This window comes from Arachis hypogaea, chromosome 1 (genome assembly GCF_003086295.3).
Source record: "Arachis hypogaea cultivar Tifrunner chromosome 1, arahy.Tifrunner.gnm2.J5K5, whole genome shotgun sequence".
NCBI lineage: Eukaryota > Viridiplantae > Streptophyta > Magnoliopsida > Fabales > Fabaceae > Arachis > Arachis hypogaea.
Genome location: NC_092036.1, coordinates 24029108 through 24101196, shown reverse-complemented (window position 1 = coordinate 24101196; position 72089 = coordinate 24029108). Strand labels below are relative to the sequence as shown.

The 72089-nt window shown below is 32.9% G+C and overlaps 1 protein-coding gene and 2 long non-coding RNA genes across 3 annotated transcripts; 1 reads left to right on the top strand and 2 right to left on the bottom strand.

Moving 5' to 3' along the window:
- The first annotated feature begins 33305 nt into the window (after positions 1–33305).
- LOC112800837 (lysine-specific demethylase JMJ26) lies at positions 33306–39338 on the top strand. The gene is made up of 13 exons (XM_025843247.3): positions 33306–33787; positions 34587–35137; positions 35254–35366; positions 35460–35559; positions 35703–35835; positions 35913–35967; positions 36050–36746; positions 37213–37542; positions 37865–38281; positions 38375–38447; positions 38521–38606; positions 38700–38819; positions 38937–39338. The coding sequence occupies exons 2-13, from the start codon at positions 34592–34594 to the stop codon at positions 39006–39008; spliced, it is 2742 nt and encodes a 913-aa protein (XP_025699032.1). The 5' UTR covers positions 33306–33787; positions 34587–34591; the 3' UTR covers positions 39009–39338.
- A 1422-nt stretch (positions 39339–40760) lies between these two features.
- On the bottom strand, positions 40761–41756 carry LOC112753634 (uncharacterized). Its single transcript, XR_003178395.2, has 3 exons — positions 41383–41756; positions 41241–41290; positions 40761–41103 (listed from the first exon to the last, which is right to left on the bottom strand). It is a non-coding gene; the product is annotated as an uncharacterized lncRNA (long non-coding RNA).
- A 21280-nt stretch (positions 41757–63036) lies between these two features.
- On the bottom strand, positions 63037–66912 carry LOC112800832 (uncharacterized). Its single transcript, XR_003201532.3, has 4 exons — positions 66068–66912; positions 65850–65994; positions 65628–65739; positions 63037–63245 (listed from the first exon to the last, which is right to left on the bottom strand). It is a non-coding gene; the product is annotated as an uncharacterized lncRNA (long non-coding RNA).
- Positions 66913–72089: the final 5177 nt, after the last annotated feature.

Sequence of the window (72089 nt, the reverse complement as noted above, 5' to 3'; positions counted from 1 at the left end):
ACCCATATTGAATCTTAACATCAATCTCATCCATATTTTGTTATAATAGACCTATTCGTCTCATTTATCATCATAATGTACCTTGGGTCTCATCATAACAGCTCCAACATTATTCGTACTTATGCATTATACTTACCACTTCGTGCTCCATAACCATTTATCGAGATTCAACTTTGGTCGATATATACGGCTTGTGGATCTAAGGTGAAGGTGGCAAAGACCTGGCATGAATTAAAAGGAGGGATGAATAAATCAAGGCCAAGTTTTCTAAAATAAGTGAATTATGAGTGTTTATCATGTCTTTGGATTTGTATGCAATAGAAAATATTTACATAAACTTCTAAAGATCCTTTAATATATTGATTTAAAATAATTTTTATAGGTTAAAAAACAAACAAGATTATTTGAACAACATCTATTTTAAATAATATATGTTAGCATAAATTTTAAAAACTCTATTTTAGATATTTCAGATTGTAAAATAGTTTTTAAGATTCCTGGAGAACTTCAAATCTACTTAGTAAAGAATTTGAGATATTAGAAAATCGTGATATAAACATAGTTAAGAACCACTTAACAATAATTGTAAATATAGAATATATGGAGTTATGGGTTCAAAAAAATGTACACAATAATATATACTGATTTGGCTAAAATGGCTACATTTTAACTTGAGAGTTTACTATTAAAATAAGTGTAAAAGGAGATATTATATGTATTGAGCCTTCTCAAGTTACTACTTTGACATAGATTCCATTACAATTCAACCTATGAATTTTAAATATTATTTTTTCAAATCTTCTCAAGATTACGAAATAATACAGATGGAATCACAGTCCAATATAAAATCCTTAGATATCCTACTAACCTTCTCTAGCAAGATTCAGATTGAATACCCCATCAATTTAAGAAATTTAGATATTATTGCCTCAAATATTTTTAGACTAAAAATTAATATGATTAGATACCCCACCAACCAAGAACCTTAGATATTCCCTTATCTTCTCAAGTAAGATTCAAATTAGACTAGTCCAATCTAAAAGCTTTTGGATACCCTACCAACATAAGAACTTTAGATATTTTTTAACCTTCTCAGACAAGAATCATACCATATCTTGACCTAAAAACCTTACATAATTTTTTCTTAAACTTTCTCGAGACTAAGTCACTAAATGATCAAATAAATATTAAGTCTAAAGATTTATATTCTAAATAAGCTAGAAGAAGTTTCCAACTTTTATAACATAGTTAATGAATTCTTTCCTAATTTTTTGATATAGTCATAAAATGTTATCTAAGAAACCAAAACATATTTTAGATGTACAAGAGAATTGATTGGTACTAGACCCCATAGAGTGTGTAGAAGGATTAAAGAGTTTTTTGAACTCAGTTTAGATCAGAGTCATATCCTACATTTGAGATATTCCCACAAATAATAAGGCATTCTCAGAATCTATATATGTATCCTACAACTAGTTTGTAGTGAAATCCTAGCTTCCCTATTCAATTGATCGATTCAAACTAGTTTTCATAATCATACAGGAGGTTAACCAAATTTTTATTTTGAAGCTAGGTTGGAATTTAATTAACAATAGAAGGGATCTCTGTGGTATAGGTAATGTATATAAAATATGAATGTGGCAACTGTACAATTTCTAAAGTTTATTTGAAGGCCAACAAATACTAATACTTGAAAAGAGATCATAAAGGTCTGAAAAAAGTTTTAGACTAATTTGTTTTGGAGAATTGGTAATTAAGAGATTATCTCGTTTTGAAAAGGTCATTGGTTACTAAGAATTACCAATCTTAGAGAGCTAGCTTTTATTGATTTAAGTAAGGATAAATTGCAAGAAAAGGTGGCAAACTACACTAATAATGTATAGAAAAATTGGAATTGGGAGGCAATCTGTCAAGTTCTTCTAGAGGATATTATCGATTAGTTTCAAATTCTTAAGGCTCCTAATGTCAATATAGGGGTTGATTCCATTTGTTGGATGCTTGAGGCTAATGAAAATTTTTCAATTAAAGGTCCTTATAACATTTATAATGGGAATCGGGAGAATGAAAAAAAATATTTTAAACATGTTAAAAGTCTCAAAGTACCACAAAGGATTGAGAATTTTGCCTGATTATTAATGCATAATGCTTTGTTGACCAATTCAAAGAGGCATAGAAAAGAGGTTACTAAGGATGCTAGCTGTCTAAGATACCCAAATAAAGAAGTAACATTGATTAATGTTCTGCATGATTGTCCCTATATTTGGAACGGAAATATTTGGTAACCAAAGAAACTTAGCCAAAAACAGTCATAACTTGCCTTATTTAGTATTCATTAATTGTTGCGACAATTAATAAATGCTAAATAAGGCAAGTTCTGGCTGTTTTTTTTTGTTTACCTAGCATTACCCTGTTTGGAATACATTGTTAAGTAGTGTAAATAGTAGCTTTAAAAGAGATTTTTCAACCAAAATTTGAAAAATTAGTTAAAGAAACTCTTATTAGCTGCTAATATACCAAATGGGACTTCATGGTCCATCACCTATATAACCACCTGTAATGCTATTTGGAAGAACATGAATGAATTTATTTTTAATCAAGATGGAATTCCAAGTTCACACATTCTTCAAATAATTAGGAACTTTGCAAGAAATTATGAAGAAATCATTACTTTAAATGAGCATAGTAAAAAATTACTTATCCGCACTAAAGTGGAGGTTAATGGTTGGAAGTCCTTAGAAGAAGGATGCATTAAGCTGAATATTCATGGGTTAATGTACTCTTTTTTAGTAGAATTAAATTTTCTTATGGTCTTTTGTGAGACTCAACCAGGAGAAAAGTGACTGCAATAATGATGAACATAGATGAAATTACAATCAGATGACAAAGTTCAGAAAAAATTTTGTGGGGTTTAAACTTTTAATTAAGCTTGGAGTTACTAACATGAGAATAGAGATAGATTCTATTTATGCTGTTTAACTAGTTCAAAGATGGAACATAGAGTTCCATACGAGAAAATTGGTTATGCATGCAATTAGGGAACTTCTTGCTAGACCTGGTGATGTTTGTGTTGCACACATATTTAAGGAAGTTAATACAGTGCATTAATGCTCCTCCACCTTTTTTTTCATGTATTAGATGCTAATAAGAGAGAGATTAAATTTCCTAGAACCTTCGCTTCTCAATTTTTTTCTGTTTGGACCTGATCCCATATTAGCTTAAGTGACTGATGGGCACAATTCTATTACTCTTTATATAATTGAATAACTATTGACAAATAAAAGATTAGAATGCTCACAAATCTACCTATGAAAAATGAAACTAACATGGTACTAAAAATTATATTACAATCACTTTCAAATTAGCTATATTTCATTTAACTCATCACAACAAGAAACATCGTTAAAATTGATGGCAAAATGGACGGCGGAGGTGGTCGTTATTAAGGTTGTCGATTTTTTAAAATTCTAATAAAATCGACGGCTAGTCGTCGATAATAATTTAATAAAATCGACAATATTTCCGTCTATAATATGAGTTTGAAAATTTTACATTCTTACTAAAATCGACAATATTTCTGTCTAAAATATGAGTTTGTGAATTTTTACCTGCTTAATAAAATCAACAACATTGTCATCGATATTATTATATAAAATCGACACAATGGCTGTCGATTTAATTATTTAGATACCGACAAATTCTTTGTCTATATTTTATTTTATTTGTCTATTTTAAATTTAAAAAGCGACAATGCTACCGTCGATTTTAATAGCTATATTTTTTAATTTTTTATTTGAAAAATAGTAAACAATTAATGCAAATAAACTTTTAAATATAGAAATAAAATTTATACAGAATATTAGATAACAAGACAAATAAACTTTTAAATATAAAAATAAAATTTATACTAAATATTAGATAATGAGTTTACAAACTTATCAAAATAATAAATAATCCTCTAGCATAAAGACTCAAGACAAGATAAATAACTAAACCTAGACTTATATTAGTTTAAATTGCAGTCCACTAATAATACAAAATATTCAATGCTATTCAATCCACTAAACTTGACAAGTGAAGATTACAACTCCCTTTCTATTTAAATTATAATCCATTAATAATACAAAATATTCAATATTTAGTTATCCCTAGTATGAACTTTTTCCCCACAATGGTGCTGATTGGTGAAGTAATAGTTGAAATTTACTCACAGATCCAACATCCAATAGCTTCGCCTTTTGAAAGTAGGGTTCTGCTCTCCATTTGCATAGTAACAATATAAGGCTTCGACAGTTCCAACCTAATGATGCAAATCATTATAATTGAAGATTGTGGAAATCAATATAGGGATTAGAAGGCAAAGAAGTATTCCATAAATGAAAAGTTGCAAAGTACCCTTATTATCTAATATTATACTAAATATTAGATAATAAGTTTACAAACTTATCAAAATAATAATAAATAATCCTCTAACTTAAAGATTCAAGATAAGATAAATAATTAAACTCAAGCTTATATTCGTCTAAATATGAGATACACATAGACATAGGAATATGCACATTACTTTATACAAAGGTTAGTAGCATCACTACCACAGATGAACAAATTGAGAAAATAAAATGTATATACAAGCAATAGCTAATACCAATGGATTGAATTGTTGCAGATCAATATCCACAAGTGCCTTATTCCTCAAGACTCTCAATTCTTTAAACTGAAGTTCAAAATTAACAAAAAGCCGGCGATGAGAACAAATGGGTGAGTCATTGACACAAATATTTAGAAATGCAATATCATTGCGCTCCCAAAAATGCTGCACCATCTGCAAATGCACATTATAACCACTAATTCGTCAGTAACATTTATTACAAAGTTTCTAGTTTTTCTCATGTTTCTTTCTTTAATGCTGGGATTAAATCCAATTTTTTAATAAATATCATATACGAGGATAAAAATGATTTGGTGGAACTACACCTAACCAAAATTTTGTAAGAGTGAGGGCTTCATGACTAAGTTTGAACTTTCACATGCTTTTTTGACATATGCTTTCTCAAAAATAAAACAAGGAACACTAACTTTTTGTTGCATCATATATGAGGATAATAGGGATAATGCAGCAAATCCTGTAAGGTATATTCAGAAGCTTAGAGAGATTTAAAATTATCCTACTTTTAAGAATAGGAGAGTAGTTATTGGACTTGGCCTTGAAGTACATTTTTCCTAATTTTTCTCCTAATTTGCCATACATGAAAGCTTCCATTGATACACTTGTTGCCACTCGTTCACCAGTTCGAATAACAGAAATTGATGTTGCACCCTAAAATAATCAGGTAAAGTTTACTACTCTAAACATCAAAGCCCAAGTTATCAAGATTTCTATTTTGGTTTTTTTTATTATTGTTTCATATCTTGCTCAAGTTACTTAGCTAATAAAATATGATAGCTTATTTGATTTAATACTATTATAGAATTTACCATTATTCTTATCTTTTAAAATAATAAAAAATAAAAACTGAGAGATACATTGTTCTATTTAGAAATGCAACATATAAGGTGATTTATTTTTAGAACAAATATATTACTTGAAATAATACAAAATCAATCTCATTCTTATGGTTTGATTATTTAAAAGAGAATACCCAAAATTATCAGAGGCTATTCTTCAAGTTGCTTTAAAATTCAATTTTATTTATATGAGAGGACACCGAGGAGATCATGCTTCTCAGCTCCTCTTACAGGTGACTGAAGAAGACCTGTCAATCCTTATAAACAATGAAGTTAAGGACAACTTGCATTTACACAAGAAAAATTATGCTAACACAAACAAATCAAGAAGAACCAATAGTGGCACAAAAGAAAAATCCAAGTAAACTGCATAAGTGAATTTCAATGTAGATGCTAATCATGTTAATTGCCATGCTAATCATGTTAATGGCACCCATCAAGTCAAGTGGGAGCAGAAGTAATCAAGCAGGGCTCGTTAGAAGTAGAAAGACGAGTTGCAAAAAATTTAGTGTCCTGTTCCCTGGAAGAAAAACTATAGCTTTTGTTAACATATCCATCCGCTGAAGGTTTCTCTTTGGACAACATGCAACATAATATTCTTATTGGATGCTATAACATGAAATGTAAATCGAATTATCATTGAGATAAAACAAGAAATACCTTGCGTGCAACTTTATTAAATTAGGAAGCCGCATCATTGATGGCATACACTATATTGCTTAAAAGACTAGAGGTGCCTTGGGCCATGCCCATAACAAGTCCGGTGGGACTTTGAAGGTTATACCAATAATGCTAAATCCATTAGTTAACTAAGTATCTAAGATAATTGAAAACACGTAAGGAAGCAGAATTTAAACTTTTACTTGCATAATGCTCTTTGCAGGCACTGATAAGAAATCTCTGATGCCAAGACCAAAGCAAAAGTGTGCCACCAGATGCCCCATCAATAATCCTACATAATTCTACATTGTTACACAAAATGCATGGAATGAAAAAATCCAATGAAAGATTCTACACAAGGTTATTGAAAACGGATGAAATTTTTTATAAGGAAATCAGAAAACAAAAATTCACAAATCCACTCCAGAATTTCCCATACCAAGCTAGATTCCACATTAACAAAAGCAAAATAAACAACAAATTAATAAATCCAGAGCATAAATTTACCAAAACAAATGTCAAATCAAATAGGAATCCTACCAAACTATAGTGACTATCAGAAAAGATGAAATTTCAATAAGTAAATTAAAATAAACAGAACAATTAATATTATTAGCAATATTCATGAAAATTAATTAAATAATACATAGTACTTTCTTTACTTACTTGAAATCTGTAACTGAATCTGAAGTTAGAACTCTACCTTTTCCTAATACTAAGCAAGCAAATGATTTTTCTTTCTTTCTTTTAAATTTTGTTTTATTTAATCTCATTGTAAATCTAATGTGTCAAACTAGTTGAGTTGAAGTAATGTGATGAATTGATTATGCTAATTAGGTTTAACAAAGACAAATTCAGAATTTTATCATGAAAATAGTAGATACAAAAATTACAAAAATAAATATAATAATCAGAGAGAGATAGAGAGGAACTTACAACAAGCTGCGACGACGACATGCTCTAATGACAGACTCACAACAACGGCGACCGGAAAAGACGTTGCAACGAGTCTGTAGAAGAAGAACTTACATGTAGATTCACAAATCACAATGAGAGAGAGAGAGAGAGAGAGAGAGAGAGAGAGAGAGAGAGAGAGAGAGAGAGAGAGAGAGAGAGAGAGAGAGAGAGAGAGGAACTTACATGAAGAGGATGGCGTGGCGTCGGGCTCGGCACAGGAGAAGAAGAAGAAGCTCTATTATCAGGCGGAGGACGACGGGTTTACTCAAGCGTCGGAGAAGAAGAAGCTCTGCTCTCTGCCTCTCTCCGTGACCATGACTCTGTCTATGGTCTCTACTCTCAGGCATTTGAGTTGGAGGAGAAGAAGAAGCCTCTGAACTTTAATTTTCTAAAAGGTTGGGGTTAAATTTTGGGGAAATAAGTGAAACGAGGGACGCGGGAAGCAAACGCGGGAGTGGTTTTTTTTGTTGATAAATTTCGACGGCTATTTCGTCGATTTTAGTTAAAATAAAAATCAACATCCTATCCGTCTATTTTATATAATAAATCTATATCGTCCATTTAATTTAGAAAAGAGATCTCCATCGTCTAAATTTATCGACAATAAATGCTGTCGATATTTTAATTATTAAAATAGACAACCAGTCAGTTGATTTTAAAGAAAAAAATTTTCATCCTCTATTTTTTTTGGTAATGTGACGATAGTATCAAAATGTTAGAAAGTTGCCAAAATAATAGACGACATTGTCATCGATTTTAATATTTAATTTTTAATCATCTCTTTTTTATTTTATCGACGACAAGCCGTCGAAAAATATCGACGAAAAACTTAGCCGTCAATTTTTTGCGTCAATAATTACACTATTTCTTGTATGCACATTTTGTCATGCTTAAATAATTTAAATATTTAAAATTCATATTCTATAAATGATTCTTAATTAGTATTTTTATTTTTTATTGAATATAAATTAGGTATTTCTACTTCAACATTCATTACTAGGATTTATATCAATTTGGACAGTAAAATATTTGCTGAATTACTACTTGAGTATGTTAAATTAAACTATTTTCATGCATCTTTAATTCATTAAGTTTTTATTTAGATAGATATTCAAGAGGACATTTTTGTCATTCTAGAACCGAGAGAGAAGAATGGTAATCTTATAATGTTCAAAAATTTGATTAATAGAAGAATTACAATATGTTGGCTTTGGAGATCAAAGGGACCAAGAATTTGTCTCGGGAGCATGGTGTTGACCTGATGACGCTCATACATAAAGAAATGCATCAATTATTAGCTAAGGAAGAGAAGATAATGCCCATTTGGCTAAGTAATGACAATAAAAATGCAAGAGTTCTTTTCAATTTCATTGGTAGATATTAACCTAATGTCAAATTTGAATTATTTTTTTTTATTTACAACTAAATCTGATTTGTTGTTAGAGTTTGTCAAAAGATTTAATTTAGTTTTGATTTGTTTAGTAATATCTTTAGATGTTTAAAATATAAATAAAATAAAATCTAATCTAATAAGATTAAATTTGATTTAAATTGGTTATCATATCTTCAAGTGTTTGTAGTTTAAAATGTAAATCAAATTTGATCTAATTTATGAAGACCAAATCTAATTTAAATTAATTAGCAAATCTTAGGAGTTCAATATTTAAATCAAATCTGATTTAAATTAGTTATGGTTAATTTTAGAGTCATATATTTAGTTTAATTTCATATTTTATTATTTTATTCTAGAAAAACCTGACCCATTTTTAGATAATTAATTAAGGAGTCTATTTAAACAAATTTGTAAAGAGTTTTCTAGGATTTTATGGGTGTTTTTATGCATATTTTTTTATGCATATTCAAGTGAGGTGAGTGATTTGCTTTTTTGTTGTATGAAAAAATTGAAATAATTAGTCTAAGGTAACTCTTAGTGTTAGTTCTTTCAATTTCATCTCTTTGATATAGGTTCTTTGAAAATCTAGTAGAAAAAATCTTTTCAGTGACCTAAGTTGCATAAAACAAGTTTTTTAGAGATCTAGTAGAAAAACCATTATCCTTTATTAGGGGTGGCAATGTGGGCTGGCCCGCCCCAACCCGCCCCGCCCCGCCTAGGCCCGCATCATAAATGGGGCGGATTGGCCCGCCCCACCAACTAAAATGGGTTCAACATGCTAGCTCGTCCCGCTTTATAGCGGATTGGCCGGTTGGCGGGCTAGCCTGCTTGACTCTTTTTTTTTTTTGAAAAATAAAATTCATTAAAGTTAACCAAAAATAATAATTAAAAAATCAAATACAAATAAAAAATAGTCAAATTATAATATAATTTTTTTACTTTTTTTAATTTTTAACTTCAATAAAATTGTTCAAAATAATATTTGTCAATAGAATCATCTTTATTTTAAAAAATAAGTGACATAATTTGAGCATATATACGAAATTGTAAAATAAAATAAATAAAGATAATAACTAAAAGAAGAATAAAAATAAAAAATGAAAAAAAGTGTTTAAAAATTCTATAATTATTAATTTTATAATAGTAATCACTCTTTTATTTAATAAAAAAAAGAAAAATAAAAATTTTCAATCCGGCGGAGCGGTCCGGCCCACCCCGCCAAAACCCGCCAATTTGGCGATGCGAGTTTGGCGGGTTTTTTAACTTGGTGGGCTCCAAATCCTAGCCCGACCCGTCTTTTTAGCGAATTTAGCGGATCGGCCCGATGGGCTCGATGACGATCGGATTTTTGACGGTTTAGAATTTCACAAACGAAATCTCGTCGAAGTATAGTCTCTAAACCAATAATAATCCTCTCATACAAAAATTTGTTTGTCACAAGTACAAACCCCTAAAATCTATAAACCGAAGTATTTAAACCTCGGGTTGTTCTCCCTAGGATTTACAATAAAGTGTCTTGTTATTGGTTGTGAGTTATTTTGGGGTTTTTGAGATTATAGACAAGAATTATAAATGGCAAGGAAAATAACCTAACAACTAATAAAGCTCTTGGCAAGATATGAGAACTAGAAGTCCTATCCTAGTTATCCTCCTCAATTGTGATAACAAATTATCCATTACTCCCACTTAGTTAACCTCTAACCATGGAGGAAAGTCAAGTGGATGAATCAATTTGATTCCTCAAGTCCTAATCAACTCCTAAAGGAAATACTAGCTTTAGAGGTATTCAAATCAATTAGCAACTTCTAATTATCAATCAACAAAAGGATTAGATAACTCAAGAGTCACTAATTACTCAACCAAAGTCAAGAGGAACAAAAGCTACACTAAAATCCTACCAAGCATTTCATCAAACACTTGGAAGGCACAAAAGAAAAGCAAAGCAAATTGACAACAAGAAGAGAATCTAACAACAATTATTGAAAGAAATTAACAACAACAATCAAAAGAAACACAATTATTATGAATTACCTTGAATTGAATTGAAAGAAAGTAGAAGGAACAATACTAGATCTACAACAAAATATAAGAACAACATAAAAGAGATTACACCAAAAGAATAGGAGAAGGATGAATGTAACTACAAGGAATTGAGAAGATAGAAGTAGAAGAAGATGAATCTAAATCTAGATCTAAGAACTAAACCTAATCCTAATCCTAATTCTAGAGAGAAGTGAGAGCTTCTCTCTCTAGAAACTAGTTCTAACTACTAAACTAAACTAATGGTAACTAACATATGTTTCCCTCTTCACTCCTTGGGTTAAATAGCATCAGAAATGAGTTGGATTGGGCCCACAAGGCTTTAGAATTCACTGGCCACGTTTTGCTTTAAGTGAACTAGGAGGCAGCAACGGTGCGTGCGCGTACTTTGCACGTACGCGCCACCATACGTGTAGCAACTATAGCAAATCTTATATCGTTTCAAAGCCCCGGATGTTAGCTTTCTAACCCAACTGGAACCGCATCATTTGGACCTCTGTAGCTCAAGTTATGGTCGTTTAAGTGCAAAGAGGTCGGCTTGACAGCTTTCCGGTTCTTTCATTTCTTCATGAGTTCTCCAACTTTTCATGCTTCTTTCTTCATTCCCTTGATCCAATCTTTGCCTCCTAAACCTTAAATCACTTAACAAACATATCAAGGCATCTAATGGAATCAAGGTGAATTAAATTTATTCATTTTAAGACCTAAAAAGCATGTTTTCACTCTTAAGCACAATTAAAGGAGAAGTTATAAAACCATGCTATTTCATTGAATAAATATGGGTAAAAGGTTATAAAATCCCCAAAAATCAATACAAGATAAACCGTCAAAATGGGGTTTGTCAACCTCCCCACACTTAAACCAAGCATGTCCTCATGCTAAACCAAGAATGAAATGAGGGATATGACACTTATTCAAAGCAAAGAAACTATGTGCATGCAACTAAATGCAAAATGATTCTACCTACTTGGTTAAGAATAAATCATTCTCCAAGACATACATGCACAAGTAGGGCTTAAGATCATATAACGATTCATGAATCCTACCAATTGAAGTATAAATATGAAGTTCACATAGACTTGCAAGAAGAACGCTCATGAAAGCCGGGAATCAAGGAATTGAGCATCGAACCCTCACCGGGAGTGTTTGCACTCTAGCCGCTCGGTGTTTGGGGTTGATTCTCTCAATTCTCCCCTAATCATGCTTTCCAAAATTTGTTTTTCATCTAACAATCAACAATTATTTCATGCATGCATACAATTATCATGAGGTCTTTTCTTTAGGTTGTAATGGGGCTAGGGTTAAGGTAGGATGCATATTTGGTCAAGTGAGCTTGAAATTTGAATCTTTGATAAGCTTAAACTTCCCACTTAACCTATGACATCCTATACAATTTCAAAGCTAACCTAACTACCCATTTCTCACTTTTTCACATACTCATGCAATTTCTTTTCATTTCACAACACTTATGCATTGATCTTTATTGAGCTTCACTTTGTTTTGGGGCATTTTGTCCCCTTTTTATTTCTTTCTTTTTCTATATTTTTTTCTTTTCCTTTTCCATATTATTTTTCTTTTCTTTTTCTTTTGTTTTTCTCATTTTTTCCTTTCTATATACAAAAACCTCAATGCATAAGGTTTTACATTTGATCAATACATGAGTATGTACCCAATTCCCAATAATTTCAATAAAAATACAAAACTACCCTTTTATTCACCCAATGTCCCAAGATTCCCACACTTGAATGATACTCACACACACTAGCCTAAGCTAATCAAAGATCCAAATAAGTACATTTATTGTTTTTCACTTTAAGGCTTGTAATGTGCTAAAATTAAGAACAAGTGAGTTAATCGTAGGCTCAAATTGGCTAACAAAGGAATATAAAAGGTTGGTTATTTGGATAAGTGAGCTAAATGAAATGATGGCCTCAATCATATAAATGCATGAATACACAAAATAATGGACATAAAGAATCAAACAAATCAAAGATTACAATCATAGAAAGAGAACAATTACACACAAGAAGGAAAATAAGTGGTTATAAGATGTAACCACACAATTAGGCTCAAAACTCACATGCTTGTGTTCTTAGCTCAAAAACCATGTTCCAAAATAAATTCTTTCAAGCAAGTTCCACAAATTTTCTTTTTCAAATTGGTAGGTTGCCCTAAAATAGTTTCTTGGAAAGGAAATTATCATCCTAACCAAGTAGTCTTAATAGGAAAGAAGTGGTAAAAATATGTACAAATTCTAACTAACATGCAACCTATCATGCAAATGCAACAACTAACTAACATTGGTGTTGAAAAAGAAAATTGTTACCCATGGAGATCGGTCGACGACCTCCCCACACTTGAAGATTGCACCGTCCTCGGCGCATGCAAAGAAGAGCAATGTGGACGGGTTACTACAATTGATGAGCTCCTTCAAAAGGTTGTGCGGATGACTCGTTTGTTGCCCCATTTAGAAATTTCTCCTTCCTCCCTTCTTGGTGGCCAACCTGGAAGGAAAGAAAAGGAAAGAAAATTAAGCCTATAATAAAGATATCAAGGCAAATAGAACATGGGCGGGGGCTAATGCCAAATAAGAGTATGATTCTCTACTACATGGTAGCTACAACATGTAGAGGAGGAAACTGTAAGAGAAAATGGCATATCAATGAAGCTTGATGCAAGAGTAAAGTTAAAGCATGAAGAGTATATTGAGCATCGAGTTCAAATGAGAAGAAGTGGGTCATGAAAGACAATATGAGGTCATATCAATGCACAAGGACACAAGAGTCATACAAGGTAAAGCATTGATTTAAAAGTTTCATCACCAAACAATATCAAACAAGTCAAGAGGCACCAAAATAATGCAAGAATTTCTCAACAATTGAGTGTAAGAATCCAACACCATTATTGAAATGACACTTAGAAAAAAAACGAAAAACATGCTATAGAAACAAAATGAAGATGGAAAGAGTAGGAGTATGCGAATGCAGTGAACAAAAGAAAATGGAAGATGAGAAAAAAATTCTTTTTTTTTTTACCGACGCGTGCGCGTCATGCGTGCTTACGCGTCGATGGGTATATTGGTCGAAGGACGCGTACGCGCCAGGTGCGCGCACGCGTGCGTCGAGTTAGGCCGGAGGCATAGTGTCGGCCCAAGTCTGGCACAACTCTCGGGTAAAAGTACCGGGGGTGCAGATTGTGCAATCGACGCGCGCGCGCACAGTGTGCGTGCGCGTGCATTGCGAATTTAAGATCATGTGCGCGTACGCGCCAGGTGCGCCCACGCGTGCATAGACTTGTGCCTCAGGCCCAATGTTTGCACAGTGCAGGCCTAACTCTCGGGTTTTTGGCTGGGGTCGAATTTTTGCATCCACGCGTACGCGTACAGTGCGCGTGCGCGTGGGTGGTCGAAAAATGCTCAGGTGCGCGTACGCGTCATGTGCACGCACGCGTGGATGGTGTTCTGTTTTTCAATTTTTTTTAAGTTCTTGCACCAATCCAAGCCTTTCAGTCCTCCAAGCAGCTACCAAAACACCCTAAAACCTTATTTATCATATTATACTTCTAACTGAACTCAATAAAACAATAAAAAATAAGAAATTAAACTAATTTTACCAATAGTTACAAAAGATAAAAATGAAAATGAGAATCTACCTACAATGGCAACTCAATTCACTTATTAACAAAACTAAAAGAGTATGGAAAGAGTTTACCATGGTGGGGTGTCTCCCACCTAGCACTTTTAGTTTAAGTCCTTAAGTTGGACTTATGGGGAGCTCTTCTCAAGGTGGCTTGTGCTTGTACTCATCTTGGAACTTCCACCAATGCTTGAATCTTCAATAAGCTCCATTCTTCAATTTCAATATCTTCAAGCTTTGATGGAGTTCTCCACAAACCATGAGCTCCCAAATTTGATTTTCATTGTGCGATCCGGGATCCCACACTTTGTTTTGACACCCGTCCTTAGATTGATCGTCATTATTCCATCCGGGTGGTATGGCCTTGGAATTCTCAAAGAAACCTCCAAACAACTTCCTAGACCCATGCCATTTGGTTCCACACCAACCATTGCTCTTGAATTTTGAGCTTACAACCGTCATGAGCTTAGAATGATGTTTCCAACCACTACACAACTCTCTTATACTTTTGACTCCACAAAGAGCTCTAAGTTGACCATCATTTTCAATTAAACCATATTCAAGTGAGAAAGTAAAGCTTAGGGATAAGAATTTTACCCACTTGAGTGTTGTTTTGGATGGTGACTTGGGAAGGGAGACCTCCCCACACTTAGACAATGCAAGATCTACTTCTTTAGGCTCTTCTTTAGTTATTTCCACCTCTTCACAAGCTTCTTCAATTTCAACCTCATCCCCTTTGTTACGTGGCTTGGTGTTGTCTTCAAGAGCTTCATCTTGTTTAATGGGAGGTGATTCAACTTTGGATAGGAATTCATTGATGAATGAGTTCATCTCTTGATCAACCTCTTCATATTCTTCAATTTCAATATATACCATGCCATTTTCGTTATCCTTGGGAGGTTGTGCACACTCTTTTATAGTTTCAACTTCATGTCCAATGGGAGAGGATTCCATTGTAGAGAGGAATTCATCCATGATTGAATCCATCTCTTGATAAGCTTCTCCCAAGTTTTCAACTATGACATGCCTTGGAGGTTGCGCACCCTCCTCAACATCAATATCAAGCTTCTTGGAAGAGTTCTCCATGATGCTACATTCCCATGGACTTTCAACATCCCCTAGATCTTCAACCACTTCTTCCTTTTCTTCAATGATCATAGGCTCCTCCAATTGTTCCAACACAAAATAGCATCCCTCATCCCCCACCGGAGTTTTCAATCTCTCCTTCATGCTTTGCTCTTTAATTGATTCTCCATATGTGGCTATGGAAGCACCTTGAGTGTTCAAACATTTGTAGGCTAAAGTATGCACTACCTTGGTCAAGTTAGTCACAAACTCTAAGGTGTTCCTTTGCATATCCGCTTGCCCTTGAAGTAGCAAGGTAAGGGGATCATCTATTGGGGCTTGGGGTGAGTAGGAAGGTTCATTATTTTGGAGAGAAGATTCATGGTAGGAAGGTGGTTCCTCTTGATAAAATTGTGGAGATGGTGTGTATTGAGGTGGTTCTTGGGAGTAATCTTGATAGGGTTGTGGTGGTTCTAAGGGTTCTCGCTCATAATGGTCATAAGAATATGGCATGAATGATTGGTCATATGGTGGATATGGACCATAGGAAGGTGCTTGGTATGGAGAGGCTTGTGAGAGTGGTTGAGAGTTATGTTGTAGGTGTGGTTCATAAGCATATGGTGGTGGTTCTTGAAAGTCACAAGGTGATTCACCATAGCCATTGGGTTGATATGCATCATAGAATGGCTCTTCTTCATAGTGCATTGGTGGAGGTTGTTGCCATGAAGATTGATCATATGCATATGGCTCCTCCCACCTTTGGTTGTTCCATCCTTGATACACATCCTCATTGAAGCTCTCATCACCTATAACATAATTAGAACCAAACTCATAGCCAAAGTGAGAATTCATGGTGGAAAGAGAAAATAAAATTCTACACTAGCAAATGAAGCAAAAAGCAAAATATTCACACTATTCACATATGTACAATAACCAATAACATAACACCATTGCAAATCCCCGGCAACGGCGCCATTTTGACGATCGGATTTTTGACGGTTTAGAATTTCACAAACGAAATCTCGTCGAAGTATAGTCTCTAAACCAACAATAATCCTCTCATACAAAAATTTGTTTGTCACAAGTACAAACCCCTAAAATCTATAAACCGAAGTATTTAAACCTCGGGTCGTTCTCCCTAGGATTTACAATAAAGTGTCTTGTTATTGGTTGTGAGTTATTTTGGGGTTTTTGAGATTATAGACAAGAATTATAAATGGCAAGGGAAATAACCTAACAACTAATAAAGCTCTTGGCAAGATATGAGAACTAGAAGTCCTATCCTAGTTATCCTCCTCAATTGTGATAACAAATTATCCATTACTCCCACTTAGTTAACCTCTAACCATGGAGGAAAGTCAAGTGGATGAATCAATTTGATTCCTCAAGTCCTAATCAACTCCTAAAGGAAAGACTAGCTTTAGAGGTATTCAAATCAATTAGCAACTTCTAATTATCAATCAACAAAAGGATTAGATAACTCAAGAGTCACTAATTACTCAACCAAAGTCAAGAGGAACAAAAGCTACACTAAAATCCTACCAAGCATTTCATCAAACACTTGGAAGGCACAAAAGAAAAGCAAAGCAAATTGACAACAAGAAGAGAATCTAACAACAATTATTAAAAGAAATTAACAACAACAATCAAAAGAAACACAATTATTATGAATTACCTTGAATTGAATTGAAAGAAAGTAGAAGGAACAATACTAGATCTACAACAAAATATAAGAACAACATAAAAGAGATTACACCAGAAGAATAGGAGAAGGATGAATGTAACTACAAGGAATTGAGAAGATAGAAGTAGAAGAATATGAATCTAAATCTAGATCTAAGAACTAAACCTAATCCTAATCCTAATTCTAGAGAGAAGTGAGAGCTTCTCTCTCTAGAAACTAGTTCTAACTACTAAACTAAACTAATGGTAACTAACATATGTTTCCCTCTTCACTCCTTGGGTTAAATAGCATCAAAAATGAGTTGGATTGGGCCCACAAGGCTTTAGAATTCACTGGCCACGTTTTGCTTTAAGTGAACTAGGAGGCAGCAACGGCGCGTGCGCGTACTTTGCGCGTACGCGCCACCATACGTGTAGCAACTATGGCAAATCTTATATCGTTTCGAAGCCCCGGATGTTAGCTTTCTAACCCAACTAGAACCGCATCATTTGGACCTCTGTAGCTCAAGTTATGGTCGTTTAAGTGCAAAGAGGTCGGCTTGACAGCTTTCCGGTTCTTTCATTTCTTCATGAGTTCTCCAACTTTTCATGCTTCTTTCTTCATTCCCTTGATCCAATCTTTGCCTCCTAAACCTTAAATCACTTAACAAACATATCAAGGCATCTAATGGAATCAAGGTGAATTAAATTTATTCATTTTAAGACCTAAAAAGCATGTTTTCACTCTTAAGCACAATTAAAGGAGAAGTTATAAAACCATGCTATTTCATTGAATAAATATGGGTAAAAGGTTATAAAATCCCCAAAAATCAATACAAGATAAACCGTCAAAATGGGGTTTGTCACTCGACCCGTTTTGCCACCCCTATCCTTTATCCTTTATCTCTGAATCGTTTTGGTTTCATGTATTTTATTTTTCGTTCTTTCTTTTTCTTATATTTTTTTCGTTTGGTATTAGTTATAGGTCGTAGGTAAATTTTTATTTATCTATAAAGTCTAGGCTTCTGGTCTGATTTATTTGTTTTATCTTTTATTTCTACAATTTTTTAGAGCCATATTAAGTAAAATAAAATAAAAAATAAAAAAACCATGAAAAAGAAAATTTTCGAAAAAAAAAAAGAAAACAAAAAATAAAGAGGTTGTGTTCTTGAAAAATGCAGTAAAAAAAAGAAGAGGAGCATGTCATACAATTAACAAGGTTGTTGATTTTAATTTTTAAGTATTTAAATATTTTAGATTTGTTACATATTACCTTATGGTATCAATTAGGATTGAGATTATTCTAGTGTCTTAGTGCAGAATTTCTAATCCACAACTTACCAGCAAGTGCACTGGATCATACCAAGTAATAACTCTCAGTAAGTGAGTGATGATCCCACGAGGATTAACGGACTACGAAAGTAATGATTGATTAGCTATTCTAGTTAGACAAATTGAAATGAGAGTTTTGATTTTCAATAGGCATAAACGAAAATAAAACAAGAAAGCAAGTAATGAACGGTTGAGAAAATGGTATGAGAATAGAATTAAGACTTTGGAGGTGTTTAAATGTTCGGATTAATATTCCAAGTTAAATACTTTGATCACGCAATGATTATGTTTATAGCAAATCCTAAGTGATTAAATTTCTATTCCTAGGTAATCCAATCTCCTCTAATCCAATTGACCATTAAATTCTTGATCACTTAATTGTATTAGAGGGTTAAGTTCAATTTATTATTTATGAGCCACACAATCCTAAGAATACCAAAGTAGAATGCAATTATATGTCACGTACCACATTAAGTCCAGATAATTAGACATTATGAGGAGTTGGTTTCAAGATGTAATTATAATGATATAACTTTTTCAAGACTCAAATAGAATTTAAGTAGAATGAGAGTTATTTCCTAATAATCACTAATTCCTAGGATGAAGAACAAATCAATCCTTAAATAATAATCAAAGAATTAATCAACAGTAGAAAGACATGTAATTATTAATCCATTCAAGTAAATATAACTCCTAACTTTAACAATGGAGGTCATTAAGTGAGTGTCGATCTAACGATGATTAACAGACTAAGCAAGTAATGGTTGATTAGCTATTCTAGTTAGACAAATTAAAATGAGAGTTTTGACTTTCAATACGCATAAACGAAAATAAAACAAGAAAGCAAGCAATGAACAGTTGAAAAAATGGTATGAGAATGGAGTTAAGGCTTTGGAGATGTTTAAATGTTCGGATTAATATTCCAAGTTAAGTACTTTGATCTTGCAATGATTATGTTTATAGCAAACCCTAGGTGATTAAATTCCTATTCTTAGGTAATCCAATCTCCTCTAATCCAATTGACCGTCAGTTTCTTGATCACTCAATTGTATTAGAGGGTTAAGTTTAATTTCCTATTTATGAGCCACACAATTCTAAGAATCCCAAAGCAGAATGCAATTATATGTCACGTACCACATTAAGTCCAGATAATTAGAAATCATGAGGAGTTAGTTTCCAAATGTAATTACAATGATATAACTTTTCCAAGAATCAAATAGAATTCAAGTAGAATTAGAGTTATTTTCTAATAATCACTAATACCTAGGATGAAGAACAAACCAATCCTTAAACAATAATCAAAGCATTAATCAAGAGTAGAAAGACATGTAATTATTAATCCATTTAAGTAAACAAAACTTCTAACCTTAATAATGGAGGTTTAGTTGCTCATGGCGTGGAAAAATCCTAGCAGAGAAAAATATGAAAAGTGCGGAATGAAAATTAAGAAAAGAGAAGTCTCTGCATAGGCTGTTCTCAATCTTATTTATAGTCCTAATTAAAATAGATTGAAAACTTAAATAAAACCCTAAGAGATCTTTTCTAATGGTCTTGTGATTTAAAAAATCAAATCTCCAAAAGCCTTGTTGATTCGCTATAATATGGTCCCCATCCTTTTAAGTACGCACTCAACGCCAAACGCCATGTTCTGGGCATTTGGCGCCACCCAGGCACTAGAGCTTATACACAAAAAATAGGCTTGAATGTTAAACGTCGGAGGCTGGGCGTTTAGCGCCAGGTCTCCTAAAATGAGGCACGTGGTACAAAGCTTTGGGCGTTAAACGCCGGGTCGTGGCGTTTAGCACCAGGCACCCAGAGAAGAATTGATCCAATTAAGCTCTTGTGGTCATGCGTACGTGCAACGCATGCGTATGCGTGATCTCCAATTTTGCTTTAGTGATGTGTACACATGGATGATGCGTACGCACGGTTTTCTTTTACTTCTTAATGCTGTTTTCATCAATTTTTCACCAGAATATTGTTTGAAATCAATCAAAAGCCACAAAATTCAAAATAATATCCAATGGGAGCTAATCCACTAAAATCCTCTAACAAATCAACAGAAAAACTATATAAATTACATATAAAAGATACACATGATGCTCACGCATCATGTCTTTAAACCTTTAGAAAATTGTCTCTCTTTATTTTGTGTCCTTTATCACATAATCTGATTTTTTTTTGTCAAATTGAAAGTTTCTATCATATAGATTATCTTAGTTAGGTCTCTCCTATTTCTTAATTTCTAAATTGCAACTTATTTAATGTAATTCTAGAGCAGAAAAAGGTAAGAGTGGTAAGTTTAAAAAAAGAAAAATACTACAAGAAAAATGATGAATACCGTCGAATTTATTATCGGAGGTTAGTAACGGGTATACTAGCAGATTTGGTTTTCTAAAATTGACCCTAAATTCAAATTTATGAACCCTTCCCCTCTATTTATGCAACATCATCAACCTCACTTCTCTCCCCTTTCTCTTTTTCTCTCACTTTTAGCCCCTCCATCTCCATCATTTGCTGTCGTTTTGTCAGTAACCGCCACCCTCACTAACTCTCATTATTGGTCACTATCACTCAGTCACTATCGTTAACACCACAAGCAGTGTCGTCACCGCCTCCAGTAGCATCTTCGTTGTAACAACCCGAATTTTAGTATGGCATACTCATACCAAAACATCGAGTGTTACCAACTTGAAACTACACCGACACTATTATTACTAATATCAAGCCTGTAATTGGGTTAATGAAAATTGATTTTTATGAAAAACTTTCCTTAAAGAAAATAAAATCGCAACTAAAACGAAAAATAGACACACACACACACACAACACCCAAAAGATGAAAAGTTAGTTATTCCCTCACAGTCATGAACATATATACAACTCAAAACATCTTTGGGATCTGGCCCATATAGGAGGCCCCTAATCTTCTAACTTGATCCCTCAAAAAACAAAAGTGAGAGTCTAAGACAAAATAAATACTAAATTGGAGAGCAGCCAAAAGAAGATGTTGATATCGCTACCTAATCGCTGTCAAAAGTCAAGTCCACAATCTCTATATCCATCTCAGGATCCTCATCGTCCTTAGAAGTCAGATCCACAATCTCTATCTGCCAAATAAATTAATTTGCTTTTTATGTAACGACGATATGTCCCAGATCAATCAAACCACAACAAAAGAACATAGAGCAAACAACAACATAACATACAACTACAAGAACCAATTCAACACACACACAGGTGATGTGCGCAACTAAGTATGATGTATGTCTAGCCCTAGTACAGGTAATGAGCTCATCCGTCAGTTTTCGACCTACGCCCGACATTACATCCTTATGGACGTTATCTCTTATTGCCTTCTCTTCGGGATATAGTGGCCGGTATACTCTTGGATTATAGCACCCACACGCTCTTGGGCTATAGTACCCATACCACTCCCACGATTAAAGTGATGGGTCACACTCTTGGACTATAGTGCCCGTACCACTTTCGGCCAATTACCAGATAAATCGATGGCAAAAGGAGTCATTGGTGTATCACTTCTAACTACAATTATCTCATCACATAATCAAATAACTTTCAAGATATCTGGTGCATGAAATTGTGATCAATACTTTTCACAACTCAAATAATCCCCGGTGATGAAACCAAAAACTTAGTATTCAATACCATGGCATAAACACAATTTCGCACAACTAACCAGCAAGTGTACTGGGTCGTCCAAGTAATAAACCTTACGCGAGTAAGGGTCGATCCCACAGAGATTGTTGGTATGAAGCAAGCTATGGTCACCTTGTAAATCTTAGTCAGGCAAACTCAAATGGGTATGGTGATAAATGCATAAAACATAAAGATAAAGATCGAGATACTTATGTAATTCATTGGTAGGAACTTCAGATAAGCGTATGAAGATGCCTTCCCTTCCGTCTCTCTGCTTTCCTACTGTCTTCATCCAATCCTTCTTACTCCTTTCCATGGCAAGCTTAAGCAAGGGTTTCACCGTTGTCAGTGGCTACCTCCCATCCTCTCAGTGGAAATGTTCAACGCACCCTGTCACGGCACGGCTATCCATCTGTCGGTTCTCGATCAGGCCGGAATAGAATCCAGTGATTCTTTTGCGTCTGTCACTAACGCCCCGCCCTCAGGAGTTTGAAGCACGTCACAGTCATTCAATCATTGAATCCTACTCAGAATACCACAGACAAGGTTAGACCTTCCGGATTCTCTTGAATGCCGCCATCAGTTCTAGCCTATACCACGAAGACTCTGATCTCACGGAATGGCTGGCTCGTTTGTCAGGCGAGCACTCGGTTGTCAGGCGATTAACATGCATCGTGTATCAGGAATCCAAGAGATATTCACCCAATCGAAGGTAGAACGGAGGTGGTTGTCAGTCACACGTTCATAGGTGAGAATGATGATGAGTGTCACGGATCATCACATTCATCAAGTTGAAGAACAAGTGATATCTTAGAACAAGAACAAGCAGAATTGAATAGAAGAACAATAGTAATTGCATTAATACTCGAGGTACAGCAGAGCTCCACACCTTAATCTATGGTGTGTAGAAACTCCACCGTTGAAAATACATAAGTACAGGGTCTAGGCATGGCCGAATGGCCAGCCTCCCAATGATCTAAGATAGCATAAAAATGAAGATAGCTACCAAGATATATCAATACAATAGTAAAAGGTCCTACTTATAGAAAACTAGTAGCCTAGGGTGTACAGAGATGAGTAAAAGACATAAAAATCCACTTCCGGGCCCACTTGGTGTGTGCTTGGGCTGAGAAATGAAGCATTTTCGTGTAGAGACTCTTCTTGGAGTTAAACGCCAGCTTTTATGCCAGTTTGGGCGTTTAACTCCCATTTTGGTGCCAGTTCCGGCGTTTAACGCTGGAATTCCTGAGGGTGACTTTGAACGCCGGTTTGGGCTATCAAATCTTGGGCAAAGTATGGACTATCATATATTGCTGGAAAGCCCAGGATGTCTACTTTCCAACGCCGTTGAGAGCGCGCCAATTGGGCTTCTGTAGCTCCAGAAAATCCACTTAGAGTGCAGGGAGGTCAGAATCCAACAGCATCTGCAGTCCTTTTTGGTCTCTGAATCAGATTTTTGCTCAGGTCCCTCAATTTCAGCCAGAAAATACCTGAAATCACAGAAAAACACACAAACTCACAGTAAAGTCCAGAAAAGTGAATTTTAACTAAAAACTAATAAAAATATACTAAAAACTAACTAGATCATACCAAAAACATACTAAAAACAATGCCAAAAAGCGTACAAATTATCCGCTCATCAATATCATAATTCATTATCCAAAATTCCACAATTTCTTTAAAATAATAAACTGAAACAGAGCGGGTAATGAGATTTAATTTTGGAATCACTTTTTCGAATATCTTAGAGTTATGTTTAAATTCTATAAATACTTTTAAAAATATGCATAAATATGCCTAATGGACTAAAATACATAAATATGCTTAAACTTTGAAAAATAGCATATTCTGCAAATTACTTTAATTAAATTTACGTACTTTAAAAATAATTCTAAATAACTCTGAACTTCTATAAAAAGACACCGTCTTCACTTGTTACTTTAAAAATTATTTAAAATATTTTACAATTTTAAAATACCCAAAACTTCATTAAAATAAATAAATTGGACATGGTTCTTCTGTTTTCAAAATAAAACCTTTTTCGTTCAATTAGAGTAATATTTTTTCCAAAGCCGTTTTCTGCTTTAAACCCTTTATTTTAAACCAATTATTTTTCTTCCAAAACCAATTCAATTTAATTTCAATAAAGTTCATATATTTATAAATAAATAATTTTTATTTATTAAATCTTTTTCAAAAGTTAAGCCTCTACTCCTATATTTTGAATGGAGGTTTCGAGTACAAAGGAGTAGAGGCCCAACTTTTGAAAAAGATTTAATGAATAAAAATTATTTATTTATAAATATATGAACTTTATTGAAATTAAATTGAATTGGTTTTGGAAGAAAAATAATTGGTTTAAAATAAAGGGTTTAAAGTAGAAAACGGCTTTGGGAAAAATATTACTCTAATTGAACGAAATAGGTTTTATTTTGAAAACGGAAGAACCATGTCCAATTTACTTATTTTAATGAAGTTTTGAGTATTTAAAAATTGTAAAATATTTTAAATAATTTATAAAGTAACTCAGTTACATATTATCATATAACTCATATTTCAGTCAATTATTCAACAACAACATATCAGTTTCCAATTCCTCAACATGGTCGAATCACAACAATAATTTTCAGCAGTAATTCAACTAAAATTTCAACAACCAACAATTACATATTTGAACAATAATTTTCAACAAACAATAATCTAATCACATATATCAATTAGTTCATAATTTTAACCGATTAAAGAGTCAAACCCTACCTCTGTGAAGCGCAGAACACACACAAGATATCGGAGGAGGTTTCTGATCGGTCAAATAGAGCGAAAACGTCGAAAACTTGGTGGTTCCTCTCCTTCTTTGGTTCGGCTAAATTGGTTCCTGGTAGATACGATCACATCTATCAGATTAGAAATTTTGTGGGAGTCACGGATCTGAAGAAATCAAGCTTGGAAAGTCTGAATCAACCAAAATTCCCCATTTTTTCTCCGTGCATGCCTCGACTGTTCCTTGAGGAAAGAGAGAGAATTTTGTGCTTTTATATAGCTTGATTAGTGACTAAGTGTCACTTAATCAATGGGAAGGAGGGATGCATTACAACACTTGGCCTATTAAGTGCTGTGTGTCGCGATTTTAAAAATGCTAAGTTAGTGAGGTTAATTTTTAAATATCTTGGAAGGTAATTAAGGTAATTGGGCATGGTAAAATATCAATTAATTATCTCGGGTGTTGGTACTTAATTAAAATAAGGATTGGGTAAATCACTAATATAAATGACAGTAGTAAAGCCAAGCTTATACAATCTTTCGGGCCCAATATCAAGTGACCGTCCTTCATCAAATAAAATTAAATAATAATATGATACTAATATTACATTATTATTCATTTTATTTAATGATTGCAGAAAAACTTATCATAGACGTTACGCGGACAAAACGTAAAACTCGCATACATGAATCTATCGCAAAAATCAGGATATTACATTCACCGCTCATCTTTGCTGCCTCCCGCAGCTTCGTCATCACCGCTTCATCACGGTATTTTTCTATCGTCGCCACCTCTTATTTGTCACCACCATTTGTATTAAGTCCCTTCAATTGATTAGTTTCTTTATTTTTCTTTCAATATTGGAGTTTAGGGTTTATTCAGTTTTTGAAACTTTTTTGAAATGATTAATCTTCTGAGTTTGTATTTTTGTTTGTTCAATTATTTGTGCAATTATTGCTAAATTTTTTGTTTGGGGTTTAGGGTTTATTTAATTTTTTGTTTAATTGTCAGATATATATATACAAATGTTGTTGTTTGTCTCTTTTGCTTAATAAATTGAATAGGATAAAGATATATTTGTTATTGTTTTTGTTCTGATTGATCTATTTTATGTTGTGTTTGTTGTTTTTTGATGTAGTGTTTAAATCTTTTATTGTTGTTTGAATATTTTTGGAGTATTTAATTATAAAAAACACATTAGAGTTCATCTGGTATTTTGATATTAATTTTGTATTATTATGGATTATTTTTATATTATGATGGAGGATTATATTTTTTAATTAAATAATTTAGAATGTTTAGTAAATTAACACAATTTGATATTAATTTTGTATTATTATGGATTATTTTTATATTATGATGGAGGATTATATTTTTTAATTAAATAATTTAGAATGTTTAGTAAATTAACACAACTGCAGTTAGAAATGGAATTCAACCCTTTAATGAGTGTACTAATTGGAGATACAATTAATGTTTTTGGAAAAAATAATAGCAAAAACCAAATTGTTCATAAAGTTTCTAAGGTAAATAACTAGCACTTTTCTCACTAAGAATCAGTATTCTCAAGACATGAGAATAGGTAAACATTTTTATATGTATCTAAATAGTATTTACATCTCTTTCACCCTTCTTGTTCTACATTTTTATTGAACCAAACAAATAAAAAGTAATTTTTATTACACACTAAAGTGTAATCACTTAACTAGTCTCAATAATTCTACTACTATGCAATAACCTTGTGAATTAGTATTAAGGCAATAATTTGGTTCTATTTCTCCTTATTTTATTGTCTTATAATCTACAATGATTCATTTTATTGCTTTAAGTCTCTCTGAAATTTCTATGTTAAAGTATAACTGCCTCTTTTGCAACATTTTTGTGTAAGCAAGTCAAATTCTATGCTAATTATGATCACCATTTATAACTTAGGCTTAATCTAACATTCTAATTATTGATTTATAGACTAGTGAAGTTTATGTTGTGTTTGTTGTTTTTGATGTAGTGTTTAAATCCAATCTGTTGTATTTGTTTTGGTGAATTGTTGTTTTGTTGTTATTAATTCAAAATAAAAATATTACAACTCTACATTGAATTTATTATATGGCTTCATATGATTTGGTTGAATTATGCTTGTGATTCTTAGGTTGGATATATGTTTTGGATGTTTTGGAGAGTAACTTGATTGACTTACAGAAATTTACATATGGGAGAATTAATTTTTTTAATAAATTTTATTATATATTTAATTAAATAAATTCAATCACAGTTCAATTTTGGTTGAACCATTGAATTATTGAACCAATTATTTAACCGATTCAATAACCGGTCCAGTTCTTGTAACCTTGTTTCAAAGAATTTCAACTAAAATGCTAACACAATTATTGTTATTCATCAAGAAAAAAGTTATAGAAAAAAGTAGAAGCATACTAAACATCTAGCATTAGACATACATATTAAGTTTATATTATTATGGATTGTTTTTGTAGTATTTACTTGATAAATTCTCTTTTTTTAGTTTTAATAATAAACTTTAATATTTGAATTTGTTAGTGTATTTTTAACTAAAAATTATACAAAAAAAATTATTACAAAAATTGTAAAGCTTTGAATTTTTTTAGTATAAAAATTATTAAATTCAAATATTTAAAATTATATATTAAATTTTTAAATAAACTTTTAAAAAAATTAAAATTTATGTTTACCGTTGATTAAATTAGCCGGTAACAAGATCTAGAATTTCGACAAATAAAAATTTATATCCACCGCTAAATTCGTCGGTAATTAGCTGTGGATGAAAAAATTCACCGATAAATAGTTATCGGTGAGGTTTATACGTCGGATTTATTTTTTCTCTAAATCTGATGGTAAATTCAATAGTATCCAGCGACTTTTTTGTAGTGAAAAGTTATAAATTGAGTACAAACACGAGTGATTTAATCTAAATGATACACATGAGAATAGTGTTGTGAGGTCTTTATTATTTTCTTTATAAGGTCTCAAATCAGAATAAACAAGGATTGATAACGGTAATAGTGATGATGTAGGAATCTCATATGAGAGAAATATTTTTATGATGAAAATTCCTACTTTGAAAGGGAGGAATAATGTTGAAGCTTATTTCCAATAAAAAAAAGTTATATTTGATTTTTGGATGTTCCAATCTTTTAAAGAAAAAGATCAGATTGGTAAAAACCAAATTTCAAACGATGCACGTGTTTGGTAGAATGAGTTAGGTAGATTTAAAAGAAAGTACGGTAAAAGTCAATTTGCACCTGAGAAAAAGATAAAAAAATCATAAGAAACTATTTGTGCCATCATGATGATGTCAGAAATTTTTTGGAAAGCTCCGTAAGTTAAAACAAATATCAAAATCTATATAAAAAAAAGTACCACAAGGAGTTATTGAATTTGATGAGTAAGGATAATATTAAAAAAATCGTAAAATTCTTATGAGGTGACTTTTGGTTGGATTAAACCAAGAAAATAAAAATGAGGTTGAACTTTACCATTATGCATCAATGGATGATCTAGTGAATTTGGTCATTAAGATGAAGAAACAGTAGCAATTTATGCTAGTTTGGCTTTCTTCAGACTTCAATTTTATATGAATTTTAAAGAAGCAAAATATGATGATAAGACAAAATTTATAGTTGTAGATTTCAAGAAGAATCATATAGAATAACATAAGAAGAATAGTTCGTCTAAACCTATCTTCAATTCTTCTTCAAGTCTAGTAATGAAAGCATTTGTTGAGTATGCTATAAGTGGAGATGTGTACTTGAAAAATTTTAAGAAGAAGAAAGTGGCAAAAAGAGTGAGTGTCTGGGTGAAAAGAGTATATGTTTGAGTCAAAGAGATAGTTTTGAGAGAAAGAAAGAGAATAGTGAGAAGGAGAAGACAATGAGAGAAACAAAAAACTAAGAGTAATTAACACACTTGTGAGAAGGGCCTAAAAAGTAGTAGTTTAGACAAAAATGTATTAATGTTAATGAAGTCCAAAACGTCTTCAATTTCTCATATTGAAATTAATCATGAATTACATAGTGTTTTCATGACACATTTTTAAGTTTTGTAGGTTTGCGATAAATTTTGAAGACATTAATATAAATGGAAAGAAAGAAAAAGTAACTAATTCTATACTTTAATGAGTAATTACATGGAGCAAGATTTAAGTACTCAATGTATGATAATGCTGTATGTTTTATATTTTATAGTTCAAGAGATCTTGAACAAGAGGCATTTAAAGTAGACTGAGTTAATTGATTAATTTTTACATATAATTTAACAAGATAATGACAATGTGGTTATTAATAAATTGTCCGAAAAGTATGATCTAATTACTACTCTTACTCCTAAGTTGTTCGTATTTAGATATATGAATAAATTTTTATGCAACTAAATCTATTTTTCATTTTATGTATGCTACTTGTGAGAATATTGATTTAAAATGTCATAGTGAAATAAAAAGAATACCAAATTTGTTATCTATATATTTTTATTGGCTACATAAACATAAGGGTGTAGAAAGAATTTACATTATTACATTGCATTTAAGCAAGCTAAATCTCTAGTGTTGCTACATATTTTTGTGCATCTTTTTACTTATTCCTACTCATACATAGATGGATATTTCTGTGGATTTTTTATTTGACTTGTTTAAGATTAGAAAACATAAACATATCATTATTCTTGTTGTGGACAGATTTGGTATAATTGCACATTTAATTGCATGTCAAAATTTTGAAGATTTCACACATATACTGAGTTATTTCTAAAAGAGGTTGATTATGTGTTAATTTATGCTAGTTACTTGGATGATCATATCTTACATGTTAAGAGTGTTTTGGTTAATTATTTGTGAGACATTGAGATTCTTTATAATTTTATTGGTTATTATCCTTGTGAATATTTGAATCATTTTAACTATCTGACTATTTTGAATTTAATGTTTTTGTCTTTGAGTAATGATGTTATTTTAGATGGTGAAAATAAGGATGAAAAGATTAAACTTGCAGTTATGAAGACTCATAACATAGTCAACAAGAAAGACATAACTACTATATAATGGACAAAGAAGAGTCATCAAAATATGGTCATTGAATTAGGAGATTGGGTTTGAATTCATTAGAGAAAAGAGAAGCTTCTTATTATTTAGAGGAAAACTACACTTGTTGGAGAAAAGATAAGATAATCCATTCCATGTGTTAGAGATTATTAATGATAATTCTAACAAAATTAAATTTAATGGTAAGTATTATGGTTCAGTTGTGTTTAGTGTATTCAATTTATATATATATATATATATATATATATATATATATATATATATATATATATATATATATATATATATATAAATTCAAGGACGAATTTTTTTGAAGAGGAAGAGGATGATACATTTTCAAGAGGCATTTTTGTCACTCTAGAATCAAGGCGCAAAATAGTAATATTTTCATCTTAAAGAATCTAATTACCAGAAGAATTACATTATGCTGGCCTTAGAGATTAAGAAAACCATGAGTTCATTTTAAGAGCAATAATATTGACTTGACGACACTCATACACGAAGAAATGCATCAATTGTGAGCCAAGAAAGAGAAGACAATGGCCATTAGACTAAATGAGGACAATAAAAAACCAAAAAATTCTTTTCAAGTTCATTGAAAAGGCATTAACCTAATACTAAAGAATAGAACAATTATCAAAGATATATTTGTCATCAAATTAAAATATTAAAATAAAAATATAGTTAACCAAAAATCTGTTTGTAATAACTACATTATATGCTCTATATATTAAAAAAAATTCTAGACAATTTTTATTATCGTAAATGATGCTGAAGACCAATATGATTGAAACTATGTGGCATATAAAACTTGTAAAAGAAAAACAGAAAAAAGAAAAGGTAAATATTTTTGCAACGATAATTGTCGAAAAAAAGTAAAATATCTGTAAATAAGATAACAGAAGTCACGATAACAATAAGAGTAATGGCAAAAAAGGTTTCAATAATTGCGATAACGTCAGATTTAAATAGAGAAAAAGGTTAAATTCAGAAAGAGAAAGGGAGGAGGATGAACAAATTTAAAAAGGAGATAGATTTAGATTTAGAATTTTTTGTTTTCCATTTTTTTAGATAACAGAATACGAGAAATTAAAAGAAGAAATAAGAGTAGGTTTGTTTTGTTAAGACACTAATTTTTTAAAGACACGAAAATATACATACATACATAAAACACATGTATTTGATGTCTTTCAAAAAAGATGAGACACTAAGACACACTAAATGAGACATAAATTTTTACTCTTTTATTTATGATTATTTTTTAAAATACCATTCTTATCCCTTAATCTTAACCCCTTTTTTCATTTTCTCCTTCCTCGTTCTCATTTTTTCTCTTTCTTTCTTCCTATTTCCTTTGTCACTTCCTTTTCTCTCCACCACCGTCACTGCCGTTGCTGTCGCACCTTTCTCTTTTCATCTTTCTTTCTCCACCACTTGTTTAGATCCAGATCTGTCGCTGTCGCTATGCTCCACTCTGGTGAACTCATGCAGTTCCAACATGTCCAGAGGCCAGAGGCGACTCCGGTTACACAGAGAAAATACCCTCGCTCCCTTGGTCCAGATCTGTCACCTCCTTCTTATTTGGTTCAGATCCCCTTCTGCCCTTGCTTTCTCCTTGCCACCACCTCTCTTTCTTTTCCTCTTCACAGTTCGCACCATCGCCTCTCTTTCTCTTCCTCTTCAGTCTGCTACTATTGTTCTATCTGATTTTGCTTTTTGTTCATTCTTCTTTCTCTTTATCTCTTTCTTCATTTTTCTATTTTTCCAAAAAAAATTTAATTTTTTTATTATGTATCTTTTTATTTTTTAATATTATTGAATTTATTGGTGAAATTATTGAAATTTTTTGATATCTGAATAATTTATTTTTGGCTATATGAATGGTAGTGGAGAAGAAAAATGAATGGTCATAGAGTGAAATTTCTGTGATGATGATGACAAAGGTAGAAGATGGAGTTAAACTTCAAAGTAGTCCCTGAAATTCACGAAATACACTGATTTGGTTCCTGACTTTTCAATTGCACTATTTATGTCCTTGAGATTGGAAAAAATGCACCTATTGGTCCTTTCCCGTTTTTCCGTCCAAATTACTTTTCGGTGGTAGTGATGTGGCAATAGATTGCCACACTGGAGTGTCTAACGATTACATGACGTGGCAATTGAAAGTGTTTAAGCCAATGTGGTCCCTGAGCCCCTTTTTAACCCTAACTGCAGAACTTCTCTGTTCGTTTTCACTCATTGCATGGGTACAAAAACTATTTAATTCGACCTTATTTCTCTTTTGGTTCATCACCAATCTTCGGTTACCTACCAAAAACAAACTTCAATTTTCAAGTTTTTGTGAATTTTAAGCCATCTGGGTATTCTTCCTTCCTTGAAAAAGGTAACCTTTTTTCTTTTTTTTTGTTGTTTTAATATCAAATTCTTCAATGGTACAAGTTGTTGAGGAAGGAGAGAACAACAGAACTCGCATGAGCGATTTCCCAAGAGATCTGCTAAAAAGGTTCATGTCCATGAACCATCATCACCATCATGAGCTACAACAACAACATCACCATGGTGATGGAGATGCAGAACAAGAGATTGAGCTGAGCCTCGGTCTGTCAATGAACGGTCATTTTGGTGTGGACCCAACAGCAAAGAAGATCAAGAGAACAACATCAATGTCCGAATTCTCATTCTCAAAGCCCCTCATCAGAGATGAAGATAATAACAACAGCAATAATAATAATTAAGATATTGGGGTTACTCTAATAACATGCCAATGCCTTGCACAATGAATCTGATAAGAACATGTTTCCTTCTAACGGAGACAGAGGAGGAGTGGAGGAAGAGGAAGGAGTTGCATATGTTGAGGAGGTTGAAAGCAAGAAGAAAGCGCTTTGAGAAACAGCAGAGGAACATGAAGGCCATGAGAAAAAAGAGTAATCGTTCTTCTTCTTTCTCTGAAGATATTGTTGCTTTTGTTTATGGAAACTATCAATTTGGTGGAGGCTACTTTGAATGAATTTAGTAGTTTGGGGAGAACGGCATCGTTGAGTACTAGCGTGGAAATCCATTGCCACATCACTACTGCTGCCAGGAAGCAGTTTGGACAGAAAAACGAGAAGGGACCAAATAGGTACATTTTTTTTTCAATTTTGATGACATAAATAGTGCAATTGAAAAGTTAGGGATTAAATCGGTGCATTTTGTGAATCTTAGGGACTATTTTAGGATTTAACTCGTAGAAGATGGGAGTATTATGGACTTTTTAATATTTTGTGTTTCTTACATATTTGCTTTGTCAAACACAAAATATATATATACATGTATGTTGTGTTTATATCTTTTTGATACATATTTCAGTGTTTATAACTATGTCTAAAATATAACAAAACACCATCTGAAAGAGATACAACAAAAAGTTAGAAGTTGAAGATTGAAAATTGAAAATGATTCATCGTAAAACTAATTTTAAAATTTAATATATTTTTAAACAGAATCGACTAAAATTTAATTATTAGATATTTTTATTGAATATAATTCATCTTTTATCTTTTATATAAAAAAATTCATTTAATTCTTCATCAATTTTTTCGGCACCTAATCTTTCAGGATCCAAAATAGCTATTTTTACTTTATTCATTCTTCAGATTTTCTTTTGCATCTCGCGGTAAAAATCTGTCTGGTTGGGATTGTTGCCAAAACAAAAAGCCCTAATCTGAGTGTGAGCGAGTGTGAGTGAACGAATGTTTGCATTGGTTTACCTGTACGGCATTATAAGGGGGATCACATCGTTATCGTAAAAAAAAAAAAAAAAACAAACACTTTCTGCACTTGTTCTTTTTTTCAGCCAAGCGGTGGATGACTTCCCCTTAAATCTCTCTCTCTCTATCTCTCTGCAATCAATCAATCAAATCAATTATTATTATTGATTGAATAATTAATATTTCAATCCGTATCTCTCTCTTTACTCATCATATCAAACGCCATTAATACTGCTCTGTTCTATTCTACAATCTCGAACGATTTCATCGGCTCTACCGCTCTTTACATGCTTTTCTTGATTAGGTACCTTACCTTCCTTTCTCAATTTGTTTTCTTTTGTTTTTTTTATCGTTTTGTTTTATTTATTTTTCGTTTTACCGGCGGCGTGAATCATTCAAGACGCATGCAAAAACTCTTTTGGGGACGTTGTTGATTTCGAGTTCGATGGTTTCTTTGTTGCATAATTACTGATCACTAAAGCAATGCAATTCGAAATTCTAATTTTTTCTCTCTCTGTTTTGTTTATGTTTTATGGGCAAAGTCGCGTTCTTGGTTGAAAGGATTTTATTGGGTTGACTTCACTCTCTAGTCAACTCAGTTGTATCTCTTTGCCTGAAGGAACTGTATATTGAAATTCATCAATTGTTCTTGTACCTGTTAATTTCTTGATGAATTTAACAATAGGATGGATTTACCGTATTTAATAAACATGAACAAAAAAAAAGAAAAAAGAGGAGTCCTTTTCCCCCAAAATAATTTGGATACATAAATCATAATTAACCTCTTGATGGTAATTAATTAGTCTTTTATACCAGCACATTTGCTAATTTTCTATACATTGTTATGCATTTAGCCACTGAAACGTAGTTGTAATTGTTCACATTGTTCCCCCCAAAAAAGTTGTGTTCATGAATAATGATTGAGGTTCTGATGGTAAGTAATTGGTCTGCTATACCAACATATTGTTAATTTGCTATGCATTGTTATGCCTGTTCACATGATGTGAATACACCCCATTAACGTGGGTGAATGAGTGATAATCTAGGGTAGAACAGTTGAATAGTTGTAATTATCTGAGATTGATTTTTGGTCTATTCTGCAGCAAGAATGGAGGTAGCTGTTCCTAGACAACAACAGTCAAATCAACAGACTGAGGATAATCTGCAGTACTCAAGATACTCAAGAACTTTCCGGAATTCAAAGAGAAAGGCCGAGGAGAATATTGTTAACGGGAGTGATGAGGAGCCAGAGCCAGAAGAGGGAGAAAAAACTATGGGAACTCTGGAGAGGGGTTCTTTGGTAGGAATGGAGGTTCCATTTGTGAAAAAAGAACAATCAAATAAGCTTATTGGCAAAAGTCCACACAAAACCTCAAAATGTTCTAGAACTTCTGGTGTTTTGAAGAAAAGAAAGGTTCAAGAAAATCACAAGCATGATTTTACGGAACCAAAGTCAGAAGGGAAAAAAGACCTGTTCAGTTCAAACAGGACTACCAGGAAGGTAGATGAACCAAAGAAATTCAACACCTCAAATAAGAATGACCAATATGAAGATGGTCTCTTGATTGACGATTTGGATGATGATGATGAAATGCTTTTCCTTCTAAAGACAAAGTACACAAGAAGGGCTAGAAGAATGGATGATAATACTACGGTAGCTATCATTTATAATAAATTTCCAATGCTGGGAAACTTGATCTTTTAGGACCATATACTCAGGGCTAATAATTATATCATACTTCAAGGGTACCTAACTAATTTTGTTTTCAGGTTGTTGAACAGAATCCCCGGAAATGTCATCAATGCTTGAAGAAGGAGAGAACAACTTTTGTGCCTTGTTCTAAATGTATGAAAATGTACTGTCTGCGGTGCATCAACCAGTGGTACGGCAGCTTATGTTTAACTATGCAATTTAAACCATGCAGTTTGTAACATACCCTTACAATATTGGTGTGGTTTTCATTTTTTAATGCAAGGTACCCTGACATGTCAGTAGAAGAAATTGCTGAAAGTTGCCCATGTTGCCGCAATAATTGCAATTGCAATGTTTGTTTGTGTTCAAGAGGAACAATTAAGGTTCAGATTACTACGATCTAATATCCTGTGAATTATATTAATTCTGAAATCAAATTCTATAATGGGAAAAAATGCCTCAAATCACGAGTATATATTAACCCTTTTTCATCTTTTCTTTTCTGTTTTTGAATATTCACTTTCAGACATCTACCAAGGACATAACTGATACCGAAAGGGTTCAGCATCTACATTATATGATTAGCTTACTTGTTCCTTTTCTGAAACAAATTTGTCATGAACAGAGTCAAGAGGAAGGGATTGAAGCTAAAATACAAGGTATTAATCTTCTTCTTTTGGTTTTTGGTCATTACATTGAAGAATTCTCAACAATAAAACATCTTTCATGAACTCAGGGTGTGATATTGAGATACCGCAGAGTCTTTGTGGCGATAATGAACGTGTCTATTGGTAAGTTTCCTTCAGATTATACTAGCACGGCTTCTTTCCATGTTCTATAAGATCTTTAATTCATTCTTGGGTTGTGGAACAGTGATCATTGTGCCACTTCAATTGTTGACCTTCATCGAAACTGCCCCAATTGTTCCTTTGAACTTTGCCTAAGTTGTTGCCAAGAAATTCGCAATCAAAGCATTACATCACGGGCTGAGATGAAGTTCCAGTATGTGAATAGAGGTTATGATTACATGCATGGTGGTGATCCTCTTCTAGTATCCCCTGTTCTAGAGGCCCCAAATGGTCATATTCAGCTATCTTCATTGTGGAATGCGGATAGTGATGGAAGGATCCCTTGTGCACCGAAGGAGGTTGGAGGTTGTGGTAGTTCTATATTAGAGCTGAGGTGTATCCTACCTCGTGGATGGCTATCTAAATTGGAAGCTAAAGCGCATGAGATACTGAGGTTTTGTGAAATGGAACAAAAAATAGTTCAACAGAAAGCAGCAGCATCAAGTTATAACTTAATGAGAAGGGCAGCATTCCGAGAAGGAACAAATGATAATAACATATACTGTCCAGAGTCCGGAGACATTTCAAAAGAAAGCTTCTTGTTATTTCAAAAGCACTGGTCTAATGGTGAACCAGTTATAGTTCGTGATGTTCTAACACAGGGAACTGGTCTGAGCTGGGAGCCAATGGTCATGTGGCGAGTATTATGTGAAAGTTCAGCTTCAGACATCAGCTCAAAAATGTCAGAAGTGAAGGCCATGGATTGCCTAGCTGGTTGTGAGGTTTGGTTCTTCTATTTCCTTTGTTAGTTTTCACTTTTATTTTGACTATTTTGTACCTAAATTTATACAGTGTAGTCCTTTACTCTCTAAAATTTCCTTGTCTTTCATAGATTGAGTGCGATATTCCTATCTTTTGAGGATTACATACAAATTCTTTTAGCACCTACATTTTCTCTCGATATTTTTTTTTTTGAAAAATAAAAAAACAATAATCTAAATTTGAAATTTGTATGTTTAAGGCTTGTGTACTGAATATGGTATTCTAATGAACAATGATTTGTATTATAATCATAGTTTATATTCAATGCCAATATCCTTATTCTTTAGAACATGGTTGCTTACTTCAACTGCCATCTTATTATTCTATTGTTCTATCTTATTAAATCTTAGGTATAGGAGTTTTACTCTGTTTTTCCTGCAGCATACCATCACTCTGACCGGTATTCACACTCATGAACCTTTGTAGGTAGAAATTAATACTCATAAGTTCTTTAAAGGTTATACTGGGGGAAGAACATATAGAAATCTGTGGCCAGAGATGCTCAAGCTAAAAGATTGGCCCCCATCGGATAAATTTGAAGATCTTCTGCCCCGCCATTGTGATGAGTTTATACGATGCTTGCCATTTCAGGAGTATAGTGACCCTCGTAATGGAATTGTCAATCTTGCTGTAAAATTGCCAGCCCATGTCCTAAAACCTGATATGGGTCCGAAAACATATATAGCTTATGGAATTAAAGAAGAACTTGGTAGAGGAGACTCTGTAACAAAGCTTCACTGTGATATGTCAGATGCGGTACGCTAAACTGTAATTTTGTTGTTGGAATAGGATCCTCCTCATTGAATGATAGTCCCGCAATATATTCATTCGATTTTCTATCTTTCCTTTAATTTTAGGAACTATAGCTTTGCATATTAATTTAGCTAGTCCAAAATGATATATTATATCTAGAGCTTTTTCTGTGTTAATTTGCATAAGTATACTGTACACAAATATGAATGAACAATTTGATCTTGAGAGGTTGAGAAGTGGAACTTTGTTTGGAAACTTCTTCGTGTGTCAAATATCAAGCTGAAGCATATTGACTTCTGATTTTCTTATTGCTTAATTGTCACAGGTGAATATTTTGACACATACAGCTGAGGTAACACTGAGTGGTGAACAGTACTCTGTTATTTCAAAGCTGAAAGAAGCACATGCAGCACAAGATGAGGAAGAACACTGGTCGGAAGAGAGGGATTCTGAGTGCCCAAGTGTTCAACCTTGCAAAGATGACAGAAAACAGATAGAAGATAAAGCAGCAGTAAGCCCCCAAGATATCAAGAAGTGCCCTATTGAAATGAATGGGACAGTCTTTTCACTTGAGAAGTCTAAGGAGGCCGATTCCCCTGCCATCTCTAATGAAGATGAAACCGGAGAAACAGGTGGTGCTCTATGGGATATCTTTCGTAGAGAGGATGTTGAAAAGTTAGAAACATATCTAAGGAAACATTCAAAAGAATTTAGACACACTTATTGCTGTCCAGTTGAACAGGTAGTGTTGTAATAACAAATTACATTTCTGCTCGTTACATTTCTGCTTGTCCTTTGCATGCTTGTTTCTCTAATTAAATTCTTTGGTGGTTAGGTTGTCCATCCTATTCACGACCAATGTTTTTATCTGAATATGGAGCACAAAAGGAAGTTGAAGGAGGAGTTTGGTTAGTACATAGAATTTCACTTCGCTTGCTCAGTGCTTGTAATTTGTTAACTTACATGAATAGCAACTTTCAGGTATAGAGCCATGGACATTTGAGCAGAAGCTTGGGGAAGCAGTGTTTATTCCTGCTGGATGCCCGCACCAAGTGAGAAATCTCAAGGTGAAATATCTGCTACACAATTTTGATTGCATTACCATGGAGCTCATTTGGTTGTATCTGTTGTTCTAATATCTATGTTCGAAAACCTTGCAGTCATGTACAAAAGTTGCTGTAGACTTTGTGTCGCCGGAAAATATCCATGAGTGTCTGCGTTTAACTAATGAGTTCCGTAAGCTTCCGAAGAACCACAAAGCTCGTGAAGATAAGCTTGAGGTGATTTGTTTCTTGAATATAGTTTCTTTTGCCATTTTTTTATCATGATGTTAGCTTCAAAACTATGTTATGTAAGAGATGTGCAATATTTTTCTTCTTTTTATGGTGATGGAACAGATAAAGAAGATGATAGTGTATGCAATTGATCAAGCGCTGAAAGACCTGAAAGCTTTGGTCATGTGTTCTTGACTTGACTTGAAGAAAGTTGCTGCATTTTACTGTGGTCATGGCTGATTTTTCAGGTTGATGTCAATGTAGAGAAGTATGTAGAGGGTTGGTGGCACTCACAATAGGGTGATTCGAATTGTTATTGTTGTCACATTTTGGGGAACAATTTAAATTAGTTTTGCTTTCAAACTCCGCAAAGGAACTTAAAAAGTAATGAATTTATGGTTAAATACCTTGTCCTTTCTTTTTTTTTCTTTTTATGTTATTTTATTTCTATTCGCTTGTAAAATACAGAGAATACTAGATTTTAACCCATGCGATATATGATAAGTTGTTAAACATTATTATAAATTTATAAATGTTATAAAATTAAGCATAATGTGTACTATTGAGCATTGCAATTTTGTACTGTGGAGAGGTGTTTTCCCATTTATACCACATGTTCAATGCATGGTAAAGATTAAGAATTTAGAAGAGTACGCGGGAAAATATTTGGGATAGATAAAAGTATACCTAAAGATCTGTAAATATCAGTCACCAAAAAAAGATCTGTAAATATCAAAAATTATTTTGGATAGACAAAAGTGTCATGTTGTTAGTAAGGATTTGATATTTACAAATCTTTGGTGTGTATTTTTTTCTATTAAAAATAGTTTTTGAAATGTATTTTGATATATATGAATTTTGTTGTGCGTTTATTTCGATTCAAACTTTTATATATATTTTTATCTATTTATTCAATTTTGAATTTTGAATATAAATTAATTTATATAATGATTATATGTAAATTTTGTAGTTAATGAAAATACTTTAAACGAACTAATGAGTTATAGTTTAAATGATAGATAGTCTCTCCATCCTTAGTTAAAGATTTCGGATTCGAATCTCATTCCTAATTTAAAAAAAAAATACACTTTAAACGATAAATGATATACTGCTTAGTTAGAACCTATGAATTATATCTTCCTTTTTTTTTGGGTACATATACTTTTCTATCCTTAGTGTTTGGAATTGGTTTCATTTTTGCTTTAAATATTTTTCATTTTACACCTAATATTTAAATACGAATAAAATAATTCTAAAGAGATATATTTATAAATGTTACTTCACATGTTTTAACAAAATAATCAACTAGTAGAATAATCAAATCTGACATAGGATAATCAAACCTATTATGACAGAATAATTGATTTTTTAGAGTAGCATGATTAAACTTTTTCAAATATATATATGACGACTGATTTTTATGTTTATGTGGCATGATTATATTATTTTAATATTTTGATATTTTTTTTCTTAAGTCATCTCATACTAAATCTTGTCTCAAATCTCGTAAGATCTAAGAACCTTACGTATTTGTATAACAAGCCTTCTCACATTAATTTTTTTTATTATTACTAGATTAAGGTACCATGAGTATAAAGCTTTGTCTATGAGATAAACATACAGAAATGTAAATGAATCCTTCCAATTATTAAAAAAATTAGAGAATAAAGTGTGATCTTTATCCCATTTTTTTCAAAATCTTAATTTAAACCATTGTTTTACTCTTCAAAATAACACCAAATACCCTCAAAACAATCCTATATCCATCTCATCTCTTCCATAACATTCTTATGTTCAATTTTCTCATTTCCAACTCAACAATCAATAATCAACAACAATACAAACTCATCAATATATTATTATTACCATTCATAATCATTATCAATACTCATAAACCCAATACTCATAAACCCAGCACTTTCACATATACTCTACCAAATCAACAAATTCATCAACAATTTTCAATCAAATACAATCATTATTTAATCAATGTCATGATCATCACTTATTATCATCATCAATCTCTACCATCATCAATAATCATTCACCAACCCGTATCAACAACATTAATTACCATATTTTCATAACAAACTCAACATTTTCACGAATAGTACTAATCCTTAACAATTTCATCTAATTCAATTTAACCTACGGTCACATAGCCTAAATTTTCACGCAACATTATATATTATCTACAAGAAACCAAAACCATATCTTAGCCGATTCCTCCTTAAACTTGGAATGCCACAAATATCACTGTTACACCAACGCCCAAGGCACCACCAAAGTCCTAAAATCAAGCTTTTAACATCACCAATTTGGTTCCAACACATATAATCCAATATAATACCAAATAATATTACTCAAAATCAACTTAAAGTTCATAGTTATTAAGGATTCACAAGAGTTAGAGATTTTTCACCTTACCAATTGAAATTTGGGACAAGACTCGACAAGTCCATAAAGCTAGTTTGATTCTAATCACCGAAATTCAACAAAATTTCAACACAATAGCTCAAGATTTTTGAAAATGAAAGGGTGAGAAGATGGAAAAGAAACTGAGGCTTACCTTCCAAATTGTTCAATGGGTTTTATAGAGCTTGATGCGGTGATCGCGTGGCTGCAAAAGTGCAACGATCCGAGATCCGGATTGAAAGTTATAGTAGAATGAAAATTGAAGTGAGGGTTTAGAGTTCTTCCTTGCTCCCCTCTTTTAGTTCCCCAGCATGATTCATTTGTGAAAAGGGAAAGGAGGAGTTGAAGCATTAAATATGAGTTGGGTTGGGCATTGGGTCCAATATGAATTCAGTTTAACCATTTAGTCTGTTTGGTCTAATTTTAGGCTAAAATAGAGTGAACTACTAGACCGACTCCTGTCCATTTCTCAAAATGATAACGCGACCCCTTACCATAAAAACAACCCACTTCGGTCCATGTCATTTACTTCCGTGACCCAACGCGGTCCCTGTGGGTGTTTTTCCGTCAACCTTGAACGGAAAATGCTGACATGTCAGGTTCAAAAATAGACAGGGACCTAATTGTCTCTAAATTTAAATTGGTTAGGGGTTTATTTGTCCTTATTCTTTAAATAATTGGTAGTTCACTCGGCCAAAATATTTGAAATTAGTGTTAAAATTTATATTTTAATTATTTATACCTTATTAAATTATAAAATTTAATTTTTTAATTCTTTTAAATAATAATTTATTTATTGACTAATTATTTATTAATTTCGCAAGTTTTACAAATGATAAGAAGAGACTAATGGAGTGTGGTTCCAATGGGAGTCAAAATAGACCAAAGTCACAAGGAATGAAGCAATTCAAATGCTACAATGGTGATATGAGAGGGAACTTTGAGAAAGATTGTCGAAATACGAAGAGTATAGAGAGGATTTCAGAAGAATCAAGTTCTCAAAGATGTGTTGTGAGTACCTCTTAATAATGGAGAAATTCTATATGGAGAAATAGCAATTAGTTCTGAAGGTGGCAAAAGTTTACTAATGTCTAGATTGTAGATTTAGGAGAACATTGCACATGACTTTGTATCGTGATTCGTTTTGTACTTATGAACCTGTCTTGAAAGGATTTGTGTTCATGAAAAATGATCATGCCTTTTTGGAGTGGATACTGTTATAATAAAAATGTATGATATTTTTATTCGCTCACTTCAAGGGGAAAGACACATGAAAGGTTTAATGTTGTCGATTGAGCAATTGGATGAACTTTGTTTCAAGATTCATATTGAAGGTGGAATTTTGAAAGTTGTAAAAGGTGCTCTTGTATTAATAAAAGCAAAAAAAATTGTAATGAATCTATACATGAGAGATACTTTGCAAGAGGTAGACGCATTAGTTACTTCAGCAAACTAAGAAAAAATGGCACTACAAACTGGACCACATATTAGAAAAAGACTTGAAGATTCTTGTGGAATGTAATCTCATTCCCTGACTCAAATCAGTAAACTTATCATTTTCGTGAGTACTGTGTTACAAGCAAGCAACATAAATTAACATTTGGTAGATTAATTACTAAGAGCAAGTACATATTGAAATTAATTCCTTTGGATGAATAGGACTCCATAAAAAGAGCATGAGCTATATTGCAAATTGCAAGTTTCACCACAAAAAAATTGGTTATTACGGAATTTTTTCAGTAATTACAGCCGTTTTAACCGCTATTATACCCAAGAACGATATTTTTTTAAAACATCGTAATTTGAAGCGTCGTTATGAAAATTATAATGGTTTTTATAATATCCATGGTTAAAACAACAATTTTTTTAAATGTTTAAAATGGCGGTGAAAACTACTCTGTGCATGCGTACGATAGTGTGCATGGGCACACAAACCAGAATTTCTGGTTTTCTGCAACATCACAGAGTTCAGTTTTTTATACCTAATTTTTGACATTCATAACTTTTTCTACAAAACTCCAATTTTCTCATCTTTACACCGTTTTAAAGCTCTCACAATCATCTTCAATTTGAAACAAAGTTCTTTCAATTACAAACTATGAGGACCAAGTTATGACCCGTAGAAATTGGTTAATATTCTATTTTTACCAAATTTTGCCAAACCCTCCCTCGAACCTTTAAAACTCACAATCCAAAACAGAACCAATCACACCCAACTCAATACCAAAATACCAAGATCAATACCAATACTCCTTCACATCATCACATGCTCTTAAATCAATTCACAATTATTCCAACACCTAAATTCTTCAATTCCTTCTAACATTACACTCATAACTCTACTAATTTCAACAATTACCATCAACATTACTAATATCAATAATATTATATTTGCATAATACCACAATTAATCAAACTCCACATTATCAGAAAAATTTAGGAGTACTTTTAAAAATTTAGGAGTACTTTTAAAAAGTTTGTTAAATTTTAAGAATAAAAAATACTTTATCCTATTTTTTATATATATTTTTAATTTTAATTTTTTATTTTAATGATGTCACTGGCTGGTTTTATCTTTTGAAATTAAGATGTTAGATTTTAATTTAATTTTATCAGAGAATCTCATTTTCTTGAGAGACTACTCTAACGAAAGGTTTTTATAATGTCCGATAATAATAACAATAAATAAGGGTCTTGTTATCATTTTTTAAAGATAAGGTTGAATATTTAATTTACTAAAAGAAAAACTTGCGAGAATTTGAGTCTATATATCAAAGTTTCAATCTCCAAACAAATTAAACGGCAGTGATCGTTGATGTGCAAAAATTGAAACTTATGGATACTAATAAATGTATTATATCGCACGAATAATATTATAATAAATAAATATAGTTTTTTACGAGAATTAACGGATTGAATAATTAAAGGACAGATTAAATATTTAATTAGATTAATAAAATTTAATCGAAGAGAGCCAAAGAGTATTTTGTTGAGAGTTTTAAAAATCTTGAATGTTAAATACTTGAATGTTACACATAGTAAGCTTGAATGATAAATTGAGAGAAGACACTAATGATGAGAGCAAAAATTTTGGAGATGTTTATACTCTTAAAAAAATCAATTTTATTTATTTATTTTAAAGTTTGTAAAATTTTTTTACGACAAAATCTTTAGTAACTAATTACCAATTTCTTGGGTCCTCAGTTTCTGGAGCATTAATTAGTTGTCAATTAATTAATCAAGAGATTAGACACAAAAATTGATTTTTAAATTCAACTTACTGTATGTTTCTGTACCTGTACGAGATATTAAATAAAATTATATAAAAAATAAAATAAAAATTATATATAATAATAATTATTATAAATATTTTGTAAAGTTATAATTAATTTTTGTCTTAATCAAATTGAGTTTGTTAAGTGAACATCTCACTTGTCCGCTTAAACAACTATTAGGAGTTAGAATCTTATTTTGTGTGTGTAGTAATCCATTGACTAATGGTAAATCCTTAATAAATAGAGCATCAATACATGATTAGACTTAACAGGAGTACCCGAATATGCAGGTACCCAACCCGTCCATACTCGGTTAGAGAGTAATAACTTGACTCGAGTCGGGACAGATTTTGCTCAGGATAGGGCATTGTTAGGTTTAGGGTATACCCGCCCCGAATATTTACATATAAACACTTTTTAGGAGTTAGAATTTACCTCACATAACAGATTTAGTGATTTATAGTTTCAATCTATACTCTATATCCATGCAAGAGAAACCCATTCATCCTCATCCAGAGTCTTCTTCTCAACTTCTTCACAAAAAACCTCATAGCTCCTGTCATCGTCGTTGCTGAGCCGATCGCCGCTTACCCCTTCACAGCTCACATCTCTATCGCTGCTTATTCCGTTACCGTCACTGTTGAGTTCGTCGCCATCTTTTTCCTATCGAGTCCCTTTTCTCTAAGTAAATTTCTCTCTCTCTCTCTCTCTCTCTCTCTCTCTCTCTCTCTCTCTCTCATCATGAGTCTATTAATTTCTTCTCTTCTTCTTCCACAGACTCATCACTTAGTCGCCATTGCTATGAGCTCGGACGTTGCCGTTGCCGTTTCTTTTGAGTTTGTCACTAAATGAAATAGAATTTTTATTCAAGTTAGACCAGTTTGAAATAGGCATGCATGAGATCATTTTCGCATGTAATTTTTTAATTTTCTCATCCAAATTTGATTTATGCGGTTGAGTATTTTAGTATGGCGATCACCATAGTTTCGTTGCGACACTAATGTGATCAAAGTTGCGGTAATTTCATAACTAATATATGAGACATACTAGATTATTAAAGTAATCAGGAAAATAACATTCAGATGTGCGCATAAAATTTATAAGATGTGATTATCTCAGGAAAATATATATGTATAGCTCAAATGGAAGATTGTTAGAAAATTATTATTTCTTAATATATTTATGACCAATACATATATTAATTATAACACAAATTAAGTGATTTCACATTAAATAACGTATATAACAGTGATATTATTATTGTCATAAATGTTGAATTAAATAAGTCATTGTTATTTTTGATTTGGATAGATGAGATTAAAATCATAGATACTATTTTATTTGAGTTTTAGGGTTTAATGAGTGTCACACTCAAATATAAATAACGACTTCAGAATTTTAATCTACAACACATGCATCAAACTCACTTCCGTAATTCTTTTTCCATAATGGAGTTGTGATTCAGCCCTATCAGGAATACAGAAGGTTTTTGTTGACAAAGATCAAAGAACCACAAGAGTCAAGCTCTCTGATCTCAATCATGCTCTCGAATGAAATGATGCTTCCGCGCTCTCACTTATATTTCTTAATGATTTAACATGGATGATCTTGAGGTTGAGAAATCTAATTTTAGATAAAATAGAATTTTTATTCAATCAAATGATGATAAATAATTTTAATGAATTAAATTATATTAATGTGATCATTGGATGATAAAGAATGCTAGAAAAATAAATAAATAATATTTTAAGAGTATAAAAATATTAAATTGTCATTTTAATTTACTTTTTTAATCAACGATAATAAATATCTTGAATTAATTAAATTTTTACAAAAAATTATATGCCTAAAATTATTTCATTTCTTCTTTTGAACATGTAATGGTTTAATGAGTAGTTGATTATTCAGAATTGAATATAATATTTTTAAATTTATATTTTCAATAAAAAGATGTACTTAGTTCTCTCCATCCTAAATAATTCTATATCCACTATTACTTATTCATCTAAATAATTCTAATATTGATAGTATATTGTTTTTAGATGCAAACAATTTAAAATATTTTTATTGTATTTCAAAAATTAATATTCATATTTAACTTAAGATTTCAATAAATATGATAAAAAATATTACATTTTTTAGTTAATAAAAATAAAATATCTATAAATATATTTTTGTGCTTTAGTTTTAGATTTTTTAAAAACATTTGGCATATTATTGGAATCAAATCATATTTCTATAACATATATAAGAATGTATATTACACATAAATAAAAAATGTTAGGTGTAATAAGAACAAATACATAAATTAACATAAAATTTAGAAAAATAAGAACTAATAAATATTGAAAGAAAGAAATATCAATAGAAGAGAAACAAAATTATTAGACGGAAGAGAAATAATTTAATAAGTTTTATGTGTATATAAAAGAGAAATAAAAAGAAAATATATAGTACTTTATTTAATTTAGCAAAATTTATAGAAATAAATAGATAGAATAAGAGAATAAAAAATAATAATAAAAAACTAAATATTTGAATTAATATCAAAAATAAAAAATAATAAAATAATAATAATAATCCATCATAATCTTAATCTTTTAATATAATTAATTAATAACAATATAATTAATTTACCATAATCTTAATCTAATATTTTAATATAATTAATTTTAATTAAGTAATCAAATAAATTGAATATAAATATGTCTAATCTAATTGTATAAAAAAAATAGATTTTAACAATTAGACATATATATATTGAGAATAAAACGCCACTTTAAAATGTGATTATTATTATTAATGACTTATAAATATTAAAACTATATTAATGCATTAATTAAAATACATTATTAGAATAAAAAGCCACAAGAATTAAAATAACTTAAATTTATTAACTTTAATTAATTAAATTAGCATAAAATAAAAAAAGAATGATTAATCAGATTAAATAAATTAAAAAATATTACTGAACAAAGCAATGTTATAATAATTATATTATTAATTGAAAAAAATCAATTAATTCAATTCAAATTTTTATTTAAAATAGACAATTAAAGATCACAAATGAATAAAAATGAATAGGATGTAATAAAGAATAATTTTAGTGGTATAAATAATTAAATTAAATTATATACAATTTTTATTTTTTATCTTATTATAATTTAAGTTAAAACTAATGGTAAAAAAACTAATTTAAAATAGTCCAATTTGTATTTTATAACATAATTAAATCACAGTTCATAATTTTTTATTTTGTGATTAATCAACATTTTTAAAATTTTTTTATTAAGTCTTCTGTATTTTATGATTGATAAATTTTTTATATAAAACACAAATTTGTGATAAATTATTACAATCATAAATAATTAAGAAAACTAAAAAAAAGTTATAAAAAAACAGTAAGATCAATTATAACCATACAAAATAAAATACATAGGAGAAAAATAAACTATTATATAATAAAATTAACATGAGTATATTTTATCATTAAATAAAAAACTTTGCTAGAGAACCAACTCAATATCTGCCAATTACCAGCCAACTCAAATGGGCTTAGTAACAAAAAACCCAAATAATTAAAGAAACACCCAAAAAACTCAATAGTTATCCTAACATCACCTTTCACCTTTCAAGTTTACATTAAGAAATTCACAGCACAATCTTTCCTCTACCTCCCTCACTTGCCATTCCTGCTGCGCCGCCACCATCGGCCGGTGAAGTCTCCACCAACGTGGAACGACCACCAGTGCCGAGCCTTCCACTGCCAACGCTGCCATTCATGAGCTCCATTCCGTTCAACGTTGCTGCCGCCACGTCGATCGACCTTTGCGTCCTCGCCAACACCACGCCGACCAACCCGCCGCCTCCACCCAGTTCTAGGCGTCGTCTTTGTCGGCTCCTCCACGCACGTTCTGAGCGACGTTTGTGCCCACCGTTATTGCCGATCTTTCTCCTTGGGGTGCTACCCGCCGCTACCCTCCCATCGTGAGTCTCCTGTGTCTGTTTTTAATGCGTTTGAATATATCTGTTTCTTTTTTTAAACCCTATATTATAGATTGTATAGCTTTTCTTTAAAAGAAAATTTTGTTCTTTCCGATTCAAAAAGTTGATGATTTAGTTTGTTTTTTGTACTGTTGTTTGTTCTCTGAATTGGTAAATTCTGCACGCACGCTTTAGACAGGCTTTTTGTTTTGCAAGGGTGATTTGGGCGTTTAATTTTTCTAAATTGCTAAATGTTGTAATATTAATTAAATTTAGAGGTGTTCTGAATATGCGCATTTAAAATTGTAGCACGAATAGGGATTGCATGTAACTAAATATTGGATGTTGCTATCATTAGATAATGGATGGTTTTGTCTATAAAAATTAAAATTGTCTATAAAAATTAAAACTCTATCCCATTCAAATAGTGTATGTTACTTGTTTTTAATACTATTGTTCCTTAATTGAATTGGTGGATTTCAGTAAATTTTTTATGGTGACAATGTATGGTTATTATATATATTTCCATGGAATTGTATTGAAAGTTCTGCTTGTGTGAAGTCTAACCCGAAGATCTTTACAGATTACAAAATTACCTGATTTATGTTGTTGAAAAGCCTCGCCGTCGACTATTGCACGCCACCATCAAGACACACACACATGTGGATTTTGCTATGGAACTTATCTTTCTCTTTCTTTTTTCTTTCTTCGCCATCCATTGCAGAAAACATGGAGTTTTTAAGATCATACCACAAAAGAAAAAGGATACCTAGAAAATTCATGATAAGTGGATGTTACTTCTGTCAAACATCAGGATGTTTTTTTTTGCTTACTAAATGGATGTTAATTTATACATTTTTCGAGTTTTCTTGTGTTGTAGTTGTAGATGTCTGTATTTTGTTAAGAATTGTATGGCCTTTTCTTTTTAAATCCTACCCGGCATGTTTCTCCGTGAAGATACTTGGTTGTTTTTGTATAGATCTAAGTGGATGTTACTTCTGTTAAGCATCATGATATCCCTTTTTCATACTAAATGGATATTACTTTATACATTTTTCAAGTTTTCTTGTGTTGTAGATGTGGAAGACTGTATTTCTTTAAGAATTACATGACCTTTTTTAAATCTTACTCGGCATATTTCTCCATGTAGATATCTGATTGTTTTTACAAAGATCTAAGTGGATGTTACTTCTGTCAAGCATCAGGATGTTCTTTTTTCATACTAAATAGATGTTACTTTATATATTTTTCAAATTTCCTTGTGTAGCAGTTATGGATGCCTCTAAACTCCTTCACCTCCTTCCCAAGCAATATGCCATGTTGGTTTCACTTTTGAAGCTATTACACTAAGAATGTAATATAATCAGTCTTGTTTTCCATCATAAAATTCTTTTTTATCAATCTTGTATTTTCAAGTTCTCATATACAAATGTCCAATAGTTTAAAATACACCATCCAAAATTACTTCTATAATCTATTTGTATTTGTTTCTTAAATGTCCAATAATTTTGAAGAAGAAAAATTTCTGTTTATGTACCTGTATTCATATAAGTAATAGCCATCATTATTTGCATGATAGCTTGGTAACTTACAAAGACAGTGAAAAAAGAAAAACTCTCTAAAATACTTTGACAACATAATGAAAAGATTAATTCTATACAAGGATACAAGCTTCATTTGATTTGCTTCTAGAATTTGAAATACCAACTTCCGAATATAATATAACAAACATACTAAAATTGTTAATAGAATTGGCATTGAGGATATGACAAATTTAATGGGATCAAGGCCATTATTTTTTTACACTTTCTAATGTACTAAATATTTTTTATGTTGATGGATCTATCTGACTCTTCACTAGCTTGATAGTCATTTGAAATTTTTTCTTTGTACATGGTCCCTTTTCAGAATCTTCACTGCAACATCCTTTCCATCACTTTTCAGTAATGATATCCAACAACAATGAATCAGCAAAAATGAAATTGTAATTAAACCTAAACAAAATTCAGCAAACAAATCAGTCAATCCAAACCAAATAAAATTCAAATCTAAGAAACATAAAAGCATGATGGAGTATCACTAGTGGATTAACAGCAATACTCAAGCATAATCCAATTAATTCAGCAATTATATTTTTGCAAAATCGGCTAAAACATAGTGGATTAACAAGATCAAATAATCTTAACAACTCCAACAAAATAGCAATAAAACTGGAAATCTCTACACAACCCAACAATATTCAAACTATGCCAGCAACAATTCCTCCATTAATTCAATAGAAATTCAATTAAACCAGTTCAAATGAATTCAGCAGCATATTCCATCAATTCAATCAGCAAACTCAGGATAGTTCCAAACACTTTCAGCAGCAATTTTTTAACAAAACAGTCAGTAAACTCAGAATATTTTTAATTTCTCAACAAAATCGTCATCAATTTCTCAACACAATCACACAATTAACCCAATAGTTTCAGTAACATATTCGTAAAAATGAGAAGTAAAATAGTGAATCTTCACACAATCAAACAATTTTCACACAATCTCAACAGAAAATTCTCCATTAATTTAGCACAAAACATCAAATTATAAATACAATTAACTATTTTCAAATAATTCCAGCAACAATTATATCAAATCAACAATTTTAGCGCTTTCATCTCAAATGAATTCAACAGCAATTTCCAACAATACAATTCGATCCAAACACTTTTCAAGACCTAATAACCTAAGCTAATCCCATCAAACAACCTAATTCCACTAAAAGAAAGTAAAAAACCAAGCTGAACTAATAATGAAATCGATTGAAAATTAAAACTGAAATTCTAATCAAAACTAAACCAAATTAAATTGAAATAAAAGAATTAAAAAATTGAGTTTGTTCAAAACTTGCACAGAATAACAGAGTAAGAAATTAGGAAAAAGGTGGAGGTTGCAGCGGTGGTGGAGACAGCCAGAGTGTGTCTCCAAGCTCATTTGAAGAAGGTGGAACAGGGGCTGTCATTTGTTGCGTCGAAGCTCGGCTGAGCTCAGGGAGCTTCGGCTGTTCTCCTGGTTCAGTGTTGGAGAGTGAGACAGGGTGGCACAAAGAGAGGGGCCGGAGCTAGGGTTCGGTGGCCCTGGAGTTGTGGCGGCGAAGAAGCAGAAACTAGTGCGAATGTCTGGTTTGCGGAGAGAGGAGAAGAGGGTTGGTGTGGCTGAAGAGGACAGAGAGGACTTCGCGCTGGGTGGTTCGGTGACGATGATAATGGAGGAGAGTGTGTACAGCGCGGCTGTGGGAGTGGGAGTGGGAGAGGGAGAGATGGGGAAGGGTTCCTTTGCGGCTAGGAGAGTGTGAGAGAAAGGAAAGGTTTCTACGGTTTGTAATTAGGGTTTCTTTAATCAGTTTTAATTATTTTAATTTTGAATTTAAAAAATATAAAATTAATTATTAAATAGAGTTGTTTAAAAAATTGGCTGGTTTATGTTGTTTTCCTATACTTTTCCTTAAATAAATAAAGTTAATGCAAAACAAAATTACACATAAAGAGAAAAAAAACAGTTAAAATATTCAAAGTGAACGCAGACGGAACTGCCAAAATTGTCGGAAGGAAATGCAGACGGAACTGTCGGAAGAGAACGCACATGTAACTACCGCAAGAGTGGCCAACTACCGAAAAACTGTTAAAAAATGGCGTAAGGTGACGAAAAATATATGGTTTCCCCATAAGAATAAACAAGTAGTGGATGAGCTGATCGATGAGGCAAAAAAAATCAAAGCATTGACAAAAGAGAAGGGAAAAAAATGGCACGGAAGAAAAGTATGAAAAGTACGGTGATTTCATCAGAAGAAAATAAATTTATCAACCTCAAGGAGAATACCATGGCTCTGATACTATGTTAAAAAGGAGAGAAGGGGCAATAGAAAAAAGGTTTGTGGGTATTCAAATTGTGTAGAATGATACAATATAGAAAGGTATTTATAGGTGATAAGAGTATCGAAATAATAAAGACGTAATATCCTATAATAAATATTTAGATATGTTGAATAATGCTAATTGATCTAATTAATTCTAATTATACTCTAACAGTTATATTTAATTAATTGATATACATAATATTAAATTGTGTGACACTTAAATATCTAATCAAATCAATTAGTTGATATAGTTAATCCATCTAATGAATTATATTTAATGAGTTAAAAGAATTAAATTAGGAAACATTCTCAAAAGCATGCCACATCAGCTTTATCATTAAGTGCAAAAATCTGATTTTTATATAATAAAATAGATAGATAAGATTTAAAAGTTATCCTTAGGTCGAATTATATGTCACATATTTAAGTTAGTCATGTTCAGTTAATCTTAAAAGAAAACATAATTTCAAAAATTATTTTAATCTGGATTATATGTCACTTATTGAAAATTAAAGTGATTGAAAATTATGTATATGTCGCATACTATTTCTAGCTGAATTTAAATAGTCATATGAAAGAGTTTTCAAGTTTTGATTCAAATATCAAATTTTTCAGTTATAATAAAAGCATCCAAAAACAATTAGTTTACCTTTCGATTCACTAATCTGAATGAAAGAAGAATAACTCAATCATAAAATAAAATAGATCAATACAAGACTTCGAAATAAAATAAATGTAAATTAATTATCTATAGAAAATATAAACAAAGCTCTTTAATTCTTTGATAGAGGATTAGTTACCCATGAAGAAGTAAGAAAAACAAGAAGAGAGGTAGTCCAAGGACTTAATAATCTTCTCTACGAGCTATGCTTACTTATAGGGGTGGTAATGGGGCGGGGAGGGGCGAGTTTTTGTCCTATCCGATCCCGTTCTATCCTACAATAATCCGCATTGAACCCACTCTATTTATATCCGCAGGTAGTAAAAAGTTAAATTCTAACCCGCCCTCTCTATCCGCCCCTATAATTATTAAAATCCAACAAATAAAATTAAATTTTAAAATTTATATAACCATAACCACATACATAATATAAATTAAAGTAAAAATTTAAATATGATACAATATTATTAATTATTGTACTATTATATATATATATATATATATATATATATATATATATATATATATATATATATATATATATATATATATATATATATATATATATCAAGGCAGGTTTAACCTAAACCCGACTCCCGCCCCGTCCAAGAACATTGTCCGTTAAAAATTCGCTCCGGTGTGGGGCTGAATATCCGCTCCGAGTAGATATGGGCGGGGTAGGTATCCACGGGTACGGATAGGATTTGTAACACCCTAACTACCAAAGCTCACGCTTCCGGCTGCGCCACTCTGATAGCTTGGACATTACGACGACACTTATACTATTTAATACTAAAATATGAGCCTGTTTAAAACTTTAAACCGCAATACCGCTCCAAAAAAAAAATACTTTTTCTATACAACGTACATCCATACATACCATACAACTTTAAGAAACTCATAAAGAGTACATCCATATATATATATACATACATATATATAAATAATATTAAAAACATTATCCAATACAATTCCTATCCCTCTTACAGAATATATCAAGGTAAAGGCGAGGGTACAAAAATAATAATCTAAAGTAATACAGAACATCTCAACAACAATTAAATAAACTCTTCATAATTTCTGCGCCCATATCCTGAAAGGGAAAAATGTAGGGGGGTGAGAACATCATCCTCAAAAGGGTTCTCAGTAGAGGGTTTTTGGGAATTACTGTAATAGGATACGTGAAGATAACCGCACCAGTGATTAATAACCGTCTTATGCCTCTTTTCAAAAACAACAGTTTACAATAAAAGTAAAGTCGAAAATCTTTTCTGAAAGAGGAACCATTCAATTCTCAAAAACTCAAAAGCCTTTCAAAATGGTTTATTTACACTGAACCAAAGTAGCCTTTCATATTTTATTCTCAACTAGAAACACAAAACCGAAATCAACCATCGGTTCATCTCATTCCAACCACGGCCCTAGGCCCAAACAATCCAACCATCAACCAATCACCATAATCCAACAAAGTCCCAGTTGCAAACACAGATAGGAAGTTCAAGCACAAACAAACAGCTACAACAAGTAGAACAAGTAGCAGGTAATCACAAGTAATCACATAGGCACACCAAGTACAATATGCACACCCAAACAATGTCACATAAATGCATATGATGCATGCCTGTCCTAGTAGCTGATGATATCATCTGTCGGTTACCAAGCCAACCCGACGTGTCCGGTAGCTAACCCGGACACAGTCTCTCTGTTGTGCATTAATATCATTAGAGGGTATCTGCGCCCTGTCGCCATTAGAGGGTATCTGCGCCCTGTCGCCATTAGAGGGTATCGGTGCCTTGTCACCCTTACAACCAGAGAGAAAACACAAGCATACTCGCTTACAACTTTCATCTCAGCCATTCGGCTTAAATTCACAAATCATTCAATTGCATACATGCATTTATATTCAATCATGGATCACCATCCATCTCAGCCACCAAGCTCACGGTTCAATCCAGAACCAACCAATTTATCAATAAATACAGCCCTTCGGCTTAAATTCATAATTCATAGCCAGCCATACGGCTTATAACTCATTCGGCAATCACCCATAAATCAATATCACACCAGCCATTCCGGCTCATAACAAAAACAGTACTTCCATCATTCAACATCATCAAATTCATAAAACCAGCATTTAAGCCATAACTCACTTTTCTCCAGCCATATCACTTTGAAAGCAAATTTTAACTCTTTTCAGCCTTGGCTTTAAAGATCTCATTTCTCGAATCATCTCAGGCTCATAAGCCAAATTTACTCAAAGTGAGTTCTTTTTTTTAAAACAAAGCCACTCTCGGCATTCTCTTTCCAAAACTTCCAAAACCATGACAAGTTAAAGATTTATTTCAAAGTATTCAAAATCACCCATCCAACAATGGAATTTTATAGTAAAAGCTTCTCGGCAGAGTCCCAAGTCTTTAGGGAAGGTCAAACTATATCAATTCCTTAAAATTCATTGAAACTCTTAAAATCATGGAGTCTCGGTTCAAGTAAATAAAACTGAATTTATTATGAAACCGAACCATACAAAATCACAAGTTCCAACCCGGTCCAAAAATCAACTCATTTGAAACAGAACCAGTTCATTTGAATCAAACCGCTTTCAAATTTCTTTTTGGAACCCATTTTTTTTCCAACTCTTCCAAAATGCCTCAAACTTGATTACTCAATCAAAAGTCTAGGTTCCTTTAAAAATCACTAAAAGCTCCTTTTTATATTAAAATCAATATTAGAGCATCATTCTTTCCTTCAGTGATTCAAACGGTAAAAATAGTTTATTTCTAAATGAGCCAAACTCAACGCATAAAGTTCATTAAATAAATTAAGCTTGAAAACATAATATCCTCTTAATAAATCAAATAATACAATTTCTCAAATCCAACCCTTTTTAAATAACCTTTCAAACAAGACTAAGATTTTATTGAAATTTCGGCAGCACCTCCCCTAAAACTTGGACTTTTGCCACCCGGTTCGGGTCCCAACTAAACCGTTCCTCATTCCTTTTCAACAACACAAAACTAGAAATCAATTCAAAGCATGCTAAATCCAACAATCACCTCAGTGGCGTATCTTAAGGATACTATTTCAAAATTAACTCAATATCAATTGATTTAACTCATTTCCAAGGCTTTAAAGAAACGGCTCAATAACAAATCATTTGTTCAAAACCGAACCAATTAAAGTAAACCAGGCTGAATTCAAAAGTGCATTCGACTTTTCAAATCATCAAAACAATTAATTCAAATCAAATCAATCCTCAGCGGATTAAACTCAGATTTCAAATCTTTAAAGGATCAACTTCAAAATATTACATTTCACAAAGCCGCACCACAATTCAGCCAAACCAACATCCATAATCATTCGAGTCAATCAAATAATACATAAGGCAGATACAATCACCAAATACACAATATCTCACATCAGTATCCATATGTAATAATTCCAATACATAAAATATAGTATTTGGAAAGCGCCCCTACCTCAAAACGCAATTTCATAACCCAAATGCCTCATCAAGTCTTTTCCATCTCAAACCAAATTGACGGCAACCAAAACCTCAGCTCCAAGCCACTTTCACAACAGTCTCGACAACTCTAATCGCAACATACAACAATCAGGACTTTTACCCCACGTTACCAAAACTCATATTCATTAACCAACACAACGAAGTACTAACGCGAGGATTTCCGAAACATACTTACTTACCGAAATAACACAAAGGAACAGCTGCTCTTCCGAACCGAAGAAGGAACGGCTGAACCGAAACAACGGCAGTCTCCGAGCCGGTTCAGCGGCAACGCAGCAGCCACCTCAAGCGATAGCGGTGACAAATTCCGATCACGACAACTGGAACCAACACGCAATGGCTATAATATTCTCGGAATTCAAAAAGGACAGAAACCACAATTAAAACCCTTACCGGCAAACTTTTCCGGCGACAGCAGCAGGGTCTCAAGTGGCAGAAACTCAGCCCAAAGCTCCGGCGGTGATCCCGGAAGCCACATAACCACTCCCGGCGGTCAGAAACACAGAGATGCAGCTCCTTTCTCCGGCAGCTTATACCACAGTGACCCAGGCAGCAGCATCAACTGAACAGCAACCCCGATGATGGCAGAGGCTCCGACAGCTTCAACAAGGCATGGTAGAGGTAGAAATGGAGTAGTACAGCAACAAAAACCCAATCTCTATCCCTTCTCACTCATCGAGCGCGCTCTCTGTTCTTCGTGGTGCTCAATCGGCGGCAGTGGACTGCGAGGAGGTCAACGGCAGCGACACAAGGTGCGGTGATAACGCAGCTGACGATGGTGGAAGGCACAAACGTTGACGGCTTCTTTGGTGGCGCCAGGGAGCGACGGCGATGCACGAAGCATCTCCAGTGACGGCAACGGTGCGGTGGCGGCTTCCTGATAAACGGTTGATAAACCCCAATTTGACGGTTTATCTTGTATTGAATTTAGAGTATTTTGTAGACCTTTTCTCACATTTACCTAATGAATTAACATGGTTTTGTATATTCTCCTTTAATTGTGCTTAAGAGTGAAAACATGCTTTTTAGGTCTTAAAATAAATAAATTTAATTCACCTTGATTCCATTAGATGCCTTGATATATTTGTTAAGTGATTTAAGGTTTAGGAGGCAAAGATTGGATCAAGGGAATGAAGAAAGAAAGCATGAAAAGTTGGAGAACTCATGAAGAAATGAAAGAACCGGAAAGCTGTCAAGCCGACCTCTTTGCACCTAAATGACCATAACTTGAGCTACAGAGGTCCAAATGACGCGGTTCTAGTTGGGTTGGAAAGCTAACATCCGGGGCTTCGAAACGATATAAGATTTGCTATGGTTGAACCGCTCATGGTGACGCGTACGCGCATAGTACGTGCACGCGCCGTTGCTGCCACCTGGTTCACTTAAAGCAAAACGTGGCCAGGGAATTCTAAAGCCTTGTGGGCCCAATCCAGCTCATTTCTAATGCTATTTAACCCAAGGACTGAAGGGGAAACACATTTATTGAAGATGTTAGTTACCAATTAGTTTTAGTTTAGCTTTTAGTTAGTTTCTAGAGAGAGAACCTCTCTCTTCTCTCTAGAATTAGGATTATGTTAGTTCTTAGATCTAGATCTATTTCTTCTTCTTCTCTCTTCCAATTTTCGTTCCTCTCCTCTATTGTAGTTGTAGAATTCTTCTTCTAACGTAATTCCTTTGTTTGTAGTTTGTGAATTCTCTTTTGTAGATCTATATTTCTCCTTCAATGCAATTGGTAAGTTCTTTGTTGTTTCATGATTGATTTGGTTTTCTATTGTGGACCTCTTGCCTTTGTAGTTAGATCTCTCTTTAATTCTTGCAAATTTATGTGTTTACTTGTATTGCACTCTATGTGTTTGATGAAATGTCTCTTATAGCTATTAGTTAGATTTTGTTCCTCTTGGCCTAGGTAGAGTAATTAGTGACACTTGAGTTATCTAATTCCTTTGTTGATTGGTAATTGGAGAGATTGCTAATTGGTTTGGAGTGCACTAAAACTAGTCTTTCCTTGGGAGTTGGCTAGGACTTGTGGCTCAAGTCAATTCATCCACTTGACTTTCCTTTATTTAGTAAGGGTTAACTAAGTGGTAGCAATGAACAATTCTCATCACAATTGAGAAGGATAACTGGGATAGGACTTCTAGTTCTCACACCTTGCCAAGAGCCTCTTATAGTTGTTAGTTTACTTTCTTGCCATTTATCTTTCATGCCTCTTATCAAAACCCCAAAATAACTCACAACCAATAACAAGACACTTTATTGTAATTCCTAGGGAGAACGACCCGAGGTTTGAATACTTCGGTTTATAAAATTAGGGGTTTGTTACTTGTGACAAACAATCTTTTGTATGAAAGGATTAGTGATTGGTTTAGAAATTATACTTGCAACGAGATTTCATTTGTGAAATTCTAAACCGTCAAAAATCCAATCATCACTTCCTCGCAACAGTGACGGGCTGGGACGAACGGGTCGACGGCGACGGGTCAGACCTGCGTTTCCCCTTCCCGTGGCCGAGCTCTCTCTCACGCTCGTTCTTCCTCTCTCTTCCTCAGCCTGGTTCGGTGGCTTCATGGTGGCAGGGATGGCAGGACGCGGTGGCGCGGCGACGAGGCGACGACAACGCGATGAGCTTCCTTCTGCCTCTCCTCTGCCGCAACTCAGTCTTCCTCTCCCTCTTTGCCTCATTTTCTTTCTTTCATGGAAAATGGGAAGCCGTGTGTGTGTGTGTGTGTGTGTGTGTTTTGAGGGAAGGGAGGTTTGCGGCTGCTGCTACAGCTTCTAAGTGGGTGGGTTGTTGATGGGGGAAACGGGTAACGGGTTAGGGTTTCATTTTCAAAAAAAATAGGGTTAGGGGTATTTTAGTAATCTTACTTAAAAATAGGGATAATATAGTAATTAGAAATAAATTCTAATTCAACAATGATAATGTATAAAAATACTATTTGCTCATCAATTTCACAAATTACTTTCAATAAAATGCCCAAATCTAAAAATTAGAAATAATATAATCAATTTCTTTATTTTCCAAAATAGCAGTACTAATATTTAAAATATTAGTTATTTAGTCCAAAACATATAAAATCCTTATTATTTCACAACTGCTAAATTTATAATTTAAATATAGAAAATAATCCAATAATTATAAAATCGGATAATAATAATAACTCATCCCAAATCCAATAAATCAAAACTTGCCTTAATTACCTTTAATAAAATAATTTCTGAAATTAAGGCTATAAATAACCATATGATTTGAGACTTGATCATAATAAGACTTTTTAAAGATTTTGGGCCTTACATTCTACCCACCTTATAAAAATTTTCACCCTCGAAAATTGATACGAAACGAAAGAAATTTCATCACAGTTCACCCTTGAACACATTTAAGGAAGAAGCAAAAATATATCGATATATAAACATATATATGGTTTTCAAATACTTGGATGATCATATGCATAAAGATACAAAGGTAGGAGTGTGATTGCAAAGCAAACGTTACAAGATTGACTCAATACACAAGGTCATATGATCTCAAGGCTTTACAAACACTTGAGGTGCCAAAATAGGGTGCAAATCAAGATAGGCGTTCACAAGGCAAAGTGGTAATAAATGTGGTAAAAGGCTGCAAGGCATGTTGGTATTTAAACAGCGGCATAACGTTCGCTGACAAATCTTGTTCCCACTTCAGAACTTCAATTTCCTAACTCCACCAATCATATTACAACCTCATAGCCAATCATAAGCCTAACAACTGCAAATCCATTCGCAAGGAATAGAACACCCACAACTCATAATGTTTTACACCTACCGTTTCTACTTCCGTATGCACATATCACGTCTTAAAGAACTAACGCATCGTGTTACTACATCTACAGATCACACGTGATATCAAAACAATTCTCGTGTCTACTAAGAGGAATACAAGATCTTAGAAATGAGAGATAAATGTCAACAATAATACTCATAGATTCGAGAGAGTGTATCCAATTCCAGATAAACAAGGATGCTCAAGCAGTGAAGTTTGCGAGAAATGAATCAATTGGCAACTTCAAAGATAAACCTTGGATCAAAGAAGTTCAACAAGATCAATAGGAAGAAAACCCGCACATCAGTTTGAAACAAATTCAAGCTGGGTCGAAGAAGTATAAGGTTTACAGAAGAGAATATTTCAAACCCAAGACAAAACTCGCAGGACTTAAGAGCATGATTAAAAATATTTCCAAATACATTGTTCATAAAAGAATCGAAAACTTTCGAAAACTCACTTCGCAATTTAGAAGAAAAGCTCAATAGCAAACATTCCTCAAGAGGGCAACAAAAGCAATAACGTGGCTTTGCTCTAATTCAACTTTATGTCGAAGTAGATAATGCAGAGTTTTGAAAACACAAAATGCACCGAGATTTGGCTAAGCAAAAATATTTTCATCAAATATTTTAGAAAGATAGTTAAGTGCACAGCCTAACCAAAAACAGCCCATAAAAACTCAGAAGTAATCAAATGCTTGTTCAAAAATCCTCAAAGTTCATATTCAAACAAGCATGTATAACATTTATAGCAAGGACGAAAGAGGAAGTTAAAATCTTTTAAGAAAGAAAACTCCGTGGTAAAAACTTGCTTACAACGTGGTAGAGGAAATAAGCGGTGCGTTACAAATGAACCAGTTTCCACTAAACAAGGAAATTTTCCAAAACCTCATTTAAAATAGCGCATGCCAACTTTAAATTAATTTCGTCAAAATTGAACAATGGTTTCAATCTCAATCAAGCAACAGAAATTAAATTCCGTTTAGAATTTCTTCAAAGAAAATTCAAAACTTCCTTAAAAGTTCTAAATAAGACTCCAAAAGTATACTTGAAATCACCATTTCAAAAGGATATTCAAGAATATTAGGATGTACTTAAGAAGGAGTCAAGCCATACAAGAAAGAATCTTAAACCAAAGTAGTTCAAACAAGATTCACTAGGCATGAGTCATCAAACAAGCTTTCCATTGATCCAAAAGAATACTAAGCCTTAGGAGAAAACTAATCAATCATTAGAAACTTCCCAAGGATAAATCTTTGATTAAAAACTCTTGTAAAGACAATGAGAGGATAGACGATGCACGAAATTGAAACAAATCAAGCTGACTCACATAAGAGTGAGATTCGCAAGAGAGGAAAACCAAGATCAATGATAATGTTCACAAGGTGCAAAAGATTAGTTAAAAACAGAATCACGTATGACATTCATAGAGGTGAAAAGCTTAAGAAGGAACGAGTCCGTTCATAAGAAGAAAGCTATGAGTCCAACACTTTTAAAAGGACAACAATGGCATAAGCCATATAGTAGGCTAAATGAAACTCAATTCAAAATAAGTTAAGTAAAGCTTATCAACCGAAACTCAACCGGGATAAAAGTGAAAAAGCTTTCCTTTCCAAAATTTTGAAAAATATCCAAATACATAATCAAATGAAGATGTGCATTGGAACTATAGTAAAATTGCTAGAAAGTCAAATTGTAATTTAAGGTAAATGCAGTTCCATAAACCAATAAAAATACAGCCGAGGTATAAAAGATAGATAGTTGCTAAGCGGTATGAGAAATCTTCAAAATTTCATGTATAGATAAGTATATATCCATTAAATAGCAATTTTCATAAAATCTCAAAATTGGCTGTGCTCACTGTCAAATAAGAGAAAAACTGAATCAACAATTTCTCTAATAATGGACTCGGAATCCCGGAGTTAAAATGCACAATGCATTAGGACAAGTTCAAAGCTATATCAAGAATACATGAATCAAGAAGAACTCAAATAGAGGAAGATAGATGCAACAAGGATTTTAAATAAGCATATGCACTTAAGATCAACAAGAATGCATATGAATAGAGAAACATAGTGGAATCATCAAATTACTTTTCAAGAGGAGTAGCAAGCAAGAACATCAAGTTAGGATATGAAAGAACAGGTCGACTCGAACAAAATCCAAGATACACAACTGAATAGCCTCGAGAAATAGTTTCTAACGTTCCCAAAACTCGCGATTCGCTTTATTCAACTCGTATGTCATCTATGATAACCCATTAGTGCTTTCATATACAAAATTCACTAGTATTAAGCCGGCCAAAATTAATACCAAGAATTATGCAATGCATGACTAACAGTGTTAATTAATAGACCGTCATGTGCATAAAGCTCTAATTCTCGTCATTCGACAAGACCTAATACATGACAAACTCTCAGAGTATGCAACTAAAGCATAGTCGGTCCATTCCTCAGGCTCTACAGGAAAGACTGCTCTGATACCATAATGTAACACCCTAACTACCAAAGCTCACGCTTCCGGCTGCGCAACTCTGATAGCTTGGACATTACGACGACACTTATACTATTTAATACTAAAATATGAGCTTGTTTAAAACTTTAAACCGCAATACTGCTCCCAAAAAAATACTTTTTCTATACAACGTACATCCATACATACCATACAACTTTAAGAAACTCATAAAGAGTACATCCATATATATATATATACACATACATATATATAAATAATATTACAAACATTATCCAATACAATTCCTATCCCTCTTACAGAATATATCAAGGTAAAGGCGAGGGTACAAAAATAATAATCTAAAGCAATACAGAACATCTCAACAACAATTAAATAAACTCTTCATGACTTCTGCGCCCATATCCTGAAAGGAAAAAATGTAGGGGGGTGAGAACATCATCCTCGAAAGGGTTCTCAGTAGAGGGTTTTTGGGAATTACTGTAATAGGATACGTGAAGATAACCGCACCAGTGATTAATAACCGTCTTATGCCTCTTTTCAAAAACAACAGTTTACAATAAAAGTAAAGTCGGAAATCTTTTCTGAAAGAGGAACCATTCAATTCTCAAAAACTCAAAAGCCTTTCAAAATGGTTTATCTACACTGAACCAAAGTAACCTTTCATATTTTATTATCAACTAGAAACACAAAACCGAAATCAACCATCGGTTCATCTCACTCCAACCACGGCCCTAGGCCCAAACAATCCAACCATCAACCAATCACCATAATCCAACAGAGTCCCAGTTGCAAACACAGATAGGAAGTTCAAGCACAAACAAACAGCTACAGCAAGTAGAACAAGTAGCAGGTAATCACAAGTAATCACATAGGCACACCAAGTACAATATGCACACCCAAACAATGTCACATAAATGCATATGATGCATGCCTGTCCTAGTAGCTGATGATATCATCTGTCGGTTACCAAGCCAACCCGACGTGTCCGGTAGCTAACCCGGACACAGTCTCTCTGTTGCGCATTAATATCATTAGAGGGTATCTGCGCCCTGTCGCCATTAGAGGGTATCTGCGCCCTGTCGCCATTAGAGGGTATCGGTGCCCTGTCACCCTTACAACCAAAGAGAAAACACAAGCATACTCGCTTACAACTTTCATCTCAGCCATTCGGCTTAAATTCACAAATCATTCAATTGCATACATGCATTTATATTCAATCATGGATCACCATCCATCTCAGCCACCCGGCTCACGATTCAATCCAGAACCAACCAATTTATCAATAAATACAGCCCTTCAGCTTAAATTCATAATTCATAGCCAGCCATACGGCTTATAACACATTCGGCAATCAGCCATAAATCAATATCACACACAGCCATTCCGGCTCATAACAAAAACAGTACTTCCATCATTCAACATCATCAAATTCATAAAACCGGCATTTAAGTCATAACTCACTTTTCTCAAGCCATATCACTTTGAAAGCAAATTTTAACTCTTTTTAGCCTTGGCTTTAAAGATCTCATTTCTCGAATCATCTCAGGCTCATAAGCCAAATTTACTCAAAGTGAGTTCTCTTTTTGAAACAAAGCCACTCTCGGCATTCTCTTTCCAAAACTTCCAAAACCATGACAAGTTAAGGATTTATTTCAAAGTATTCAAAATCACCCATCCAACAATGGGATTTTATAATAAAAGCTTCTCGGCAGAGTCCCAAGTCTTTAGGGAAGGTCAAACTATATCAATTCCTTAAAATTCATTGAAACTCTTAAAATCATGGATTCTCGGTTCAAGTAAATAAAACTGAATTTATTATTAAACCGAACCATACAAAATCACAAGTTCCAACCCGGTCCAAAAATCAACTCATTTGAAACGGAATCGGTTCATTTGAATCAAACCGCTTTCAAATTTCTTTTTGGAACCCATTTTTTTCCAACTCTTCCAAAATGCCTCAAACTTGATTACTCAATCAAAAGTCTAGGTTCCTTTAAAAATCACTAAAAGCTCCTTTTTATATTAAAATCAATATCAGAGCATCATTCTTTCCTTCAGTGATTCAAACGGTAAAAATAGTTTATTTCTAAATGAGCCAAACTCAACGCATAAAGTTCATTAAATAAATTAAGCTTGAAAACATAATATCCTCTTAATAAATCAAATAATACAATTTCTCAAATCCAACCCTTTTTAAATAACCTTCCAAACAAGACTAAGATTTTATAGAAATTTCGGCAGCACCTCCCCTAAAACTTGGACTTTTGCCACCCGGTTCGGATCCCAACTAAACCGTTCCTCATTCCTTTTCAACAACACAAAACCAGAAATCAATTCAAAGCATGCTAAATCCAACAATCACCTCAGTGGCGTATCTCAAGGATACTATTTCAAAATTAACTCAATATCAATTGATTTAACTCATTTCCAAGGATTTAAAGAAACGGCTCAATAACAAATCATTTGTTCAAAACCGAATCAATTAAAGTAAACCAGGCTGAATTCAAAAGTGCATTCGACTTTTCAAATCATCAAAACAATTAATTCAAATCAAATCAATCCTCAGCGGATTAAACTCAGATTTCAAATCTTTAAAGGATCAACTTCAAAATATTACATTTCACAAAGCCGCACCACAATTCAGCCAAACCAACATCCATAATCATTCGAGTCAATCAAATAATACATAAGGCAGATACAATCACCAAATACACAATATCTCACATCAGTATCCATATGTAATAATTCCAATACATAAAACATAGTGTTTGGAAAGCGCCCCTACCTCAAAACGCAATTTCATAACCCAAATGCCTCATCAAGTCCTTTCCGTCTCAAACCAAACTGACGGCAACCAAAACCTCAGCTCCAAGCCACTTTCGCAACAGTCTCAAGAACTTTAATCGCAACATACAACAATCAGGACTTTTACCCCACGTTACCAAAACTCATATTCATTAACCAACACAACGAAATACTAACACGAGGCTTTCCGAAACATACTTACTTACTGAAATAACACAAAGGAACAGCTGCGCTTCCGAACCGAAGAAGGAACGGCTGAACCGAAACAACGGCAGTCTCCGAGCCGGTTCAGCGGCAACTCAGCAGCCACCTCAAGCGACAGCGGTGACAAATTCCGATCACGACAACTGGAACCAACACGCAATGGCTATAATATTCTCGGAATTCAAAAAGGACAGAAACCACAATTAAAACCCTTACCGACAAACTTTTCCGGCGACGGCAGCAGGGTCTCAAGTGGCAGAAACTCAGCCCGAAGCTCCGGCGGTGATCCCGGAAGCCACATAACCACTCCCGGCGGTTAGAAACACAGAGATGCAGCTGCTTTCTCCGGCAGCTTGTACCGCAGCGACCCAGGCAGCGACATCAACTGAACAGCAACCCCGATGATGGCAGAGGCTCCGACAGCTTCAACAAGGCATGTTAGAGGTAGAAATGGAGTAGTACAGCAACAAAAACCCAATCTCCATCCCTTCTCACTCATCAAGCGCGTTTTCTGTTCTTTGTGGTGCTCAATCGGCGGCAGTGGACTGCGAGGAGGTCAACGGCAGCGACACAATGGCTTCTTTGGTGGCACCAGGGAGCGACGGCGATGCACGAAGCATCTCCAGTGACGACAACGGCGCGGTGGCGGCTTCCTCGCAACAGTGACGGGCTGGGACGAACGGGTCGACGGCGACGGGTCAGACCTGCGTTTTCCCTTCCCGCGGCCGAGCTCTCTCTCACGCTCGTTCTTCCTCTCTCTTCCTCAGCCTGGTTCGGTGGCTTCATGGTGGCAGGGACAGCAGGACGCTGTGGCGCGGCGACGAGGCGACGACAACGCGATGAGCTTCCTTATGCCTCTCCTCTGCCGCAACTCAGTCTTCCTCTCCCTCTCTGCCTCAGTTTCTTTCTTTCATGGAAAATGGGAAGCCGTGTGTGTGTGTGTGTTTTGGGGGAAGGGAGGTTTGCGGCTGCTGTTGCAGCTTCTAAGTGGGTGGGTTGTTGATGGGGGAAACGGGTAATGGGTTAGGGTTTCAGGGTTAGGGTTTCATTTTCAAAAAAAATAGGGATAATATAGTAATTAGAAATAAATTCTAATTCAACAATGATAATGTATAAAAATACTATTTGCTCATCAATTTCATAAATTACTTTCAATAAAATGTCCAAATCTAAAAATTAGAAATAATATAATCAATTTCTTTATTTTCCAAAATAGCAGTACTAATATTTAAAATGTTAGTTATTTAGTCCAAAACATATAAAATCCTTATTATTTCACAACTGCTAAATTTATAATTTAAATATAGAAAATAATCCAATAATTATAAAATCGGATAATAATCATAACTCATCCCAAATCCAATAAATCAAAACTTGCCTTAATTACCTTTAATAAAATAATTTCTAAAATTAAGGCTATAAATAACCATATAATTTGAGACTTGATCATAATAAGACTTTTCAAAGATTTTGGGCCTCACAAAATTGCTACCCGTACTCACTTATTTATAGTCTAAATTTTAGAATTCAAACTCAAAACTAAATTAATCTTAACCGTTGGAGAGAAAGATAAGATAATTACTCTAATCTTATCTTTTGAAAAGAACGATAAACTATTGACTTCAATTTTAAATTCAATGTAAAAATTCAAATCAAATCTAAAATGACCAAATCTCTTATACTTCTAGAATCCATAACTAATTTTCTAAATCTCCAAGTCTTCTAAATGTTATTAAAAATTTTTGATGATGGGAATAATTAAATTTGGGCCTTAATTTGTTGAATCCACGAGTTGTAATTATGCTTAAGCAGAGCTTGAGTTAGAAGAATTTGAACAAGAAAGCCCAAAACACACTTCCAAGAATGTAGGATGGACGCCCGGCGAAGATAATATTCAAAGGGGGGCTGCCGGGCGTATAAGGAGGCCGCCACGTGTGGAGTTCCATACGCCTGACGTGCGTGCTGGGTGTCCTAGCTCCAGACGTGTGTGCCTTCATTTTTTTTAAGTCACGTTTTTTGGGTCATACTTTTTAAGCTATACTTTTATTTTCTTTGTGTTTTTTTTTTTTTTTTTGTGAAAAGGTCTTGATTTTTGTTATTTTTAAATTCAAAATTTTTAAAAATATAAAAATATTATTTTAATTTAAATATTTGATTATTTATTAAATTTTATTAAAAAATATAAAAAATTTAATTAAAATTTAAAATAATAAATAAATAAATTTAAAAATCATTTAAAATGACATAAATTGTCATTCGCACATCATCGAATCAAGTTAAGAGAAAACGATGCAGGGAAGTTTCACAAAACATTGCTGTGTGTTATACATACATAATATAACATAATGAATGGACGATATTATGATAACAGCAATTAATGGAATCACAAAACATTTAGCTTCTATACTTCCAGTAATTACATATTATTGACTAATACATTTCAAGTTGGGTCCCTTCTGGGTCAGTTCTGTACACTATGAGAAAAGGAAAGGAGTGGATCCTAATCTGTTCGAAATTCACGACTACGTACTACCAAAAATGATGAGATCCATGCATTTCTATTTTCTAACCAATTGAAATTCCCGAAAGCTTCTTCCGGTGTATCATAATAATAAGTATTAAATATTCAATTGTATTTTAATACAATGCTGATATTGACTTAACACCAATCTCAATCACATCTATTCCTTGCATAACCAATTTGGATTAGTATATTATTACTTTTACGCATATATAGTAATTTATTGATCCACAATAATTTTTTTAAATAAAATTTTAATTTATAACGGATTAATTTTTAGATTTACATAAATAATAAGTTATTTATTTATTTATTATTGGTCAACCGTCGATTAGTATGACAATAAAAAAATACTTATTAAAAATAAGAGGCTAAATTGGAGAAAGAATTTATGTATTATCGAGTGTATTTAAGTTATATAGAATGATACAATATAAAAGGATATTTATAGGTATTAAAAGAATCGAAATAATAAAAATGTAATATTTTATAATAAATATTCAGATATGTTAAATAATGCTAATTGATCTTAATTGATCTTAATTATATTTTAACAATACTAAAATTTACGGTGATAACAAAGAATGGTTTCATAATTGAGGGATATACTATGAAGTGATGGTGAAATTGTAAAACAATATGCCATGTACATTTTGGCCAACCAATAGTAATAACAAGTTCATATCCATATACTTTATTCTTTTGTTTTCATTCATTTATTTTTTTATAATTATTTTTTTTATTTTCTTTTGGTGGTAGAGAACAATTTCATGCTAACATCATTTTCGAAAACGAAATTGGAGTATATGAGATTTCTTCGACCTTTCGATATGAGAAGATCATGTAGTACGTAGTTTCGGAACTCCACAATTTGAAACAAACACAAACTATAAGCTGGAAAATTAAAGACAGAGATTTCAGAAAGAAACGATAAGAATGCTGTTTAAAATCTGATTGGTGAATAATAAATAAGAGCCTAACAAGTCCAAAATTCAACTTTTGATATGCATTATTACCTAATGTTATTATTGATTGGTTACTTTCCTAACCTAACTTATATAGAAGTTGTGCAATTTGAAAAGGCATGGTTGTTAATATTATTTATTATATTTATTATATTATGGAGCAAGCTAATTCTACTAACGCCCAAAACTTCTGTCGGCGTGTGAAATCGTATAGATTCCAAGCTCTACATTCTACAACCACCATAAAATTAGTTAGAGATGGAAATTTAATGAGATAATCGCATATGATTTGGTAGATTTTTGCCTACAAACTGCTCAGATGTTTCGAAGGATAGATTTTATAGCGGAAATTCCACGTAATCCTTGCATAAATTTTGATTCCAAAGCCTTGCATACACAACCTAACAAAATAATCTATAAATCATATATTTAATTTTAAAGATAGTAATTTAAAGAAATAAGATTTTCATATGTTACATAGATATCTCAAAAATTTGAAGTGTAAACTTTTTGTTTAAGTTAAAAAAATTGAGAGAACTTCACGTCTCAGTACTAGAAAAGGAATACCTACAAAAAAATACTATGTTTAAATCGTTAGAGTGAGAGAAATGATAATGATTCTGTTGGTTGGAATATAATTTCAACCAAACCTTGATGTTTCGATCAAGATGGAATCAAAACAAGAAAAAGCTCTTGAACAAGGGATGAAATTAAGGTCGTTTTTAACATAAATATGCTATGCCGAGTGTTAAGATCGAAGAAAGACAACCGAAATAAAGGAGAATTACATTTTGATAAAATAATTTGGTAAGGATAGTTGTTAGAATCAAACCGAATTGGTCGGTTAAATTGAAAAACTAGTAAATCAAATATATAAAATCAATACGGTTGAGATATCTGACTGTAAAAGAAAAAAAGAATCGATAAGAATTGGTTTGGATCTGCCAATTTTAGTAAAAATTGATGAATTGTCCGTTTTAAATAATCCAATCGGTTCGATCTTCTTTTTTTTTTTAAACATTCTTTTCAAAACAACACTATTTTGATGTTTAAAAAAAAAACCTCTCTCAATCTCATTTTTATCACTCTCAATCTCATTTTTACCCTCACTTACGATTAGGGGTGGAAAAAGGCCAAGGGCCTGCAGCCTGGCTTGTGTTTGGCCTGGCCTGTTATAAAATAGGTGCAGGCCCAAGCTCTTTTAAAAGCCTTAATACATTAATAGGCCAGGCCCAGGCTTACTAATTAGCCTTATAGGCCTGTCAGGCCTGTCTGAGCCTGTTAAAATATAATTAAATATATAAATAATTATTTATTATTAATAAAATTATGAGATATTTTAAATTTATTATAAATATTTTTGTATATTTTAAATATGTTAGAAGTTTAAAATTTTTTATAAATATTAAATATATGACATATTATATATAATAATTTTTATTAAAAAATAAATTTTTTAAATAATATTTTTATTTTTGTAAAAAAAAATTATCAGGCCTTTTAACAGGCTTCAGGCCAGGCCAGGCTGAATAACAGGCCAGGCCTAGTACTTTATAAAGAGCCTATAACAGGCTGCAGGCCAGGCTCAGGCCAATCAACTGTATGACAGGCCAGGCCTGACCTGTTTCCACCCCTACTTACGATCGCGAGCTCCTTTGCATCTCTCTCTCTCTCTCTCTCTCTCTCTCTCTCTCTCACGATCGCACTCACTCACGATTGCGAGCTCCTTTGCATCTCTCTCTCTCTCTCTCTCTCTCACGATCGCACTCACTCACGATTGCGAGCTCCTTTGCATCTCTCTCTCTCTCTCTCTCTCTCTCTCTCTCTCTCTCTCTTATGATCGCACTCACTCACGATCGCAAGCTCCTTTGCATCTCTCTCTCACACACACACTCTCTCTATCTCTCTCACGATTGCGAACTCCTTTGCATCTCTCTCTCTCTCTCTCTCTCTCTCTCTCTCTCTCTCTCTCTCACGATCGCGAGTTCCTCTGCATCTCCGTCGTTGTGTCGTAGCCTTTGTTTGTGGCTCCTCTCCCCTGAGTCGTTGCATCTCTGTGCATCTCTCGTCGTCGTTGTCGCATCCTCGTCTGGCGTGGCTTGCCGTTATTGCTGCCTCTCCCTTGCTAGTCTTTGCTTCGCCATGCGTAGAAGCTTGGTTTCTCTCTTCTCTGCCACGTTTTGTAACTTGATGCATCAGACATTAGGTATTTTTTATGTTTTGTTTAGTTATTCAGTTATTGAGTTATAATTTGATTAAGTGAGTAATTGATTAATGATGTTATTGTGACTGGTGGATTGCTGTTTTTTTTAATGATTATAGGTGTTTATGGTTGTTTTTGTTATTGTGCTATATTGCCGATGTTAATTTATAATTTATATTGTTGGATACAAGATAGGTTATGTGAATTTCTAATAGCTGCTACCAAGGTTGTGAGAACCTGACCGGTCAATAAACCGGTGAGGTTACTGGTTCAATGGTTCATTGGTTCGGCCAGGGTTCAACCGAGGTTTAACCGGTTTAATTAAATATTAAATAAAATTATTAAAAAACTTAAAAATAATTTTAAATATTTAAATTCAATAATTTCTAACTTAATAAAATTTAAAATTTCACATAATAAATTATCCATAACTTAATATTAGAGGTTCACAAATAACTTCAAACATCAAAGTTTATAACTAAACAACTTCATAGATCATCAAGGAAGAGAAATATAGTGATACTAAGAAACCCAAAAGAATTTAAATTA

Bases quoted from the DNA above. Each gene is read 5' to 3' on its own strand.
- LOC112800837 (XM_025843247.3), top strand. From the start codon at position 34,592: ATGGAGGTAGCTGTTCCTAGACAACAACAGTCAAATCAACAGACTGAG. The intron at 35,138-35,253 runs GTAGCTATCATT...TTTTGTTTTCAG, and splicing joins GAATGGATGATAATACTACG to GTTGTTGAACAGAATCCCCG. The intron at 38,448-38,520 runs GTTAGTACATAG...AGCAACTTTCAG, and splicing joins GAAGTTGAAGGAGGAGTTTG to GTATAGAGCCATGGACATTT.